This window comes from Schistocerca americana, chromosome 1, assembly GCF_021461395.2.
Source record: "Schistocerca americana isolate TAMUIC-IGC-003095 chromosome 1, iqSchAmer2.1, whole genome shotgun sequence".
NCBI classification, from domain to species: Eukaryota; Metazoa; Arthropoda; class Insecta; order Orthoptera; family Acrididae; genus Schistocerca; species Schistocerca americana.
Window position 1 is genome coordinate 344,866,186 of NC_060119.1, and position 72,089 is coordinate 344,938,274.

The window sequence follows — 72,089 nt, forward strand, 5'->3', positions numbered from 1 at the left end:
TGATTGTTTTCCTGTTTTCGCATCCCGCGACTGTCTGTGTCAATATCTAATTCTTGTAAGAGTCCCTGAAAAGCTTCAATGTCGTCTTTGCAACGTCCTGCCAAAATAATATGTCGTAAATGTTCAGGCAATTTGATTAAGCAAATGCGGATGAGTTCTGAGGGGCTGTATGGGTTTCACAGGTACTGATTCTTGTACAACATGTCTTCAAAATATTTCACAAGACTGGAAAATTCAGATTGTTCGAAATATTTCATCATTATGATGCCATGTTTTACTCGGTATTGTGTGGCTTGAGACCAATATGCTGAGAGGAAGGCATGGTAAAACTCTCCTTCACTGTGGCAATCGTGAATGACCGATCGCATCCTTACAGTTGGTTCGTTCTCTAAGTAGCCACACATAAATTCTAATCTGTGCTCTAATGACCAGTTGGGAGGAAAACAATGAGAGAATTGATGGAGCCACGCTTGTGGACGAATGTCGTTGCCAGAATTCTTAAATGTTTAGAATTTACGTGTAGTAATGAACAGCTTATAGTCAAAGTCATCACGTCGGCGAGTCGCATATCGGTCATTGTTACGTCGTTTCGGTGGTTCCATTTCAAAATTCGGTGCACCTTGCCAATTTCTTTCATAATTTCCCAAATGCGCTGTCTTATTATTTTGTGGCTGTTCCGTATTTCTATGTCCCTCTTCCTGTATTGGGGCGCGAGTGTCCTCTGAAATACGTAATTCTTGTATTACCTGTGTCAGCTGATCTTGTACTTCCCGGATTTCTCTTTGGTGTTGCGTATTAATTGGATTCTGATTTTGTTTGAATTTCCTGATTTGTTTGCACTCTTCTGTGTCATTCAGATTATCATCTACCTTCGTAGATAAATTATTTAGCTGATCCGAAAGTTCAACTACTTTCTCTGATAGTGTACTTATTTCCTCAGTGTGTTTTTCTGAACCAAGTTTCAGAGTGTCCATTTGTGTTGAAATCGTATCTACTGTGTCCTTTAAGTTTTCTTGAGTTTTTGCAAGTTGCGTAACTGAATCGGTAGATGCAACTGAGTCAGTTTTAGCTTGCAGGGTGTCTTGATTTTCATGAACAATAGTTTGCAGTTCTTTTATGGCTGCTTCGTGATTCTGTAATGCATTTTCATGACGCGAAAAAATAGGTTGGAAATGCTCACAAATTTGTGTTTTTACGTCATTACAGACTTTTTGACATTTCCATTCAATGTTATGTAACTCAGTAGTTAAATCTTCACGTGTTTGTTCAAGCGTGGTGTGAAGATTTTGTTCCATTGTGTCTAACTGTTGCTGTGTTTGTCTCTGGTATTGTTCCATTGTGTCTAACTGTTGCTGTGTTTGTCTCTGATTTTGTTCCATTGTGTCTAACTTTTTAAGATTTTGTTCCACTGTGTCTAACTTTTGAGGCTTTTGTCCCATTTCTTGCATTAATTGTAATAACAATGCACTGGTGTCTGAAACATGTTCCTCAGTGCTTTTCGGCAGTGAATTTGCACCGGCAACATTCACATTTCGAGAAGCAGAAAATGTGTCTTGACTTATTTGAGAAAACGGTGAGGACGCAAAACCTGAATCTACAGTATTTGCAAAATATTTTCCTGTCATTTCGGATTCCTGAGGCGAGCTGTTGCCGAGTGATCAATCGATAATGCTTCCCTGTTCACTAATTGTTTCACTGCCTACGCCATTGTTTGCCACCCACTCCATTTCCTTATGCACAATTACCAAGTTACTATGTTGAACATTAGTTAATTCATTACACAGTGGCGCTAACACACTGCTTTCGTCTTCGCTGTCATTTCTCAGTTTACTTTGGAGCATAGTGTTACGTTTTTCACACGCCATTATTGTCACAATATTTCACACGACAACACAGAAAAACACAATTTGAAGAGCAAAAATAGGGGAGCACATTAACATAGCACTGAAAATCGTATCTAGTTAATTGCAAGCGCAGCTGCGAAATGCTTGCTGCAAATCTACATGCATGCCACAACTGTTTTACTGTAGAACAATGAAAGACAGCAACTACAAAGGAGATTCTCTCTACAATTACGCGCTAGCAATAAACAATAGCTACACTAATTACACAAACTACAAGAAAAAGATTCCAGTGAGGTATCCTGGCAGGGTCGCCATATGAAACGTCCCCTTTGAAAAATTTATACAAGACTGTGCTTAAACTGACACACAATATTTTTTAGCGCAACGCAATCTGACTTTCAATAACCCAAAAAAGAATGGCCCTGACTAACATTAACCTATACCTTTCACAAATCACTTACCTCACAAAAATCTTCGTTACTCGAACTACTGCATTACAGCGAGCGCCACTACTGCCAGCTAAATAAAAGATTCAAACTAAGGAAGGCACTAACTACTGATAGGCATAGTTAGCAAATGAAAGATTTTAATAGAGAACAAACAATGTATTTACCTTAATAGTCATAATATATATGTCAGTTCATAATTTTCCAGTCTTACAAATTTCAAAACTCCGCCATCTCTCTCCCCACATCCACCACTGCTGGCAGCTCACCTCCAACTGCGCAACGCTACGCGCTGTTCACATCCAGCTGCCGCTGCCCAACACTACAATGGCAGACAACAATGCAAACTAGCCACAGACTGCACACAGCACAGCCAGTGATTTTTCATATAGAGTGCTACGTGGCGTTACCAATAAGAAAATATAAACAGCCTACTTACAGTGTTCTATACTGCAGAAGAACATTTTAAGCTGAAGAAGAATAACAAACATAAGGAATGGTTTAAAATTTTTTATCTATTGCTTTATGTGGGCTACATAGAGGAGGTCAGTTTTATTGATTAGAATCAGAATACTGTTCTTTCACTTTTTTTATTCCTGGAATATTCTTTTACGTTGGATCTAAAATCAGAACTGTTCTAATTTGGCAAAACCCCTCCGGCACCGAAATTTCTTTTATTTGTTGAAAAATATATGGCTTTCTTACAGACCTCATATGCAACCAGTCCATAATAAATTATATTGTGAATATATTTCTGAATGAATGTTTGTTATGTATTTACCCGTCACCCTTTTCATTGTTATAACTTATGTTCTACAAGGAACGCACGCCATTGGATGCGGCAATCTGTAATTTATTTTACTTTAATTACTACTTCAATTTTCTTCTACTATTCAAAGAAATATATGGGTGCAAACATGGAATACATGGGAATAATGCAGCTGCTCAGTGACAGGTAAGGGGGTGGCATTGTGGCCAGACCTCGGATCTTCGACCCCTGCCCTCTTTGCCTCCGCCTACCTGGTGCTGAAAGTCTCTTCAAACATAAAAAAAAATGGTCCAGTGATCAGAACGTCTGTCTAGTAAACAGGAGGTATGGGTTCGAAGCCCAGTCGGTCACAAATTTTCATCTGCCGTCGTTGCTGTATTTCAACGCACTGTGACAGTGTGGACGTCGGTTCTTTGATATTTAAGATGCAATTGTTTTTTGAGGCAATAGAGGTGATTTTCGAACATTTGTCTTGCCATCAATGTGACGGGACTTCAACGGCATCCAACCGTTAGTCATATCTTTGTGCCGGCGCTAACCCATGTCATATACATGCGAATTAGATTGTAGTTCATATTTAGTCAAATAACGAATGGTCAGTATACAAGTATGCCGCCCGGGGTGGCCGAGCGGTTCTAGGCGCTACAGTCTGGAACACCGCGACCGCTTCTAGGCGCGCAGTCCGGAACCGCGCGACTGCTACGGTCGCAGGTTCGAATCCTGCCTCGGGGACTGACAACCACAGTAGTTAAGTCCCATAGTGCTCAGAGCCATTTGAACCATTTGAACTCGCGACCGCTACGGTCGCAGGTTCGAATCCTGTCTCGGGCATGGATGTGTCTGATGTCCTTGGGTTAGTTAGGTTTAAGTAATTCTAAGTTCTAGCGGACTGATGACCTCAGAAGTTACGTCCCATAGTGCTCAGAGCCATTTGAACCATTTTTGAAGTATACAAGTGTTTACGAACAGTACAAGTAGGATTGTGGCGAACTGATCACTTAACCAAGTGCAACGTGGAGTACCTGTGTAATGAGTCATTCCAGCTGCATAGCTGAGGGTAAGATTTGTTAAGCATTTCATTGCAGAATTAATGTAATACCCGCACGATAATCTCTGTAGTCATACTGTATTAGGAGCCCGCGATTGGAGTACTATGTTCGTTAAATCGGATTACTCAAGCTGAGGCCAAATGAAGACAAACGACGACGCCACAACACTAACTTTACTTAAGTAGGTAGTCAGCGCTACATTATGTGCGCTACCATTAACGTTACTGTAAGCAGTTTGGTAGCATAACACCACCACAACTCTTGACAATCTGAACCATTATCATCACGCAGTTGTGACTCTCAGTGATTACAGGTTGCTGATGTTTGTCAAGAATAGTTCATATGCCTTACGACTAGGACGGAGAGGATGCTAAATAACAGTAATAGGTCACCCAGTGAAGAGAAGAGTCCACGTATTGTCTCAAGTTCTTGCAGTTTGATATTAATGCAGTTCCCGATAGTTTCACACTAACGGGTTCGTTTGGCTATCGAAATACTCATATGGGAATTATAAAAGTGTAATTGCTAGAACGCTCAACTACCTTAATAACACCTCATTCTGAATTGAATACGACTCGGAAAGCGACGTTAATTTGACGTTTTCATTCATCTCCTGACGTCTCACTGAATGAAGTCTGAAGTGCACGCAAAGTTGTGTTGCCTGTCGCAAGGATTGTGTGTTGTGGCAGCTGGGAGTCATTGCTGAATACAGACATGTGCAAATATCCTCACGGCTCTAGCGGAACTCGTCTTTGTTGCATTTTTTCCATACCGTAATTAGCTCAATAACATAAGGCTTGTTCTGCTGAAGAACTTGATGCCCACAAGCCCTTAAATAAGAATCCCCTAGCGGGAGTAATGCATGAAAGAAATCAGACTGTTGGACAAAAGAATGGGCAGCTCCCTGGTTTTTGCGTTTCCGATAGCGCCTACGATAAGAATCTGGTGTCATATTATGCTTCAGAACCCTAAACTGTGATTTTTTTTTTACTTCATACTAAAACAAAAGTTGTGATATGAGAAGAGGAAATGACTTATATGCTTCTCAGGAACTTTAGTTTTCCGTGTTTTTTTCTCACTTCATATTAAAACAAGGGCGTTAATATGAGAAGAGGAAATGAAATATACGCTTCCGAGACATAATATTTCCTTGAGTGATATTACTGCATACATGAAAGCCCTGCAGTTAATTTTTGTATGTTGGATAAATTTTGATGTCACCACATTCCTTTGTGAGAAGGTTCCTATTTTCTTGGGATTCAAATAGGGTGGGCATTTCATCACTGATGACTAATGACATGATACCCGTTGCAATTGCTCCATGGCACTTGTGAGTAGAGTCTCACGTTGGTTACTATAAGAACACGCAGGCAGTGATATCCGCTCACTGCAGTCAGAGCCAAGGTGAGTTCTTTCTTTTTATGGCGAAGCTTCTGCTACAGTGTCCACGCTCAGCCAACATAAACAAATCGCGGCGGCATTGGGCACTGCTAATCGCTGCACTTGTCGCGAGCCTCGACAACAAGAGCGCACTGTCTCTGATAACGATACTATGGAGTTAATACATCTTACTTAACGTAATATGCAGGACGTAGGTTGGGTAAAAATTCAGTATGTAACTTCCCATCGCATTAAAATACTTAACAGTCATATTTGATGCAATATTTATTGTTGGTTGTCTCTCTAATGTTAATAGTACTGATTCAGACTGTACGTTAACACGAAAACACACACACACACACACACACACACACACACACACACACACACACACACACACACACACACGTAAACAGTCATTGATTCCAGTGAGGGAAACAACTACTGTGTGTTGAACAACACATGCACCAGTCAGTTCCTCAGTTGGCGTCGAGTAGATGAGATTTTTCAATTACCTTGCAATGCAAGAATTGTTAGGAGGGGACTGAAATTAAATGGACTTGTTGTATGCTAAAGAGCTGCGACAAAGCAAGGCCTGACCGATTATCAGATAATTGTCCACATGGGTTTTGTGGACGAGTATACTTTTAGTAACCAACCCACCCACGATCATTACGTAAGATTTCTCGAGGGCGTAGGGGAATTGATTTCATTAAGTCGTCGACAGTGTAGCGTAATGGTTTACTTCCCACCATACTTTTTCTATATTCGTCCAAAGGTCGCTTGCATTTGTAGGTCCACATGGCAATGACCTTGTTACCACTGCCCACATATTCTCTATCTGGTTGATGTTCAGTGATCGTGGAACAAAGGGCAACAACTTTATCCCCTCTTGGCCTTGAAACCAATCTCGCACTGCTCTGCTATGATGGATGGGGCTCTGCTCCTGTAAATAAACTGTTATCTCATTAGTTCATATATTTATATTTAAATAACGTATTTGTAATAAGCACATTGGATTATCATTTTCCACAGTGTTTAAGAATTCAGGCCATGTCATATATGAGTGATCTGGAGTCAACAGTCGGATTAAGAATATGGTTTACCCAGTCTATCATATGATGAGAGTCATAGTCGGATATCCACATGAAGACTGACTGGCTGAATCCGATTAGGACGATCTTGTACCGAAATGAAATTAAGGAAATCGGATAATTTGAACGTCTGTATTGCAACAATGCTGCGCACATAAATTCCTATGATGGAGTAACAGCTAGCAACTGTCTAAGAAAAAGAGAGAAATATGTCTAGTAGCAGCAATGTAACGTAATTATAACCCATATTTATGTGATAGAAATACTGAATCGAACAATACACATCTATTTCAGTGGTGAGAAGATACACCATATCGGATTTGTTGGTGACATAGTGACAATAATAATAATAACAAAAATCCCGTGTGGCCGATAGGGGAAACCTTCCCCCCCCTTTGGGTGGTACCGAGGAAATCAAATACTTGGGGTGAATCAAATACTAACACAATCCTGAACGGCTACTCAATCCGTCGAACCCAAAATCCAGATATCTCTGAGTGAAAATCACGGCTACTCTGGTAACCGTCTGTTAGCTCAATGAGCTTGGCTGAAAATATTTGCCTCCCAAGGCTTCAACACCCTCTGGTCCTGTCCGGTCCCGGTATCACCCAGGCCAAACCAGTGAAACACAAGAAAACATGAACTATGCAAGCAAAGTTAACTTTACCCCAGGTGGTACACAACCTGGCCACCGATAGGAGGCAGTTGGGTTTTCGGACTCTGGGGAGTCCAGGTTAGCACGGCAGAGAATATCAAAGATCTCTGGTAAATTTCCCTACCAGCAGAAAACATTCATTTGAAAACTAAACTTCGATAAATTGATCCAAACAAGAAACCTCAATAATCTCACAAAAGAAATCGACAGACAAAAAATTCTCATCCTTGCTCTTCAAGAACCACGACGAATTGACAGTGAAACCTTGCATTAGGATTCAAAATGTTTCAAATGGCTCTGAGCACTATTGGACTTAACATCTATGGTCATCAGTCCCCTAGAACTTAGAAATATTTAAACCTAACTAACCTAAGGACAGCACACAACACCCAGCCATCACGAGGCAGAGAAAATCGCTGACCCCGCCGGGAATCGAAACCGGGAACCCGTGCGTGGGAAGCGAGAACGCTACCGCACGACCACGAGATGCGGGCTTGCTTTAGGGACACCATTGCATCTTCAAGAGGTAAATACAACAAAAGGTAGCGAAAGGCATACCAGTCTTCGGCACTGCATTTCTCGAACACAGATCTATCATCAACTCTGTCGAAGAAATCACACCCATCAACAATCGACTTATGACTCATTCAGAGCCCCTATAAAAGATATACACTCGAAAATACTATGAGCAAAGTTCACCAAGATGACGGAAAATACTAATGGGAGACTTCAACTCTATTTGGGACAGAAAAAACCTGTAGAAAAATCATGGGTACACACACCGAAACGCTTAGACCAACCGCACACGTCTCACTGACATTTGCCAACAATTCAACCACAAAAGAACGTCTTCCCACTTTAGGAAAAAAACAGTTCCCAGGTAGCATGCTTGGCTACCAGGTGCAAGCTGCTTTCGTTCGCCATTCGAGACTCGCTGAAAGCCAGAGTTTTAATTCTTTTCTAGCAGAGCTACAAAAAAATGGTTCAAATGGCTCTGAGCACTATTGGACTTAACTTCTGAGGTCACCAGTCCCATAGAACTTACAACTACTTAAACCTAACTAACCTAAGGACATCACACACGTCCTTGCCCGAGGCATGGTTGCGTGGTTGCAGACTGTAGCGCCTAGAACCGCTCGGCCACCCCGGCCGGCTCAGAGCTACAAGCAGGCAGATAAAAACTCAATAAGGGAATCGTAAGACAACGCTTGAGTGAAATTCGCCTTGCTACTTTCAGTAAGCCTTAGTGTCAGAGCGAAAACCTTACGGTACTGCCAAATTCATAATGCCAGTTATGTTTTCTGCAGACATATTTTTTGTTGTTGTGAATACATAATTTTATCTATGGAATGCCACATTTTCTTAATGCTTGTGAATGATACAAAAAATGAAGTAAATACAGACCTTTTCGAAGTCAAAAGTCGGTAATATCCTACTAATTCGTGTTAAAATAGGCTCAATCGTCTTACAGACACTTAATGCTTTATTAAGATAGACTGCCGTCGTGATGTTTCTGTAGTAAGCTGAATTCAATTTGTATTAGTACAGTGAATATTTTAATTGCATTTTCCATTAGTTTACTAAACGCAACAGTAATCATCAAAGAGAAATTAATCAGCAAAAGAATTTTCTTTCACGACATCTAAAACGATTTGACAATGCTGAAGTTGTTTACAAATTCTACGCCAGTAGAAACCTACTGGTTCCAACGATACCATTATACCAGAGTAGTTTTAAGAGTATTTTCGTCTAGAAATGAATTGCCTTGACGGTTGACCGATCAAGAGCGGGAAAGGTAAAATTTTACGAATATATGACGAGAGGGACAGGTGCTTGAGAGAAGACTTCTCTATCAATACAAGTGCCTGAGAGACGACTTTCCTATCAATCTCCTGGACAGTTTTGTTTCTCAAATCAACACAGTGCGTTATCATGCAGTAGCACAGGTGATGTAGTTGTGTTGCTCGATTTTCTTACACTGAGACCGAAAGGTGTCTCAGTTGTTGGCAACAAATTCCAGCTGTGTTGCACACAGCCCTTGGGGCAGAATTCGTAGCCCAAAACACACTTTTGGAGCTATCAGGTGTAAAATATTATGTTCACACTACTCTTTGCTCGAGTTTATGTCTTTTGAGGGGCTCAGCCTTTCATTTCTTCTTAGGAAGTTAACGAAAACGGCATCATAACACGTCACCAGTAACAGTGCTGCATACGAATGCTCAATGAGCGACCTGATGACGTTCAATAATAGTCACTCCGTTGATTTTTGTTGTTCCGAATTAGAGCATGCAGTACTCCTACACCAGACTTCTGAACTTTTCCTGTTGAATGCAAATGTCGCGTGACGGTAAAATGGTAATCTATCACATATATCAGTAGTCGAGACTTCCTTAAATTGGAAAATCATTCATGCCAGAACGATCTTTGTTGAAACAAGAATATCTTTTTCTGGCTTATTTTTTCCAAAAGCACTCGCTCCACACACAATTCAAATCTTTCTAGCTCCCTCCTCTGCATTCACCCCTCTGTTATACCAAAAGTAAACGATGTGTTGCAGATGTTACACCTATTTCCACTTGCGACTCAGTTTTGCAACGTTTAACTGTAGTTCATGATTTTCAAGCATCCAAAATCCAATGCTTAACTGCAAGATGATAATAGAACTTCAATATCGAAAATGACAGTTGATACATACACTGACAGCGTGGCGCCGCGTTCACATGGGCGGCGCCGGATTTCAGGCGGCGGGTGGCGTCTGGCCGGTGGCCGGTAGCCGCTGCAGCGCGAGGGAAACGCTCGAGCGTTAGCTGTTATGATCGCGACGCAACTACGAGCTGTCCTGCGGAATTGTTTCTGGAATACTTGTTATTGCTGGTGGGTAGAATGTAAAGCGTATTATGTTCGATGTTCAGTCAGCCTCATAACCTGAGATCGAAATGTGGTAAAAAAAAAAAAAAAAGTACAGTTGGACGCAAACAGGCGACTATAAGTTTACAACGCACGTCGCTTGCCACTTTTTTTTCCGCGCGTTAACCACTTTTTTTTTTTTTTTTTTTTTTTTTTTTTTTTTTAAAGAGTGTTCAGTTATGAGTAGGTGGAGACAATGCGGACAGGGGTCGGAACCCGAGGCCCGGCCGCGATGTCTCCCCCCTCCCGTCCCTGAATCACTCCCTCAAAGTAGCTTTTATATTTATTTTTATTTTATTATTAAGATTTTTTTTTTTAGCAGGAACAGGGTAAATTAACAAAGGATCTTTATTGGTACAAACTTAAATACAACAGAAATGCCATTCTTCCGGCGAAAATAACAAGGTGTAGGAAAAAAAGAATAATAATCCTGATGTAAGCAAGCGGTGTGAAGCAATATACAGTGGAGTGAGGGAAAAAACACTGTGTTCTGGTATAGTGCATAAACGAAAGGAGGCGCGTGTCCATGCGCCTACTCCACTGTGGTTACAATATATAAAGTATCGCGGGGAGTCTCAGATGTCAGCAGGGCGGGAGTGTTGTCGGCGTGGGGCACCATCCAACTGAGCGGGGGTGACGTAAAGATCGCATGTAGGTAATTGGCGAAGAAGGCGCGGTAGCGCGGTCGGTGTTCGACTTGACTGTGGGCGGTTTGTAAGTACTGCCAGAAATCAAGGCGTGATTTGTCGCCATCATTATACATGTAGGTGATTGTCCATCCCTTGACCCATACAATCGCATGATTTTTGGCGGCGGGGAAATAAGTATTCTCAGGATGGATAAAAGTCCATGGGTCAATCGAGTCCGGCGGAACACGGAGGTAACAGGCAACGAACTGTCGGGCCAGTTTCCAGACGTCACTGGTGGCAGCACAAGTCAGTTGATGGACATCGTCATCCACGAGGTGGCAAATGGAACAAAGTGGAGAGTCCGGTAGTCCGATGGCGTGAAGGCGATGATTTGTGGCGAATTTTTCATTTGCGACTTGGTACCATGTTGCCCGGACGTGGGAGGGAAGAAAAGGCTGGTGGATATGACGCCAAACCGTGGGCCACCGCTTGGACGGATGTCTCACTTCAATATTGTTGCTGGATACGGAACGAAGCAGTGGGGTGTAAAAATCTTTAGGTTGAGGAGAACGCGTGGTCGGTAAGTGTGTGTGAGCGTAACTGAAGTCGACGATGAAATCAGAAATGTGCGCCAGGTGGTGCTTGATGTGTCCTACTGGTACTGGTGGTGTTATGGTTGCGGGTACAAGAATTTCCAGCAAGCTGCGCGTAAGGGAGGTGCCCCCGTGCCACTGCTTGTGCATGGTGGACATGTACAAGGACGCCGCTCGGAGTCGCACGTTGACAAGGCCGAGGCCTCCCGCTCGCGTGGGAAGGGTGAGCGTGTCGTAGCGGACCTTAAAGAGCGTACCGGCCGTAAGGAAGTATCCGAAGGCAGCCTGGAGGCTGCGTCCAATTGTTGATGGCAGCGGAAGGACCTGTGCGATGTGGACCATTCTGGACGCCACATGTTGATTGAGGTATTGGACACGTTGTAAAGAATCGAGTCGTCGGAGAAGATTTTGTCTCACCGTCGTGCGGATAGTTTGCAGTGCACGCCGAAAATTGATGGCAGAGGAGCGGCGCACGGTGGAGGTGAAAATAATATCAAGGTATCGTAGTTTTTGTACACACGGGAAAGGTGCTAAGTCGGCGTGTGAGAGGCCGCGTCCAATGGACATCGCCGCGGATTTAGCCACATTCATGGTACTGCCCGCTGCAGTGCCGTACGTTGATATCAAATCAAGTACCGTGTGTGTTTCACTCCGTGAGCGGATCAAGAGGAGGAGGTCGTCCGCATACGCACGACATTTAAAACTGTGCTGTCGCAGGGTGAGACCAGAAAGGTGGCTAGTCAGACTCCCGATGAGTGGCTCCAGGCTCAAGGCATAGAGTAGGGTCGAAAGTGGGTAGCCTTGCCGTACGGAACGCCGGATCTCCACTGGTCCCGCCACACGGCCATTAACCTGAATCAGCGATTCGGCGGTGCCGTACAGGCGCCGGATAACGTCGATAAAGGCTGGTGGAAAACCCATACGGTTCATCACTGAGAAGAGAAAAAGATGCCACACTTTGTCGAATGCGCTGCCAAAATCAATGGCAACCACTGCGGCGCGGAGTTTGCACGCCGCTGCCAGTGCAATTAAATCGCGACATTCTCCTGTGGCCGTTTGTATATTAACTGAGCCGCCCGGAGTTGTCTGTTCCGAGGATAGAATGCTAGGCAGGACCTTGCGGCATCGCGTTGCCAGTAGGCGTGTAAAAATTTTATAGTCTGCGTTTAGCAAGGTCAGGGGACGGTAATGTGCTGTCGTCACGCCTGGTGTCGGTTTGTGGATGGGTATAATAAGTCCCGTGACGAAGGACGGCGGTACGGCGTTCCCCATCGTCAGCAGTTCGTGGAACATCATTGTCCACCGTGACGCCATTAGTGTGAGGAAAGCGCGATAAAATTCTATCGGCAATCCGTCGACACCAGGTGACTTATTCAGAGCGCCTTTTTTGATGGCATCGTGGACTTCGTCACGCGTAATTGACTCCATCATCTCGGCCGCTTCGTCGTTGGTGAGGGTGCGAGTTACGTGTAGTAACACAGACTGCTCAGTGTGGTTGTCGGTGGTCTCCTCCTGGTACATTGTGCGGTAGTGGTCGACAAAGGCACTGACGATTTCGGCCTGGCAAGTGACGTGCTGGCCGTGACAGGTGTTGATCTCGGTGATGAGTTGTTGTCGTCGATGTTTCCTGTCGGAGGCGATATGATGCATGGTGGGATGTTCTTGTTCCGCCGAATCTTGACATCGGGTTCGCACCATAGCCCCCTGCAGTCTACGGCGTGTCAACGTTACAATTTGCGCCTTAATCCTGCTGCGTTCCCTCTGGGTGTCGGGGGTGGGCGGTTGGGCGTCCAGGTCGCGGAGAACGGCGTAGAAATAGTCGGTAGTGTGCCGGCGCCACGCAGCTACTTCCTTTCCATACTGAATCAAAGTACGGCGAATGGCAGGTTTGGCACATTCCAGCCACCAGGTCAAGGTCGTGCAGTATGTAGGTAAGCGACGTTCACAGGTGGCCCATGTCTCGGTAACACGTTGAAAACATTCGGGATCATTAAGATGGGTGGTGTTTAGCTTCCACGGTGCACGACTACGCCAGACCACTTGCTTGGGGAAGAGAATGTTGCAGATGTAGGCGCAGTGGTCCGAAAAGGCCAGGGGCCAAAGTTCTGCACCTTGGACTGCAGGTGTGAGTTCCCGAGAGACGTAAATTCTATCAAGGCGGCTCGCGGAGTGACTCGTCTGGTAAGTATGCCCAGGTGCGTCGCCGTGCTGAACTTCTCAAGTGCCGCGGAGCAACAGATCTCGGACGACAAGACGCAGTTCTTGACAGGTGTTGTAGTGGGGCACTTGATCTTTAGGGTGCAAGACACAATTAAAATCACCCCCAAGCAAGTAATGGTCGCAGCGTCCAAGAAACAAAGGAGCGATTTCTTCTGAATAGAAGAGGGCCCTGTCGCGTCTGCGGGTGGAGCCTGACGGAGCGTAAATGTTGACGATACGCGTCCCCATGACGGTGACGGCCATGCCTCTGGCAGATGGAAGGTACGTGAGATCGGTCACTGGAATGCCTTCTCTGGCGTACATGGCTACGCCGCGTCCCAGGTGGTCACCAGGAGAAGTATAAGTGTTATATCCCGCGACGTCTGGAAGTGTGGCCAAGTGTACTTCCTGTAGTAGTGCAATATCGACGTCTGACGCCCATATCATCTCTCGCAGCAGTTGAAGTTTCACGGGTGAGCTAATGGTGTTAGTGTTGATCGTTGCTATTCCGTAGGTTTGGAGCCGTACCCCGCCGTGTAGGGGTACTCCACCGGCGGAGAACGATGAGGGGCGAGGCAACGGCGAGTCGTGCCGTACGCCACCTGACGGCGTTATCAGCGGCGTAACGATGCTTCCGTCTGGGGTAACTCTGTCCCCAGCGTGTGGTCCGGGTCCTCATCGACGTCCTCACTCCACACCACTGAAGGCGCTGTCGTGGTGACGGTCGTATGTTCCACGTCGGTCGTAGGGGCGGAGGACGTCTCGGCGGCAGTCGCAGCGGTGGAGTCCATTGGTTCAGGAGCACCTGTGCGAGCCAATAGAGTAGGCATTGACACAGCCACAGTCGGCGTCATGTTGTGTCATTCGTGTCGTCGTGTAGGTTCTCCGAGGCCTCGTCGGGTCGGACGGCCTCTGCAGCATCAGGGGGAGGTGATCCGTCGCGTTCCGAGACCGTATGGCGCCGCCTCTTGCGCCTCTTAGGTGAACGTTGTTTGCGGGTTCGTCCCTCCGTGTCGGAAGACGGAAGAGTCGCGTCGCTCCGAGAGGAAGGCCGTCTCGGGAACGTCAATTGACGGGGCGTCCATATGGTCGGGCGGGTGGGGGTCGGAAGTCGTTGCTGTTGGTAGTGGCGCCGGAGAAGCGTCAGGCTTCGAGCGCGACGTGTCGGCCCCGGCGGTATCCGTAGCAGCTGGAAGGGTCACCGGTACGTGGGCCGACGGGTGGCGGCCGGTGGGAGGAGAAGTGAGCGCCGATGCGTAGTTGACCGGTAAAACCGCCGTCGGAGCCGGAGGTGTCACGGTAGCTGCTGGCAATTGGGTGATTCGTCGCTGAAGACACTCAGATCTGAGGTGGCCTTCTTTGCCGCACCCGGAACAGGTCTTGGGTTGGCCGTCGTATATGACAACCGCGCGGCACCCGCTAATTTGCAGGTAAGATGGCACGTGGCGATTGAGATCGATGGTGATCTGCCGTACACCGTTAAGAACGGGGTACGTTTGGAATTGCGCCCAGCGTTCGGCAGTGTGGCCATGTACAGTGCCATATGGGCGGAAAGCCGCAATAACGTCTTCCGCCGGGAGCTCGAACGGGAGTTCGAAAACTCGTATGGTGCGCATTCCTAAGCCGGCATGGTCGACGGTGACCGCTCCGACATTGCCGTCGGCGTGGCAAAAGCGTAAGCCATGGTTGGTGTCACGAAGTATTCTTTCACACACCGCGTCATTGACGACTTTGACGTACACCGTACTGCTTAATATGGACAAATGGATGCCCAAGATATCGGAAGCTGGGATCTTAGCAACGTCGCGTAGGAAGCGTTCCACCTCCAAGGCCTTTGGTCGTGCGTAGTCGTTGCAGAAGGTGAATCGTAAAGTTGATTTTCTAAAACGGTTGGCCATGGTTCTAGTGCACGTAAGCGACACGTAAGTGACGGCCGCGGAAATGTAAACAACAGCGAGCAAGCGCGCTTCGCAGGCGGAAACAGCAACACGTCCGCACTGCACGGCGGCGAAAGCCGGACTGTCACTAGACCACGGGCTCACACAGTCCGACAATCTCTCGGAAGTAGACAACACTTCCTCCTAACACTTCCGCATCTTACAGTGTTGCCAGATTGTGCAGATGGCCACACTTAGAGTTGTCAGGGGCGGTCAGTTTTATTGGCCACCTTAAGTGAATGACTCGGACTTAGTCTCTGAGGCGGCCGGCCGGCGGTCAGTTTTATTGTCTGAGACTGTACACAATAGTGTCATAAGCGTTTACCAAGAAAATTCTGTGCGTCTATGTAACCGTTTCAGGACTTTATGCTCTGTTTGTAGGTAGCGTGAATGTGGATGTGTAATTTAAAATATTATACAACGGCTAGCAACGATCCTCCTTATCTTTTTAACGAGTCGAACGAATAAATCATTAAAATTAACAATTCTAACATAAGATAACAGATAAAAGTGATTTCTTTGTATGACATGTACTAATTACGCTTCTGTTCTAGGTTTAATTGAAATTGTGTCCATTTTGCCATAGATGGACGAAGACGCATTGATGGCGGGGACAACGAACATCGTAGGGTTAGGCGTTACGCCACAATGTACGGAACTGTGCCACGAGACTACATTGTGGGACTATGGAGATCGCAGTAAAGTCGTTCGAAAAACAGGTGGATGCCAGTGTACTTCATGCAGTCATCTCAAACACATCATCGCTTGATATTTTACTATTTCTAAAATTTAAAGAACCTCTCTCACACCAGCCTGATTTAGCTTCACTGATCAGGATAGTAAAAACATGCGTATATTAAGGGAATTTTCATTGACAAAGCAGACTTATCACATTCACACAGTTCATTACTGTTCTGTCCTGATTAAATTAAGCTTAACTTAAATTCCATAAGGCAGTGAAGCAATTTCGAGGTCTCGGTGCGACGAAAATTGTCAGTCGATCTCCTGGAAACATTTGTAATAATTATTAACTTTAGGTGATCACATGGGGAAGACCGGAGATCTGCTGGTAAGACCGTGTTAGCCTATTTATTTGAAGTAACTGGATATCTTGAGCATTCAAAACGGCAGGTTCGTCCAGTGTAAATCAGACGTTCCCCACTGATCCCGTGCAACACAACGTAGTAAGCAGACACTGTCAATAATAATAATCCGTTAAATAATACGCGAACACACTTACTTTAGTTTAGTTCATGTATTAAATTCCTTCTCATACAGAATCTCATCAACATGGCGACTCGCTCAACAATACGTACATATAGATCCTTCTTTTACGACTAATCGGCAAGAAGTTTTTATTCTTTTCATAAGAGAAAACATAGATAGCAGAGAAGCTATTCCATGGAGTAAATGGACGCTCCAAGGAATAATTGGGCTTGAAACTACTTTGCATTGATAATCGGTAAGATAAGAAGAGATATTTCGAGATATATACTGAGTTATATAATTTATAAAATTTCTGAAAATATCGCGGAGAAACCGCTGCAAGAGACATTACAGTATGTTTGTCGGATTTGCAGTCAGGTCCTGGAATGAAACAGTACCTGGACTTTCCAACTGGTGGACACCCTCAGGAGCGAAGCTGAACTGCTGAGAAGCGAGACTGGTCGCCCCTCGCAGGCCATACAATGCCCATGAGGCGTGGTCAAGAAGTTGTCAGTGTTGCCCCTTAGCAGAATGATGAGCCTGTGAAGCGAATATGGGACGACTGGCTTTCGGCTAAAATCATTCGATTACGTTGTGGTAACAGACTGGTATGTAGTGTAGCCCGAGTTTGATAGATCATAATTTGTTTGCGAGCTGTTGAAGCCAACGATTTTGAGTATCAAATCAAAATTGTGGTAATGGACTGACCTTTAGTGTAGCCTAAAGTTTACGTTCGTGTCATATTTAAACTGTTGACTCAGCTGAACGCCACTCGTACTGTACCCATTTTGGCTGCTCATAGTACACAAGCAGGGCCTCCGTTGGTGAAAGCTAGAAAAGCGATACATCGCGTTCGAGACAACTGTCTCTAAGGCAGCTCCGACTGCGCATCTAGCATTCTAAGGCAAGACGTGGAACCCCGTTTTACTATGTAGTAAGGCCACCATTGGCGGCTTCAGGTCTACGCGCTGTGGACGTCCTGTGATCTACATTAGGGTGATGTCTCAGACGTCTCAGCAATCGAGCTTCTCATCTAAAGATGTTGATGATTTGAAGAGGCGAAAAATTGAGTAAAACTGGTTTTGGGATCCAGCTGCAAGCCCTCCAAACAATCATGAAGGAACGTATGTTCAAATACCAACGTTAGAATGTTTGTCTTGCTGTAAAATATATCTTACGGTTACCTTGTATCATTCGGAAACGCTGCATTGAACTGTCACGAATATTTAACATATTTTAAATGAAGTGCCTTCTGCGCCGATTTCACTAAACGATTTTTTCTCCACAAATCATATTAATTCAGGAAATAATGTACATCCTGATTTTGGGAATTGGTAAGAGATATTCTTTGAATTCTCTTGAAGTTTTTGCGTTATGATGGTCATTCTAAATCCTGACCGACGTAATGAAATTGAAGTAACGTTCATGAAAAACTATATTCAATGTCAAATGTTAATTAAAATGAAGAATGTCGCAACAGCTACAGCGATGAAGGGTGAAATAAAGCACAGCTGGTACAGAATACACAAACTATATTTATTATCCTTTTTGTGACGGAAGTGTATGACTCGAGCTTTGGAAATGGATGGCTCATAGCCTTCTGATGAGGAATATTTGGGCGGAGTGAAGAAAAGGTGTTGTTTTACGTTCCTGACTGTCGGAATTTATTTCAATTTGCAAGCCAAATTTTAAACCATTTTGTAGAGCCATAAGTGCGAGCACTTATGAAACAGTCTGTGGCTATAATATAACATGGTTGTATCGTAAGAGTGAGGAGGTTTTCCACAGAAAAAGAGCAACACATGGAAAATACTGACAACAATAAGGAACACGATGATGGCGACATCAGGGAATAATTTTCACGGCACTAGAGGGAGCTTTAGAGGGTAAGAACTGTAGGGTGAGGTAGTGGCTGGAATATATCCGACAAATACTTGTCGATTCAGGCTGCAAGTGCTGCTCTGAGATTAAGGGAGAAATTCATGGCGGATGTCATCAACCATACAGAAGACTATTGATTCCAAAAATAAAAATGGAGATACGTTCGAAGGAACTCCTTAGCGCTTTACGAAAGCAAAGTATAATGTACCAGCATCAGGCTTCACCTTCTCTCAACATTACCAGCAACATAATACTGAATGCTACATGCACCCGTCAATATTACATCTTTGGATCTACATTCTTAAATTAGTATAACTGATTCATGTATTTTAAATTAGAGTGTTTACTTTGACAGAAGAAATTGGCTGATTTTGGTACCGGTAGATCAGTGCATAGCAAATATCGACTAGCTATGAATATGCGGTGTCTGAGCAATGCCAAGGGACGGAAATGTTTTGACACTCTACGACATATGCAGTCTTTTGATCTACAAACAATAGAAATACTGTGCCCGAAAGGCTTCTGCTTGCAGTCAACGTGGAAGATTGTAAATTATGATTACGTAAGAGATGAAGTAGAATGTGAAATAGAATAGAACAGAAGTCTTGATCTCGATAAAACATATGATAAAATTCAGTGGAAATGACTCTTCTAAAGTAAGAACGATATATGCTGAGATTCGAAGGAATGGAGAGTGCTATTAAACTTATACTTGTACCAAACAAAAACTATAGAAACTTATGGAAGCATAAGCACAGAAAAAATCAGAAGAGGGGGCACGGCAAGGATGTTCCTGATCGCCATACTTGTGTATTGTGTATTGTGTGTATTGAAACCGGGGACCTAGAAACGACGGAGAGGCTTCGTCCCGCCGTAGCCCCACAACAGGCCACAGCAGTCCACCCACCCCACCGCCGCCCTACGCCGATCCCAGGGTTATTGTGCGGTATGCATCAAACAACACGAACGCCACGTGCTGTTAACACGAAGCGTGAAATCCGCGCTAGCGGAACATTACGAGAATTGCAGCCAAGATGCAGATTTTCTACAACATACGTATCCTGACCAAGGAACGCAACCGCAACATTTATAGGTAGAAAGTCCGAGAACCGGTAGACCTTCTGAGAGCGAATACAATTTCAATAAAGGTGATACAGACTTCCAGGTTCGTGGCTTCCGCCTTCAGGGATGTAGATATGCAGTTGAGCCATCTAAGAACGAAAGTAATTTTAAACCTAGAAAATCAAGGGAGTGAAATGTTACATTACTGCTAAACTACCGTACAGTTTACTACTTCAGTTTTATTCACACGGATTCATAATTTATGCTTTATGCGTTAGTTAATTACAATTATTAGTTCTCAAATGTTCTACATGTCAAATTAAGTACAAAATACCTGTTTTATACCTTTCTGCAGCCTTAAAATTTATGATTTAGTAGTCAAGTGTTAATAGAGATGATTTCAGTAGGATTCCAGCTTCGTTGTTTCCCACCAGCAAGGAAGTAAATAAGCGGTAATGGTGCGTGAGAAAAGGAAAATAAATTTAATAGTATTAAATCACACAGAAAAATCACCTCAGAGTCACCGGTGAAAGTAAATTATTCCTTTTCGAGCACATTCTAAGGTATAATTGCAACTCTGAAACGTTTTCGATGTAGAGAGACTTGGAAATAAAGGCAGAAGAAAACCAAGAAACAAGATTATACATTAACTGATGCAGAGCATGGTGCACCGAAATTACGAAAAAAGTACCGACAAAAGATGTGAACAGCGACAGTAACGAGGCATAGTCTTTAACAAAAGATAGCTGGATAATGCAAGGATTACGTCAGCTGTTGTATTATAGTAACTCCTGAAATGTTCCTGAACAATATATTAACGAATATCTGACACGTCTTCAAATGTCTGTGCAAATGTTAGTGCGAAATACAGTGAAAGATTCGCTTAAGATGTGCTGTTGCAGTACTATTACACACACGCACGCGCGCGCGCACACACACACACACACACACACACACACACACACACACACACACACACACTATTTAGTACACTAAGTCGATGCTTGGTATCATAGAAATGACTGTATGAAAGAAAGTATTAGTGAACTAGCGAAGATTGTGACGTCTATGTAAGAATTGGTCGATGGCCCATTGACAAAATTCTACATACAGGACGCTACAGAGTATGTATTCGCTGTTAACTTTCAGTATGATGTCCAGTAGTAACACTTACATGCGATTTGGCTTCATAAGAGTAAAATACACAAAAATAGCAGAGATTCGAAGCGGAGCAACACTACACAATACTACGACAACTCTCCTACTGAAGAAGTCTTGTACTTTTCGTAATTCCAAACATAAAATTACACCTTTTGTTGCTTGTTCCGTGTACAGCACATTCTCGTTTAATATCACTTCTTGCAACCGCTTTCCCTAAGAGACGGAGTATATTGATGATACAGTTTCAAATGTCGCTGAATTTTGTCTTACCGGTTCGTTATACAAAAAGTTATACATGCAGAAGAAACGCTTAGTCTGAATGACTGATATGCAATGAGAATACTTCCATAACTTAATAACATAAAGATAAAATTTAAAATATGCATGTGTCTTCATTCACATTGTAGTTTTGAGCACAAAGTATTGTTTTTACATCCAAATTTTCTTTTATTTTTCAGAAATTCATACATACAAATTATGTTTAAGTTAGGAAATACGTTACATCGGATTTTGTTGTCATGTACATTCATCATGTTTCCTCCACTGTAACCTTGTTCTATAATCATGCACCTAAGTAGTAAAGTCGGAAAAAAGTGAGAAATTAACTGTGCTCCGTATACCATATAAACATAATTGCTAGTATTCCCATGTTGCCATCCAATAACCAAACTTTCTCTAAAATAAATATGTCACAAATATAGCAAAATTACTTGTACTGGATACATTTTCTCTAATTGGTAGACATAAGTTTCAAGAGAGAATCGGAATGTGTAAATCAAAAGTCGCGATAATCTCTTAACTTTAGGAATATGCGTTCAAAGAAGGCACAAAGAAGCTTCAAGTGAAATTCTGATATCAGTAAAATTCAAGGACTGTGAGCTAACCGAAATAAAGAGTTACAGATGTATTTACATTCTTTGTTGGATCCCATAGAAGTCCGGAATACGGATTTCGTCTGGTGTGGCTTCCTTGTGATTTCTGAATTTAATTCGAAGTGCCTTCCAGTTGAGAGGCTTAGGTAAGCAGAGAGTTAACGGTGAGGTTGGGCGCGTCGACCACGACTCTCTTGAAGTCTGCATATTCGCAGCAGTACGAGTAGCCCATCTTCTGGTTATTGGCCCTCCAGGTTAACCAGCTGATCTTGGTGCATACGTCTTTGCAGATGAAGTAGTCAGAGCCAGGGTTCTTAATGTACGGGTTGTTTACACCTAGGAACACTACAGCTGCCTTAGTATCCTCTCTATACAGAATCTTCCAAAAGAGCTTCGGCACTGGAATGTAGTTTGTGCCGTTAGTATAAAGGTACAACTCCGTCTCGGTATTTCTCACGTTGGGCAGCGTTGTGATTCCGTGCGTACCCGTGTAGATTTGCAGCTCGACGAGGTTTGTTGCAACATAGGAATGTACATTGTCCTCCATGAGTTTCCAGTTGCCACCATTGAATGTTTGCCACTGCGGTGCAGCATTCATGTAGAAGAATGTGACGTATTCCTGCGCGCCAAGGCTGAAATCAGACTTAGCAGTGAGGTGTCCTTTGGAAAGGAAGTAGTCGGTCGTTAGAGAAATGTACCTGGACCCCAAGTTAGGGTCCCCCAGCAGTTTGCCGACCGTGTCGATCTGCGTGGTCCTTCTGTATTGATTATCCATGTCAATGTTGGGGAAGAAGGTGCCATTCAACCAGTCGGGCCGGGGGAAACCGGTCTGGCTGCCCCCTATTTCGCGGACCATCGTGAAGTGGTCGTACACCGTGCTGTAGGAGCGACCGTCGAAGCAGGCGTCGATGAGCGTGTAGAAGTCGGGGCCGACCTGGAAGCCCAGCTGGATCTCCTGATACTGACTTCTGCTGCCGCACGTTTTGGCCGGATTCCTCTCCGATGGTTTCGGCTGGGACACGCATCGGAGATCACTGAAGTTGTAGGGCCTACTGCCGATGGTGAAGGTGGTGCCGGAGATGCAGGTGGCTGTCGCCAGCGGCTGTCTCGTCACCACGAGGGCGTTGTCGGGACACGCGACGATGATCTGCTGGTTCTGCCTGAGCAATATTTTCCCCGAGGAGTCCGGCGTGACGAAGCCGTGCACGTCTTTGCTTCCGCCGGGCTTCAGCAGCAGCGGCTGAGGGTAGGGCATCTTGGATTTGTTTACGTCCACCGAACAGCCTGTAATTTGAATAGAAATGTCATTATAACTGAACTGATAACTCAGTTTCACAACAGGCTGCAAAAATATAATTGCGTAGGTTTCCGCGGCCAGAGTCAGTCGACATAAAAGTTTTCTGGGTATGGTACCGCGTCATAATGTAAAAAACCACTGCTACTGGAGGAAAACCAACGTCTCGGCCACGATTGCAGCGGCCTTCTTCTGGGTCTTGCTAACCACCTCAGATGAACTTTGGAACCAGGTGAATGCAGCTTCGATATCTGTATAACAGGACGCCATTCGCTCCTCAAACGCGTCCATGCCGTCACGCACGCAACAAGCTATCGGGCCCCATGGTGGATCCTGTGCCTAGCAGGCAGCAGGACACATGCTAAATCGCAGAGACTGAAATGTTAATCATTTCTGCAGAACCTACTACTGTACATGTCCTCTGAATATGAACGTCCTATCTGTAATTGTTCGCCAACGGCCTTGCCACAGTGGCTACACCGGTTCCCGTCAGATCACCGAACTTAAGCGCTGTCGGGCTGGCCTAGCACTTGGATGGGTGACCATCCGGTCTTCCGAGCGCTGTTGGCAAGCGGGGTGAACTCAGCCTTGTGAGGCAAACTGAGGAGCTACTTCACTGAGGAGTAGCGGCTCCGGTCTCGGAAACTGACATACGGCCGGCAGAGCGGTGTGCTGACCACATGCCCCTCCATATCCTCATCCAGTGACGCCTGCGGGCTGAGAATGACACAGCGGCCTGTCGGTACCTTTCGGACTTCATGGCCTGTTCGGGAGTAGTAGTAAAGTATCTCTAACTGTTCAAGGTGCTCTGTTTTGTCTGGACGTGAGTATATAATGTACGAGGGGATATCAATAAGTAATGCAACACATTTCTTTTTCTGAAAGCAGCTTGGTTTTATTCAGAATTCCAGTACACCATATCATTCTCCTTTCTTTTTGGCTACAAAATTCTATTTTTCAACGCATATTATCGTTCAGTGCGACGGCTTTACGTCACCTTACTGGCAGGTCCTGTATACCCTCATACTGCCACTCTACTGGTCGACATGTTGCTGTATCAGGGCACTTTGACCTATTGAATTACATCCTCTTACCGGTAGCCATTCCCGGGGAGCGCATCTTTCATTGAGCCAGAGAGATGGAAGTCGAAGGTGAGAGAACCGGGCTGGGTCTTCCCAGAAGAAGGCCACTGCAATCGTGGCCGAAACGGTGCTTTTTCTCCAGCAGCAGTAGTTGTTTACATTATGACGCGGTACCATACCCAGAAAACTTTTAGGGTGCAAAAAGATTAGAATATAGAATGCTGTCAAAGAATTTGCGCACAGTGTCTGACATTTTCTTACCGACACTAATTCATTTACTTGAAATTTTTATCATAGTCAGAGCAAGAGTTTGCTGTTGCTTCATCCAAAATCACAAAACAGGTTAACCTACCCAAGAGAGAGTGAAATACACTAGGATTTCAAAAAGAATGTAATACACTGCTGCCCATCGAAGTTGCAACAACGGAAGGATGTTGTTGTTGTTGTGGTCTTCAGTCCTGAGACTGGTTTGATGCAGCTCTCCATGCTACTCTATCCTGTGCAAGCTTCTTCATCTCCCAATACCTACTGCAACCTACATCCTTCTGACTCCCTCTACGATTTTTACCCTCCACGCTTCCCTCCAATACTAAATTGGTGATCCCTTGATGCCTCAGAACATGTCCTACCAACCGATCCCTTCTACTAGTCAAGTTGTGCCACTTCTCTTCTCCCAATCCTATTCAATACCTCCTCATTAGTTATATGATCTACCCATCTAATCTTCAGCATTCTTCTGTAGCACCACATTTCGAATGCTTCTATTCTCTTCTTGTCCAAAATAGTTATCGTCCGTGTTTCACTTCCATTCATGGCTACGCTCCATACAAATACTTTCAGAAACGACTTCCTGACACTTAAATCTATACTCGATGTTAACAATTTCTCTTCTTCAGAAACCCTTTTCTTGCCATTGCCAGTCTACATTTTATATCCTCTCTACTTCGACCATCATCAGTTATTTTGCTCCCCAAATAGCAAAACTCCTTTACTACTTTAAGTGTCTCATTTCCTAATCTAATTCCCCCAGAATCACCTGATTTAATTCGAACATTCCATTATCCTGGTTTTGCTTTTGTTGATGTTCATCTTATATCCTCCTTTCAAGACACTATCCATTCCGTTCAACTGTTCTTCCAAGTCCTTTGCTGTCTCTGACAGAATTACAATGTCGTCGGCGAACCTCAAAGTTTTTATTTCTTCTTTATGGATTTTAATACCTACTCCGAATTTTTCTTTTGTTTCCTTCACTGCTTGCTCAATATACAGATTGAATACCGTCGGGGATAGGCTACAACCCTGTCTCACTGCCTTCCCAACCACAGCTTCCCTTTCATGTCCCTCGACTCTTATAACTGCCATCTGGTTTCTGTACAAATTGTAAATAGCCTTTCGCTCCCTGTATTTTACCATTGCCACCTTCGGAATTTGAAAGAGAGTATTCCAGTCAACATTGTCAAAAGCTTTCTCTAAGTCTACAAATGCTAGGAACGTAGGTTTGCCTTTCCTTAATCAAGCTTCTAAGATAAGTCGTAGGGTTAGTATTGCCTCACGTGTTCCAATATTTCTGAAATTTTATTGTATTAGGGGGAACAAACGACTAAAGTGGTCTGTTAGTTTGTAATCGCAGTTAGCAGCGACGTTAAATCACTTGTGGTACCTCCGCTACTGGCCACATTCACAGCGCCAGCAGCCCAGCGTGAAGGGAATGTCGGTCCACATCGAGTGAGCGCCAGAGGCGCATTCTGCAAACTCGCGTGGGATAGTCCAGCGGATGCCCTAGCCTCGCTTAAGAAAGGGAAGAATGTGGCGAACATTGTGAAACGTTGAGATAACCGACGGACCCATTCAAACACTGAGATGGAGCGCAGATACAAAGCACCAAGATTTCGCACAGAGAGGCGTGTAAAACTAAAGAACTGCGGAAGAAGTCAGCCGGCTTAAAGAAAAACACAAAAAAAGTTTCCTGTGCGGTAGAGTGGTTGCTTATAAATCACAAATTCCAGAAAATTCTTAGACGAACCCGAAACATGAGACTATCTAGGCCTCAGGCAGAGACAGGCGTTACAAAGAAGTTTTGCGTGGTTGCTTTCACAGCAACTAATGAACGAAGTGAAACATTGGAACAATGTGCGACCAAAGCTGATAGCAGCGCGACAATAAAAACGTGAGAAAGACACCAGTTTATCAATCACATATCAGCTCACACAAAATAGAAAATTGCCACACTGCACAGGAGGCGTAATCATGGATCGGCGATCAGTCATCAGGCGGCCTTGCAAATTTAGTCCGCCAATGACAGCGCCAAGAGGTGGAAATATTCGACGCGTCTGTGAGCTTAGAGATTAATGAAAAGCGAAGATCACAGTTGGGGAGACAGCGTGGAAGCAAGAGGACGTGGGGCTCCTCCATCCATCCCCTACATCTGCCTCCCGACACCGCGATATCTGTTTCGGCTGCGGCAACACACAGCGACAACGCGGATTCCGTACCTGGCCGTAGGAGGCTCTCTGATGAGTGCTGCGAACTCGACGTCACCGCTACGAGGCGACACGCCGTAACGGCTCAGCGTCTGCTGCCAATGTCACCACACGACGAACGACCGAGAACGATGGTGAGATGATTCATTCCCCTCCATCCCCTCCCCCCTCCCATTCCCCACTCCCCTTCTTCCCCCTAAATAAGTAAGTCGTATCCACGCCGAGTTAAATCGGCCTTCAGATTTGTAATTTTATGGAGAAAAAGTACAGCGATAAAAGGTAATGTCATATTGAAAATAAAATTGTGTAAATCAATAGTGATGTCATAGAAACAGTTCATTATTTTTTTATTTCGGATAATGCGTGATAACATGTGCAAGTAGGCTATTGGATAACGTCGGAAGACATATGTCGGATAATGCCATTGTACAGGGTGTTACAAAAAGGTACGGGCAAACTTTCAGGAAACGTTCCTCACACACAAAGAAAGAAAATATGTTATGTGGACATGTGTTCGGAAACGCTTACTTTCCATGTTAGAGCTCATTTTATTACTTCTCTTCAAATCACATTAATCATGGAATGGAAACACACAGCAACAGAACGTACCAGCGTGACTTCAAACACTTTGTTACAGGAAATGTTCAAAATGTCTCCTGCTGGAGAGCTTCTGTAAAGTTTGGAAGGTAGGAGACGAGGTACTGGCAGAAGTAAAGCTGTGAGTACCGGGCGTGAGTCGTGCTTCGGTAGCTCAGTTGGTCGAGCACTTGCCCGCGAAAGGCAAAGGTCCCGAGTTCGAGTCTCGGTCGGGAACACAGTTTTAATCTGCCAGAAAGTTTCATGATAACGTACTTCATTGAGCGTAGGTGGAAGAACATGGGGCCCAATCAAAACATCACCAACAATGCCTGCCCAAACGTTCACAGAAAAATCTGTGTTGACGACGTGATTGCACAATTGCGTGTGGATTCTCGTCAGCCCATACATGTTGAGTGTGAAAATTTACAATTTGATCACGTTGGAATGAAGCCTCATCCGTAAAGAGAACATTTGTACTGAAATGAGGATTGACACATTGTTGGATGAACCATTCGCAGAAATGTACCCGTGGAGGCCAATCAGCTGCTAATAGTGCCTGCACATGCTGTACATGGTACGGAAACAACTGGTTCTCCCGTAGCACTCTCCATACAGTGACGTGGTCAACGTTACCTTGTACTGCAGCAACTTCTCTGACGCTGACATTAGGGTTATCGTCAACTGCACGAAGACTTGCCTCGTCCATTGCAGGTGTCCTCGTCGTTCTAGGTCTTCTCCAGTCGCGAGTCATAGGCTGGAATGTTCCGTGCTTCCTAAGACGCCGATCAATTGCTTCGAACGTCTTCCTGTCGGGACACCTTCGTTTTGGAAATCTGTCTCGATACAAACGTACCGCGCCACGGCTATTGCCTCGTGCTAATCCATACATTTGTAAACATTGCACTGACTGCAAAACCACGTTCGTGATGAACACTAACCTGTTGATGCTACGTATTGATGTGCTTGATGCTAGTACTGTAGAACAACATTACCTTCCTTCAATTGGGCCAACTGGCGGTGAATCGAGGAAGTACAGTACATACTGACGGAACTAAAATGAGCTCTAACATTGAAATTAAGCGTTTCCGGACACATGTCCACATAACATCTTTTCTTTATTTGTGTGTGAGGAATGTTTCCTGAAAGTTTGGCCGTACCTTTTTGTAACACCCTGTATACAAAGAAGACTTGGCTAGAACGTTGTAGTGAAATGCAAGAAGACCTGCATAAATCGTTACTTGCCACAGGGAGCGGCAGTTGACCCTCAACGTACACAAATGCAAAGTATTGCGCGTTATTATATGGTTACAAGACTGCTAAACACGCGTTGGAAGCAGTAACATCCAACATGTCTAGAAATGTGCTTACGAAGCGGTTTAAAATGTAACGACCACATGAAACTAGTCGCAGGTGTGTCAGGTTCCAAACTGACTCATTGGGCTACATCTGAGGAACCGTGGTCACGCCAGGAAGGAGAGGATGGAGTCTCATACTCCTTCACAGAGCGTAGGGGGACGATGCGGGAGACCCGCACCGCCGTGCTAGACAAGGTCCTAGTGGAGGTGGTTTGCTATTGCCTTCCTCCGACCGAAATTGGGATGAATGATGATGACGAAGACGACACAACAACACCCAGTCATCTCGAGGCAGGTGAAAATCCCTGACCACGCCAGGAATCGAACCCGGGACCTCGTGCTCGGAAGCGAGAACGCTACCGCGGGACCACAAGCGGCGGACAGCAAGGAGATAACATAACGAAATCCTTTCTAGACTGACACCTCAATATTGCTCGGCAGTTTGGGACTCGCACACGTGCAGTACTGATGGTGAAGATAGAGAATACCCACAGAAGAGGAGGGCCTTTCGTGACAGGTTCGCTTAAAAATCGTCAAAGAGTCGCGGAGGTGTTCAACTCCAGCGGCTGTAGCAACAACAAAGGCTTTGCCAAGCACAGTATGGATTCCTGTTAGAATTCCATGAGTGTAGTTTCTTGGAAGAATCAACCTACGTGCTACTACTTGCTATCTATATCACGCGAAAATGGCTTGAATATATAGTTAGAGGCATCCAAACTCACACGGAAGCTTGGTAACAATCGTTCTTCCCGCGTACTATTTGCGGCTACAACGGGAAAGCTGGAAGAGTTAATGGTACACGAAGTATCTCCGCCGTACACCATAAGGTAGCTTGTGGAGTACAGCCACAAATGTAGATGTAAATGAGGAATAGATGGACAAGAGAAAAAATGGAAGAGTAAGCAAATCTGGTGTTTCAAAAGTAAGTTTACATTGAGCTTCGGTTCTGAGTTTGGACTTAAGGCGAATAGACAGGGACTATAATGGAAAATGAAGAAGTTCACTGTGAGGGACGAGGTGTGGTACGTGTGGTACGTGTCAGTGTCGTCGTAACTGCCGTCCGCTTCACGTCTGCTGTGCAGAGAGCTTCGTTAATTATTAAGTATTAACTGTATTATTCTTACTTGTCACTTCATCTTCCGTGTGTTTTTGCTTTTAGGAAGCTTTAATTATCGAGTGCTAGTAACAGTGTTCCATAGATTTCGTGTTTGTTTTGAATACAGTCAGAGAGTCCCTTTAGACAACCATAGTGCCAGTAGTGCTACTGTTTGTTTTCAATACAGTCCAGAGACAGGTAGTGCTATTTTCATTGTTTTGTACAAGAAGTGGCTAGCAACCACAGTTTAGTCAGCCGCCTTTAGTGAATTAGCAGTCCAGCTAAAAATTGATGAACTCTCTACAGTAAATTGATTTCTTAGGATGGATAGGATGTGTGACTGCTGTGTACGGACGCAGGAGGAGCTGGCCACTGTTCGCGAACAGCTGAACGTGTTGATGGCCGCAGTCAGCCGTCTTCAGGCTGCTGCTTCGGAGTGTAGCGGCAGTGGGGAGTCTGGTGCGTCGCATGGTACACCCCAGCTGTTACATGCTTCACCCACTGTCCCTGCTGTCGAGACATCTTCGCGGGTACCGGGCGCGGTTGGGTCACCCTCCCCCCAAGGGGAGTGGTGGGTTCAGCGGCGTTCACGGCGCACGAGGCGGAGGGTCAATGTGGAGGCTGGCCGTGTGGCATCGCCCGCTCTGCCTGTGGGTGGACATGTGGCCGCTCCTTCAGCAAGGTCCGAGCAGGCACACGGGGGGAGGGGTTTATTAGTTATTGGGAGCTCCAACGTTAGGCGGGTGGTGGAGCCCCTTAGAGAAATAGCGGAAAGGTCGGGGAAGAAGGCCAGTGTTCACTCTGTCTGCTTGCCGGGGGTCTCATCCGAGATGTGGAGGAGGCCCTGCCGGCGGCGATAGAGAGCACTGGGTGCACCCGACTGCAAATTGTTGCTCATGTCGGCACCAGTGACTCCTGCCGTCTGGGTTCAGAGGTCATCCTCAGTTCGTACTGGCGGCTGGCGGAATTGGTGAAGGCGGAAAGCCTCGCTCGCGGGGTGAAATCAGAGCTAACTATTTGTAGTATCGTTCCCAGAACCGATCGCGGTCCTCTGGTTTGGAGCCGCGTGGAAGGCTTAAACCAGAGGCTCAGACAATTCTGCGTAGATCTGGGGTGCAAATTTCTCGACCTCCGCTATCGGGTGGAGAAATGTAGGGTCCCCCTGAATAGGTCAGGCGTGCACTACACGCCGGAAGCGGCTACAAGGGTAGCGGAGTACGTGTGGAGTGCACATGTGGGTTTTTTAGGTTAGAGAATTCCCTCCCTAGGCCCGACAAGACGCCTCCTGAGACGCAGCAAGGTAGGAGTAGGCAAAATGCAACAGGGAATAACAATATTAATGTGCTAATAGTATACTGCAGGAGCGTCTATAGAAAGGTCCCAGAACTGCTCTCATTAATAAACGGTCACAACGCCCATATAGTACTAGGGACGGAAAGTTGGCTGAAACCAGACGTAAACAGTAACGAAATCCTAAACTCAGATTGGAATGTATAGAGACAGGCTGGACAGTGAAGGGGGAGGCGTGTTTATAGCGATAAGAAGTGCAATAGTATCGAAGGAAATTGACGGAGATCCGAAATGTGAAATAATTTGGGTGAAGGTCACGGTTAAAGCAGGCCCAGACATGGTAATTGGATGTCTCTATAGGCCCCCTGGCTCAGCAGCTTTTGTGGCAGAGCACCTGAAGGATAATTTGGATAATATTTCGAGTAGGTTTCCCCACCATGTTATAGCTCTGGGTGGAGATTTTAATTTGCCAGATATAGACTGGGAGACTCAAACGTTCATAACGGGTGGCAGGGACAAAGAATCCAGTGAAATTTTTCTAAGTGCTTTATCTGAAAACTACCTTGAGCAGTTAAACAGAGAACCGACTCGTGGCGATAACATATTAGACCTTCTGGTGACAAACAGACCCGAACTATTTGAAACAGTTAACGCAGAACAGAGAATCAGCGATCATAAAGCGGTTACTGCATCGATGATTTCAGCCGTAAATAGAAATATTTAAAAAGGTAGGAAGATTTCTCTGTTTAGCAAAAGTGACAAAAGGCAGATTACAGAGAACCTGACGGCTCAACACAAAAGTTTTGTCTCAAGTACAGATAGTGTTGAGGATCAGTGGACAAAGTTCAAAACCATCGTACAATATGCGTTAGATGAGTATGTGCCAAGCAAGATCGTAAGAGATGGAAAAGAGCCACCGTGGTACAACAACCGAGTTAGGAAACTGCTGCGGAAGCAAAGGGAACTTCACAGCAAACATAAACATAGCCAAAGCCTTGCAGACAAACAAAAATTACGCGAAGCGAAATGTAGTGTGAGGAGGGCTATGCGAGAGGCGTTCAATGAATTCGAAAGTAAAATTCTATGTACTGACTTGGCAGAAAATCCTAAGAAATTTTGGTCTTATGTCAAAGTGGTAGGTGGCTCAAAACAAAATGTCCAGACACTCTGTGACCAAAATGGTACTGAAACAGAGGATGACAGACTAAAGGCCGAAATACTAAATGTCTTTTTCCAAAGATGTTTCACAGAGGAAGACTGCACTGTAGTTCCTTCTCTAGATTGTCGCACAGATGACAAAATGGTAGATATGGAAATAGACGACAGAGGGATAGAGAAGCAATTAAAATCGCTCAAAAGAGGAAAGGCCGCTGGACCTGATGGGATACCAGTTCGATTTTACACAGAGTACGCGAAGGAACTTGCCCCTCTTCTTGCAGCGGTGTACCGTAGGTCTCTAGAAGAGCGTAGCGTTCCAAAGGATTGGAAAAGGGCACAGTTCATCCCCGTTTTCAAGAAGGGACGTCGAACAGATGTGCAGAACTATAGACCTATATCTCTCACGTCGATCAGTTGTAGAATTTTGGAACACGTATTATGTTCGAGTATAATGACTTTTCTGGAGACTAGAAATCTACTCTGTAGGAATCAGCATGGGTTTCGAAAAAGACGGTCGTGTGAAACCCAGCTCGCGCTATTCGTCCACGAGACTCAGAGAGCCATAGACACGGGTTCACAGGTAGATGCCGTGTTTCTCGACTTCCGCAAGGCGTTCGATACAGTTCCCCACAGTCGTTTATTGAACAAAGTAAGAGCATATGGACTATCAGACCAATTGTGTGATTGGATTGAAGAGTTCCTAGATAACAGAACGCAGCATGTCATTCTCAATGGAGAGAAGTCTTCCGAAGTAAGAGTGATTTCAGGTGTGCCGCAGGGGAGTGTCATAGGACCGTTGCTATTCACAATATACATAAATGACCTTGTGGATGACATCGGAAGTTCACTGAGGCGTTTTGCAGATGATGCTGTGGTGTATCGAGAGGTTGTAACAATGGAAAATTGTACTAAAATGCAGGAGGATCTGCAGCGAATCGACGAATGGTGCAGGGAGTGGCAATTGAGTCTCAATGTAGACAAGTGTAATGTGCTGCGAATACATAGAAAGATAGTTCCCTTATCATTTAACTACAAAATAGCATGTCAGCAATTGGAAGCAGTTAATTCCATAAATTATCTGGGAGTACGCATTAGGAGTGATTTAAAATGGAATGATCATATAAAGTTGATCGTCGGTAAAGCGGGTGCCAGACTGAGATTCATTGGAAGAATCCTAAGGAAATGCAATCCGAAAACAAAGGAAGTAGGTTACAGTACGCTTGTTCGCCCACTGCTTGAATACTGCTCAACAGTGTAGGATCCGTACCAGATGGGATTGATAGAAGAGATAGAGAAGATCCAACGGAGAGCAGCGCGCTTCGTTACAGGATCATTTAATAATCGCGAAAGCGTTACGGAGATGATAGATAAACTCCAGTGGAAGACTCTGCAGGAGAGACGCTCAGTAGCTCGGTACGGGCTTTTGTTAAAGTTTCGAGAACATACATTCACCGAAGAGTCAAGCAGTATATTACTCCCTACTATGTATATCTCGCGAAGAGACCATGAGGATAAAATCAGAGATATTAGAGCCCACACAGAAGCATACCGACAATCCTTCATTCCACGAACAATACGAGACTGGAATAGAAGGGAGAACCGATAGAGGTACTCAGGGTACCCTCCGCCACACACCGTCAGGTGGCTTGCGGAGTATGGATGTAGATGTATATGTAGATGTACCTGCGTGGGGCTGCGGGGAGGCGTGTCCAGCCATGGCGAGAAGAGCCAGCAGCAGCAGGGCGGCCATCGTGGAGTTCTTCGGACTGAAGAGGCCACCCGTCGCCACCCGTTTATATTGCGGCGCGTGTCCGCTATCGGGTAAATTTCCGCAAGTGGCTTGAAGAAACCACTTCTGAAAGCCGATTGGACATGGAATCACACACGGAATCTGACTACCTTCAATTTCGTAGAAGCTGCTTTCGCAAGCTAGAGAAAAGGTTTCCTAGTTCCTTGAGCCTTTCTGGAACTACTCGCCGAACTTGCCAGTTGCTGCTAGTTTTTGAGACACTCTCAGAAGCTTTGCGTGGACAGTCCGAAATGTCGGTGTTGAAGTACTTGTTGACCACTGAAAAAACGCAGCAGTTAATTTAAAGAGTCGAGTGTGTTCCTGTGTTGTGTGACACACACAATACGTGGTTTTCAAAAATAGTATTAAGAACAGTGCGCACTGTAAAATATTCCGTGGAGTTTGAAATTAGAGAAGAGGAGACACGTAAAAAAATTCACAATTTGCGCACTCAGTATCTCCAGGCAATTAATTAAGCGTTGACACAAAAAACTATACGAATTGGAGTTGATTTGTGTAGAAGTAAATGGGATTTATTTGATATTTACGTTTCACGCCTACTCACCAAAGGAAAGAGACGACGATTGGATGAGTGAAGCAGATGTAATATTCATCAACAATGTATATTATCAAAAATGTATATAAGTTTACGCTGACATAAGAAATCATCTGAAATTTAAAGTCATCTGTATCGCCTTTCTTGTTCTCTTTCTAGTGATACAGAGTAATCTGTAAATTCTTTTCGCATTTCCTTGGCTGACGGGTCAGTTATGTATGTTTATGGGTTCCAGCGGTATATTTCTGTCTGCTCTTTTTGTATTTCCGCCAGCCTCCGGGAGTTTTTAAATCTTGAGAATCAAACGTACCAAGCGCGAATGAATGGAATTGGTGCTGTCGTTACTAGAAAGTTTTGGAATGCACAAACCGCTCTGAAAATTTTTTGTAGTAGAAGAATTACTGTTCATAGTCAAAACATGTGCATGTAAGTCCCATAATTTTCAAATACAACGATTTTGCGTTGTTTGACCAATTAAAAAAGGATATATACATTAAAGTGCCAAAGAAACTGGAATAGACAAACGTATTCAAATACAGACGTGTGTAAAGAGTAGGAATACGGCGCTGCGGTCGACAACGCCTATATAAGACAAGTGTCTGGCGCAGTTGTTAGATCTGTTACTGCTGCTACAATGGCAGATTATCAAGATTTAAGCGAGTCTGAATTTGACGTTATAGTCGCCGCACGAGCGATCGGAAACAGCATCTCCGAAGTAGCGATCAAGTGGGGATTTTCCCGTGCGATCATTTCACGAGTGTACCGTGAATATCAGGAATCCGGCAAAACAACAAATCTACGACATTACTGCGGCTGGAAAAAAATCCTGCAAGAACGGGACCAATGACGACTCAAGAGCATCGTTCAACATGACAGGACTGCAGCCCTACCGCAGATTGCTGCAGATTTCAATGCTGAGCCATGAGAAGTGTCAGCGTACGAACCATTCAACGAAACATCATCGATATGGGCTCTTTTTATTGCCTGGGCCCGTCAACACCGACGCTGGACTGTTGACGACCGGAAACGTGTTGTCTGGCCGGACGAGTCTCGTTTCAAAATGTATCGAGCTGTTGCACATGTACAGGTATGGAGACAACCTCATGAGTCCATGCACCTTGCATGTCAGCAGGTGAGTGAGCAAGCTGGTGGAGGCTCTGTAGTAGTGTGCGGCGTGTGCAGCTGGAGTGAATGGAACCCCTGATACATCCACTGTGCATTCCGGCCGACTTCGGCAAATCCAGCAGCACAGTACAACATCCCATACGTCCAGAATAGCTACGGAGTGGCTTCAGGAACACTCATCTGAGTTTAAACACTTCCGCTGGCCACCAAACTTCCCAGACATGAACATTATTGAGCATATGTGGGATTCCTTGCAACGTGCTGTTAAGAAGAGATCTCCACCCTCTCGTACTCTTACGAATTTATGGACAGCGATGCAGCGTTCATGTGTCAATTCCCTCCAGTACTACTTCAGACATTAATCGATTCCATGCCACGTTGTGTCGTGACACTTCTGCGTGCTGTCCTCGCGTGAGCCCTACACGATATTAAGCAGGTGCACCAGTCTCTTTGGCTCTTTATTGTGTAAAATGAAGCCCTATCCTTAGGAAGCCCTCAGCACAAAATCAGCTGTTGAATATTTTGGAATTTATTTGCACACGTTTTAACTATTAACGCAAATTGACAAAGCGGTTTGTGCTCACCAAAACTTTATACTAACAGACGAGAGCAGAAATTCCATTTGCTTCCCTCTTCACACACTTGATTCTCAAGATTTACAAATACAAGGAGACTCGCACAAACTCTCATATATATATATCCACAAAGAGGAAGGGGGCAAGAGGGGGCCCTCTTCCCCCTTTCAGTGCCACCCCTGGAATCGGAAATAAGAAAATTTTATTCACTTACTGAGTGGACAATCATCAATTGTCAAGGATATTGAAAAAAATTTTGTGTCACTTATAAGAATTAGTTCTTGTGGCATGACACATGTTGCAACAGTCCCATCAAAAATGAAAATTATAGACCGTGGTGCCCCTGCAACAATTTCTACTGACACCTACGAATGGATGCTTTTATGATTGCTGTAGACGTTGAGCCGGCCCGTGTGGTCGTGCGATTCTAGGCGCTTCGGTCTGGAACCGCGAGACCGCTACGGTCGCAGGTTCGAATACTGCCTCGGGCATGGATGTGTGTGATGTCCTTAGGTTAGTTAGGTTTAAGTAGTTCTGAGTTCTAGGGGACTGATGTCCTCAGATGTTAAGTCCCATAGTGCTCAGAGCCATTTGAACCATTTTGTAGACGTTGACTTTTTACTTGGTAGTCTTTATGATTATAAACAGCACCAACACAGCTTGGAAAATAGCATATACTTTCAAAACCATTAGCGGTCTGTAACCATTCTGTTCTGGAAAACACACTCAATCATACAAAAGTAATAAAATAAACTGTGAAAGAAAAGGAAATAAAAGAGGGAAATACCGACGCTGTTATAACAGTCCAACTGAAGCAATGCACAAGCCTACTGATCAGCGTCAGGTTCTTGAGTATTATAGTATACTGCGGTCGACGGGAAAGAACTAACAGTCAATTAGAAGATACTTTTTTATAATTAAAGAAAAAAAGAACACCAGTATGGGCATGGAAATGCGGAGTTTTCGACATGTCTTTCAGTTTGTTTTAGATTTGTTTGAGGTGATGAAGAGAGTCACGAGTGCATTTCATTTCGTAGGAAAAAATATAAAATCTCGTCAACGTCTTAATTCTTAGACACTGGGCATTACTATCTCAGTCAGAAAGAAGACACCGTGGCCATCCAGACATTCACCTGCAATGATTTAGGAAACGAAGAATCACGTAATGCAAGTGTTTTGAAACTAGATTCGTCCGAAATGGGCGTGCGATTTATTTTGAGTACTTCCGCCCAGAATATAAAATGGCTAGATGTTATTTTATGTATATACACTATGTGATAAAAAGTATCCGGACACACGAAAAAACATACGTTTTTTATATGAGGTGCGTTCTGCTGCCACCTACTGCCAGGTACTCCATATCATTAGACATCGTGAGAGAGAGAGCTCGGGGAACTCACGGACTTCGAACGTGGTCAGGTGATTGGGTGTCACTTGTGTCATACATCTGTACGAGGGATTTCCACACTGCTAAACATCCCTAGGTCCACTATTTCATTCACACAGGAATGCGAAACTACATCAGGAACCACTGCATGTACTATGACAGTTAGGTGGGATGGGACAAAACTTGAATTTCGTGGTCGAGTGGCTGTTCATAAACCACACATCACACCGGTAAACGCCAAGCGACGCCTCGCTTGGAGTAAGGAGCGTAAACAATAGACGATTGAACAGTGGAAAAACTTTGGGCGGAGTGACGAATCACGGTACACACTGTGGCGATCCGATGGCAGGGTGTGGGTATGGCGAATGCCCGGTGAACGTCATTTGACAGCGTGTGTAGTGCCAACAGTAAAATTCGGAGGCGGTGGTGTTATGGTGTGGTCGTGTTTTAAATGGTGGGGTCTTTCACCCCTTGTTGTTTTGCGTCGCACTATCACAGCACAGGCTTACACTGATGTTTTAAGCACCTTCTTGCTTCCCACTGCTGAAGAGCAATTGGCCGGCCGCTGTGGCCGAGCGCTTCTAGTCTGGAACCGCGCGACCGCTACGTTCGCAGGTTCGAATGCTGCCTCGGGCAAGGATGTGAGTGTTGTCCTTAGGTTAGTTAGATTTAACGAGTTCTAAGTTCTAGGGGACTGATGCCCTCAGATGTTAAGTCCCAAAGTGCTCAGAGCCATTTGAACCATTTCTGAAGAGCAATACAGGGATGGCGACTGCAGCTATCAACACGATCCAGCACCTGTTCATAATGCACGGTCTGTGGCAGAGTGGTTACACGACAATAACATCTCTGTAATGGAGTGGCTTGCACAGAGTCCTGACCTGAATACTCTAGTACACCTTTGGGATGTTTTGGAACGCCAACTTTGTGCCAAGCCTGACAGGCTTCTGACGGATCTCATGCGGCCTGGGATAACTTCACCTCTTGCCTCAACCTCTTCTCCCGGAGGAGAACTTGCTCACTGCGTCTTCACCGTATATTTCGTGTGAGCTGGGCGTGCAACAGCGACGGCTAGTGCGCCATACTGTACGCGCGTCGGTTGACACTGCACCTCAGTATGCGAAGAAATATAGTTTCAGTTTGATTATTCCATTATGTTGTATACTGTAACTACTTTTTCCATGAAACGATACAGCTTTTCTGGCCTATTTTTATTTTCTGACTGTGCTAGATGTACATGTGTTGGCCGAATGTTTCAGAAAAGCTTTTATACTCAGCTTTGTTTCTGCGTTACGTATAAACCTTCATTTCAGATTGCCTGAGTTTGTGCTATTGGTGTATTTTGTGCTTCGCAATGTTTGACAGCATGATGCTTGTGCCTTATTTCTCAGGTATTGAAGTTGTTTATTCGCACAGATTAGTATATGCTTATTTGCAAATGTAAAGTGGTTTTTGTTCGTCACATCTAGTGTAATTTTCCTATCGTTTAATAACATAATTTCATTTCCAGTTTCTTCTTTTTTAAGAAAATGTTAAGACAAAATGTATCTCTTTGAAAATTTTAGTAACGCATGTTCACTGGCAGTTTTAGTACCATATGCGATGTTTTCCACTAAGACTCGTTTCTTAGCTTTTTATCATACATTGGTTTCCAGAATTAAAGCAACAAACCGCTGTTTCTCCGTTATGTGTCCAATTCACGATATAATCATATAAACTGTCAAACAGATGTCCGTACGATCGTGTTCTGCCCGGAAGATGGCATTCCGGTCAACGGACAACCATGCCAGCAATGACGTCAGGACACCTATGAAATGGGGTGCGACGTGTAGATGACCAGGATGGTGCGTCCCGGGCAACGTACTTCAAGAAAATGACGGCGAAAAGTCTACACATACGACGACCGTATTGGATCTGCGATCTCTCACGGTCACAACCGACAGCAGCGAGAACAAAATAAAAAAGGCATTTTTAAAAGCCAACTGACGCTTTAGCCCCAAATTAAATATCTTGCAAATCAATGTAGAAGGGATCTCCAGAGACAAATGCGAATACCTAAGCAGACTGGCAACTGATAATACCATCGACTTAATGGTTCTTCAAGAAACTCACCACCCACCAGAAGCTTCTGAAGCAAGAATTTGTGCTACAGAATATAAGCTGATAGCACACATACCATCTACTAACTATGGGTCAGCTGTGTGTATCAGGAACGCTCTCAGTCACTATAGAATAATTGAACAAGAACAGCAACATGACGTTGAAACAATAGCCGTCGAAATTAACGGTTTAACTATCATGACTACTTACAAACCACCGTAAACAACTTGGGTAAATTCTGTTTTTCCCAACCTCCTTCACCCTTGCGTATATGTAGGAGACTTTAACAGCTGTCACACTAATTGAGGATATAGCAACACTGATGAAAACGGTGAAAAGCTGGCCTAGTGGATAGAAAAAGAAGATATATATGTGAACTACGTTGCCATGGACCTGAAAACATTCCGATCCGCACGATGGAACACAAAAACCAACACTGACTTGCATATGTTTAGCAAGGATACTAATAACGTCCCTCTACCCATACAAAGAAAGTATTAAAGAACTTCCCAAACAGTCAACACAGGCCTACGTTAGTCACCGTGGGTACTGAATTCTCCCTAGCAAACACCATCAGGTAGGCACGATGGAACTAAAAGAGCAAACTGGCCGCAGTATACCAAAGAAGGCGAACACAATATTCGATGGCTCAAACCTAAAGTAGAAAACTATAAACGATTTATCGGGATGATAATCAGTGCTGCTAAGAGAAACATACCTCGAGGCTATCATAAGGAATATATAACTTGCTGGGATGAAGTAACTGAAAAGCTATGCCAAGATCCGAGCGGTCAAAGGCGCTGCAGTCATGGACTGTGCGGCTGGTCCCGGCGGAGGTTCGAGTCCTCCCTCGGGCATGGGTGTGTGTGCTTGTCCTTAGGATAATTTAGGTTAAGTAGTGTGTAAGCGTAGGGACTGATGACCTTAGCAGTTAAGTCCCATAATATTTCACACACATTTGAACATTTTAGAGCAAGATCACAGCGAGAGCGTTGATAACGAAAAGTGAAAACAAACACTGGAATCATTAAACCAAAAACGGAAACAAGGATGAAAACCATTAACATCAGAGCTGAACTTTACCACTCTAGCAGAAAGGCATCATCAGTACTAACGAAATTGGGCTCCGCTTCTTCTAAAACCATTAGTGAACCAACCTTACGGGCCTCACAGATAGCGCAGCACATTAAACAACGAGCTGAAAATGTTCCTCTGGACAGAACAACTGCAGATGAAGTAAAGAAAGAGTTAGACGAAATTGTCAAAAATCTTCAACCTCACCCCGATTACTTGAACACCTTCGCAGAGTTAGAAATAAAAGAAGCGGTTAGGAACCTCAAAAATAGAAAAGCCGATGGCACGGTTTTACCAGAATTCGTCAAACCCCTAAGGAAGAACAGCTCAACTTGGCTAAAAGGTTCCTAAAACAACATCCTCAACACCGGGAAGATCCCACAACAATTTAAAATAGCTCACACTACAGCAATACTCAAACCAGGTAAACCACCCAAAGATCCAGCAAGCTACCACCCAGTAGCATTACTGAGCGTAAGCTACAAAATGCTAGAGTGATTCTATAAGGCTAAAGATGAAGTGATACCACCATTCCAGGCATGCTTCCGCAATAATCGTAGCTGCTGCGAGCAGGTACTGGCTTTGTCATCATACAAAGAAGCTGGCTTTCAAAGAGGACTGAAAACATCAGTGCCATTCGTAGACTTAACAGCGGCCTACGATACTGTTTGGCTGGATGGACTCATGCTCAAACCGAAGAAAGCGATCCCATGCCTTCAGCTCACGACTCTCCTGAGGAACATGCTCACCAATCGCAACTTTAAAGTGACAAGCGTTATAGATGTCAGTAACTCTTTTAAGATCAAGAATGGTCTACCTCAAGATTCAGTCCTAGCACCACTACTATTCAACCTCTACATCAGCGAAATGCCTTACACAGTGAGCAAAAAATTCGGACAGGCTGACGACCTGGCCTTAGCAGCGCAAAGCAAATCTCTCGAACAAGGGGCAAAGACGTTAACCGATGATCTTGAAGTTCTTAACAAATACTACAGAAGATGGTGTCTGCACCCAAACCCTTCAAAGACAGTAGTAAGCGCATTCCACCTAAACAATGAAGCCGCCAATGAAAGGTTGTCCGTGTTATTTGACCAACAGAGGGTGAAACATAACTTCCATCCCAAATATTTGGGCGTAACACTGGACAGGACCCTAATCTACAAAGAACACCTTAAAAATGTTGGTCAGAAGGTCAAAACACGGAATATTATTATTAGGAAGTTTTCCCGTGATTCCTGGGGCGCAGATGCATCAACTCTAAGAACAGCAGCAACGTAAATAGTCTACACAACTGCAGAATACAGTGCTCCTGTCTGTCAAAGAAATCATCATACCAACATGATAGACGTGTAGGTCCACGATAGCATGCGTATTATCACTGGGAGCTTAAAATCTATCCCAATATCACATAAATAGAAGACGCAGAATGCTTACCCATTCAAGACGTCATTAGAAATTTCCAAATCACCGACTGAAGTCACGAAACCCGACATGGAATAACAGCTAATTAAGAGGAGAGGATAGCTTCAACCATACACACGCTTGGAAAAAGGAATAGGAGAACTCAATCAGTAACTATCACCTTATAACTGACCACTCAAAAGCGCTACACGGATTCGACTTTGCTACGAAAGACTGGGCTAAGCTCAACCCTACCCGAAGTGGCCACAGTAGATGCAAGGCCACGCTCTATAAATGGGGATTCGTAGATGACCCAAGCTGTGACTATGGAGCGTCTTAGCAAACTCTGGATCACATTACAAAAGTGTGCCCTACTAGGAAATTCAGTGGATCAGAAGAGGACTTCATCGAAGCCACGCAATGAGCTATGAATTGGATCCAAGATCTGGACATCGATGTATAACCAATAGCATCTAGTCTCGCATGATACGTGACATATTTCTGTATATCACATTCACATGTATAAGAAATATTTTATCCACTAATTCATTATTTTATATATATATATATATATATATATATATATATATATATATATCTTTGCATTGTAATGACAATTGTATATATATGCTGCTGGTATGACATACGATAAAAAAACTATGATATGAGGTACTGTTTGCTATGGAGCCCCACATCCACAACCGCTGTGTACGCGGTCACGTACGGTGCAGTATGGCACAGAGAAGATGCCCACCAGACTCTCTGCAGTGAACGGCTATAGAAAGAAAGGAAGCGGGACAGTAGCAAACTGTTTTGACCCGACGGCTTAATGTGCGTCGTTCTGTTGTTTATAGAAAACGAAACTGTATCCCGAAGACCAGGGCAGTGCCGACTACGACTTCAGAAGAGAGGACCGCTATTTGGCTGTATGAGCACGACATTACCGCCTTAGTACTGCACGGCAACTTTGCATGTGAGCTCGCAGCATGTCCTGGACGTGTTGTATCGAGGCAAACGGTGTTCAGAAGGCTTCGTCTGAGTGGTCTTTATTGTTGGAGACATGCTGTTTGTCTACCTCTGACGCGTCTTCGTAGAAGGGAACATCTAGAACGCCACCCGGACTGTCGAACAGTAGGTCAATTGCGAGTCCCGATTTAGTCTGGAGAGTGATTCTCGATGGATTCGCATCTGGAGGGAAGTGGAAAACGATTTCATGGCTCAAACGTTGTGGAAAGAGGCCGAGATCGAAGAGGATCCCTAAAGGTGTGGGCAGGGATTATGTTTACCACTCGAACTCCTCTTCATGAAATTATGTGGGTGAATCGGCAAGATTTGAATCACCTAGAGCATATCTGGGATGCACAAAATATTGCAAGCAGAATGAGCGTTACTGCCTCAATATGAGCCTGATGACATCGTTCACACCGTGCCCCGTCGTTGTGAGGCCTGTATTGCTGCCAGAGGTGGTCAAACCCCATACTGAGTACATTAACAAGATGTCGGAATGTGTGCGCAGATCCGTTAAGCTGAAAAAAAAAACGAAGAACCTTTTTGTCTACCGGTACACATGTTCCAGTTGTTTACGTTCTGTACTTTTACATTTTCTCCTTTACTATTATATCTCCTGTTTGTACTGTTTTGTCGCAAAATAAACGCATGCTTGCAAAATTTCCTTTTGTTGCTTTAATTTTGGACACCAGTGTACTTTCACAAAGACTGTAAGTCTCTAAGGTTAGATGGCTTGTTAGGATTCAAGTACTTTGCCGTATGTTTCAAAATATCATGAACTCAATGTTTCACCATGTGGAGGCGTCAGAACGTACCCTTTTTGCGAAATTCCTTACATACGATCTCATAGGTGTGAACTGATAAAAATATTGGTCTTAGCCCCAATGATAATCATAGGTTTACCTCTAACTTCGCCAACCATATTTGACGATAATGGAATGACGAAACGATTTCATTTGATAAGCAAACAATTAAAAATTCGACGAATCTGAATTACATAAAGATGTTTTAATTTGTTACAAAATGTTATAAATGAGGTTTCATTATAGCATCAATTACTCGGTTCTATAGCGGTTTCTATCGTGACAAATATCCAACCCTCTTTTTATAGCTTATGGCATTTTTGCCCCTTATTCTGTTCGAGTCAGTGTAGTTCTACGTACGTCAGCCTAGTCTTCCAGTGGTGTTCACGTTTACTTTCAGTTTTCGACTTACATGCTAAACATGAATTGCCAAAAACTGTAAGCCTGTGTTACGCAATCTCTAACTCGAGTTGCTCATTCCCGATTTTTCATTTCTCGTCATTACTGTTATTATGAACTGCTTTCAGCACATTAAATTACTAATTTCTTCACTATACCTCAGAAAATAGGTAATAATGTGCTTTGCTTTGCTAATGGCTTAGGTTCACGAATTTTATGAAGGCATTTTATAGATAACTTCCCCTTAGGACAGCTCTGATCCTACCTTCACCTTCATGATGGTCCTACTTGGCTCCTTTCTATACTTCACAGGTGTGCCGACTTAAGTTTCTACGAGGGCAGTTCAATAAGTAATGCAACACATTTTTTTTCTGAAACAGGGGTTGTTTTATTCAGCATTGAAATACACCTGGTTATTCCCCAATCTTTTAGCTAGACAACACTATTTTTCAACGTAATCTCCATTCAATGCTACGGCCTTACGCCACCTTGAAATGAGGGCCTGCATGCCTGCACGGTACCATTCCACTGGTCGATGTCGGAGCCAACGTCGTACTGCATCAATAACTTCTTCATCATCCGCGTAGTGCCTCCCACGGATTGCGTCCTTCATTGGGCCAAACATATGGAAATCCGACGGTGCGAGATCGGGGCTGTAGGGTGCATGAGGAAGAAGTGTGAGCATACTGTACGACAGGACAGGAACAATCATAGGGTTTAGCCTACGAGGGCTTCACAGAGCTACAACGCGCATCGTTATCTGATGTTTAGTGTTTCGGGCTTTCAGGAACAGAATCTGATCTTACTGTGGCAAGTATAAGAGTGATACTACAGGGTGGTCTGTTGATAGTCACCGGGCCAAATATCTCACGAAATAAGCGTCAAACGAAAAAACTACAAAGAACGAAACTTGTCTAGCTTGAAGGGGGAAACCAGATGGCGCTAGGGTTGGCCCGCTAGATGGCGCTGCCATAGGTCAAACGGATATCACCTGTGTTTTTTAAATAGGAACCCCCATTTTTATTACATATTCGTGTAGTACGTCAGGAAATAAGAACGTTTTAGTTGGACCACTTTTTTCGCTTTGTGATAGACGGCGCTGTAATAGTCACAAACGTATAAGTACGTGGTATCACGTAGCCTCCCGCCAGTGCGGACGCTATTTGCTTCGTGATACATTACCCGTGTTAAAAAAGACCGTTTACCAATTGCGGAAAAGGTCGATATCGTTTTGATGTATGGCTATTGTGATCCAAATGCACAACGGGTGTGTGCTGTCCTGGACGACATCATCCAAGTGTCCGGACCGTTCGCCGGATAGTTACGTTATTTAAGGAAACAGGAAGTGTTCAGCAGCATGAAAACGTCAACCACGACCTGCATCAAATGATGATGCCCAAGTAGTTGTTTTAGCTGCTGTCGCGGCTAATCCGCACGTCAGTAGCAGACAAATTGCGCGAGAATCTGGAATCTCAAAAACATCGGTGTTGAGAATGCTACATCAACACTGATTGCATCGGTACCATATTTCTGTGCACAGATCTGCCACTGGGCACAAGAGAAATTAAGCGACGATGACAGATTTTTTGGACGCGTTCTATTTGGCGACGAAGCGTCATTCACCAACAGCGGTAACGTAAACCGGCGTAATATGCACTATTGGGCAACGGAAATTCCTCGATAGCTGTGACAATTGGAACATCAGCGACCTTGACGGGTTAATGTATGGTGCGGCATTATGGGAGGAAGCATAATTGGCTCCCATTTTATCGATGGAAATCTAAATGGTACAATGTATGCTGATTACCTACGTAATGTTCTACCGATGTTACTCCAAGATGTTTCACTGCATGACAGAATGGCAATGTACTTCCAACATGATGGATGTCTGGCACATAGCTCGCGTGCGGTTGAAGCGGTATTGAATAACATATTTCTTGACAGGTGGATTGGTCGTCGAAGCACCATACCATGGCCCGCACGTTCCCCGGATCTGACGTCCCCGGATTTCCTTCTGTGGGGAAAGTTGAAGGATATTTACTATCGTGATCCACCGACAACGCCTGACAACATGCGTCACCGCATTGTCAATGCATGTGTCAACATTACGGAAGGCGAACTACTCGCTGTTGAGAGGAATGTCGTTACAGGTATTGCCAAATGCATTGAGGTTGACGGACATCATTTTGAGCATTTATTGCATTAATGTGGTATTTACAGTTAATCACGGTGTAACAGCATGCGTTCTCAGAAATGATAAGTTCACAAAGGTACATGTATCACATCGGAACAACCGAAATAAAATGTTCAAACGTACCTACGTTCTGTATTTTAATTTAAAAAACCTACCTGATACCAACTGTTCGTCTAACATTGTGATCCATATGTTTGTGACTATTACAGCACTATCTATCACAAAGCGAAAATAGTGGTCCAACTAAAACATTCATATTTCTTCACGTACTACACGAATATGTAATAAAAAATGGGGGTTCCTATTTTAAAAAAAAACAGGTGATATCCGTTTGTCCTATGGCAGCGCCATCTAGCGGGCTAACCATAGCGCCATCTGGTTTCCCCCTTCAAGCTAGACGAGTTTCGTTCTTTGTAGTTTTTTCGTTTGACGCTTATTTCGAGAGATATTTGGCCCTGTCACGATCAGTGGACCTCCCTGTATAATGTGCTGAGACCTCAAGAAGGGAAGTATGTCCCAGACTAGCAAACATATACAAGTGCATATGACTTACCTCGCGCCACAGGAAGTAGCGTCTGAAATGCGTAAACCAAGTCGAACGCGGAACTGCAGATCACTGATGGCTTACCCGGTGAAACGTAAATGTTAGACCATGGCGTTATGTTGAAACCAAGAACTCGATCAGCTACTGGGCGTACATTGGTTGCCGGTGCTTTATGAAGGAAATATTTTAGTAGTGTTTTCAGTACAGAGTTCTTGACTGTTTATGAATGATGTTCAGAGTTTCACTGTAATAAAAGTATATCAAAGGAAGTAGTATTTCGCCGGCCGAGGTGACCGAGTGGTTGTAGGCGATACAGTCTGGAGCCGTGCGACCTCTACGGTCGCAGGTTCGAATCCTGCCTCGGGCATGGATGTGAGGTGTTGTCCTTAGGTTAGTTAGGTTTAAGTAGTTCTAAGTTCTAGGGGACTGTTGACCTCAGCAGTTAAGTCCCATAGTGCTCAGAGCCATTTTGAAGTAGTACTTCGTTCTACAATTGGTCCTAAAACATTAAAAATTTGTTAGCAAATTCTTAGGTCGTCACTGAATTCTATTTACTGAAGCTAATGAGTGCCTTCGTTACCACGCTAATAGGTGTTGTATTTAGTAATATTGATATGCTTATATTGCTATGAATTTTGTTACAATCGTAGATCGTATGTGCGGAGGTTAGTCGTAAGTTTTTACGTGTTTATCATAACAGTAATGTTTTCTCACAGATCTGTGAAGAAAGGTCTTGAGTCTTTCCTTCCTGTAAATATATTTCACCTTAACGTTTGATGTTGATACCCTTAACTTTGGAAGAAAACTAAAGCCTACTGGTGTGTGACGACTTCTGAATATTCCCCTGGATTTAACACCCAAAGGAAAAGCGAGAAATCCAGTATTGCAGAAATATTCGTACGAATGTTACTTATATCGCACAGTGAGACGTGCTTTTGTATCTGTACTGTTATCGGAATAACTGGAAAGAAAAGTTTTATGTACAGGTTTCCCTTGAACTTCATACCGTTTCAAACTACATTTAGCTGAAGTTTGGTATAGTAAGTTTGGTTTAGTTTGGATTAAAACCTATTAGAAAGCCATGATGGTGTCGTTCTAGGAAAGCTGCAACTAAAAATGAATTAATAGTCAGAATACTAAGTGGAAGCTACAGCACGAGAATGTGTTTACATGCAGAGGTCGTTCAGTAAGTAATGCGCCACATTTGTTGTAGGACTGAGCCGTGGTAAAATTTGCTGTTTTGAAGAGCGCGCCGTAGCGCGTAGTGTAAAGCAGTCGCCCTTCGTTTCTGGCGGTGGCGCCGCTGTGGCAATCGCAGCTTTGGTGTCTCCCTCTGGTGTGAAAGAGGAAAGGTAGCCTGTTCACGTGCATTTAAGGGGCGCTATGAACTCGATAGGCAGCGACTCTGGGCAGTTGGTGAGCCGGGTCAATGTGGGGCAGTAAGTGTATGTCTGTCGTCCGGAGTGCTAGTATGAGTCAGGCCGCCAGTCTGCTCGAGTTTGTTCAGGCAATCGTCGTTGACGGTTGGATCGATCGGTTGGTCGGTCGCGCACTGAGACACAATATGACTTGTCCGTCTTGAGCGTCGGCGTATGTGAGGTCTCCACGTGAGTCCAGTGGGCCGCGCCGTATAGCGAGGGGTAGTGACTTCGCGGTCGACACGAGAGCAACAGGAGTCAACCCACGACATCAGTCTGGCCAGTGCGAGCTACAACGCCATGAGACGGGAGATCGGCGTGCCTTCCTGCGTCCTTTGAAGCGGCTGGCAGCGGACGGTTCGGGAGAGCGTTGGGGGTGCTGCGCTATGTCTTCGCCAGAACTCGCAGTTTATTAGAAGTTGTGATTGGAGATATGTTGTTTCATTTACTTGTTAAATTCTACTTGTTTTCTTGGTGAGGTCACCAGCCGCTTTGTTTTGGGGTCATCCCACCATTTTTCTCCGTTTGCCCACCGGCAGGAAGGTGGTTATTTATGAATTGGGTGGTCCGTTTTCCCCTTGTGGAGTAGGGGCGGGTTAGAGCAACCTGCGGTTCGGGTTGTTCAGTAATCTCCCTGTCAATCTGCCATACGTTAATAGCTGCCTCTGTCATGTTTGTCGGATTCGGTGTTAACGAATTTATTGCTTGAAGTTAACCTTTTAACGTAACTTGATATTTTGAGGGTGCTTTCCGATTATAATTTTAAATCTGTTTATAAAACAAAGGGTCTTTTAGGAATAAGGTGCTGGGCCAGGCGTGTGTCATCATCGCAACGAGGTCGCGCAAACCTGTCCGATCTCCCGCGTGCTGGCCGGCCTCACACAGCTGTGACTCCTGCAACGTTGGAACGTGTGGACACTCCCATTTGAGGTGATCGACGGATCACAAACACCTCGCTGCTCAACTGGGTGTCTCCGGTAGCGCTGACACACTCGCTCACCACTTGGGGTACTCAAATGCGTCTGCCAGCTAAGTTCCTCGCCACCTAACAGAAGACTATAAAGAGTATCTGTTGCAAGCAAGACGCTGCACTCCGACGTCGACCAGCAGAGTGGTACCACGTGGACATACAGGCCCTTCCAGTAAAGTGGAGTAAGACCATCGTATTCAGCGGACAGTGCGTTGAAAAACCAAAGAGCAGGGAACAACATGGTGTGTTGGAATCCTGACTAAAAACCAAACTTCTTTCAGAAAGAAATGTGTTGTATTTATTACTGAACGCCCCTCAAATTTGAAGATATTAGTTAAAAATTTTTATTAATTTCTACTGAATTACACTACTGCCCGTTAAAATTGGTACACCAAGAAGAAATGCAGATGATAAACGGGTATTCGTTGGACAAATATACGAGGGCGGTTCAGAAAGTAACCTCCGATTGGTCACAGTGCGGGTTGTGGGGGGAGTAGCGACGCCATCTGTGCGTTCACGCACTCAACAGGTCAGTCGGCATCAAGCCGTGGTCGAGTGAACGTCGTACCTGCGCTAGTTTAGTTTTTGTGGCAGTTTGAAATGTGTGCTGCAATAGAAAACCCCGCCAAATGTGAAGTGCGTGCTGTCATAAGGTTTTTTACAGCCAAAGGACATTCTGCAGCAGCTATTCATCGTGAGCTTTGTGCCGTGTACGGACCGAGAGTTATGAGTGAAGGAGTTGTCCGTGAATGGGTACGTTTATTTAAAAGTGGACGAGAAAACGTTCATGATGAAGAGAAGAGTGGTAGACCATCATTGGTGACTGACGAACTCGTTCAGACAGTTGATGCAAAAGTTCGTGAAAATCGACGTTTTTCAATGTCGGAGTTGTCTACTGGTTTTCCACAGATTTCTAAGACTCTCTCGTACGAGATAGTGACAGCAAGATTGGGTTACCGTAAGTTCTGTGCACGATGGGTGCCCAAAATTCTTACCGACCACCACAAAACTCAAAGAATGGCCTCTGCATTAGACTTTCTGTCACGTTATGAGGACGAAGGAGAACCATTGTTAAACAGAATCGTGACCGGAGACGAAACCTGGATTAAGTACGTGAACCCTGAGACAAAAGAACAATCAAAGATGTGGGCACATTCAAATTCGCCTACCAAACCAAGAAAAGCCTCGCAAGATTTTTCTGCCAGAAAACTGATGGCAACGGTGTTTTGGGATGCCAAAGGGATGTTGTTGGTTGAATTCATGGAACGTGGTACGACCATTAATCAAGACGTGCACTGTGAAACAATAAAAAAGTTACGACGGGCTATACAGAACAAACGCCGTGGTATGCTGACTTCCGGTATCGTTTTTTTGCACGATAACGCCCGTCCTCACTCTGCTCGCAGAACAACGGCCCTTCTTGAGTCCTTCAAGTGGGACGTTATCAACCATCCACCTTACAGCCCAGACCTGGCGCCAAGTGATTATCACCTCTTCATGCATTTGAAGAAATGGCTCGGGTCACAGCGGTTTGATGACGACGAAGAGCTCAAAGATGCGGTCACAGGCTGGCTCCAGGCACAAGCGGGTGATTTTTATGCAGAAGGAATTTCAAAGCTTGTGAAGAGATACGATAAATGCCTCAATCGCTATGGAGACTATGTAGAAAAATAGTGCAAAGATGTAGTTGTAAGATGTATATATTAAAATATTTTTATTTAACTTGGTGTATTTTTTTAAATCAACCGGAGGTTACTTTCTGAACGGCCCTCGTATTATACTAGAACTGACATGTGATTACATTTTCACGTAATTTGGGTGCATCGATCCTGAGAAATCAGTACCCAGGACAACCACCTCCGGCCGTAATAACGGCCTTGACACGCCTGGGCATTGAGTCAAACAGAGCTTGGATGGCGTTTATAGGTATAGCTGCCGTGCAGCTTCAACACGATACCACAGTTCATCAAGAGTACTGACTGGCGTATTGTGACGAGCCAGTTGCTCAGCCACCATTGATCAGACGTTTTCAATTGGTGACAGATCTGGAGATCTGCAGGCCAGGGCAGCAGTCATTTTCTGTATCCAGAAAGGCCCGTACAGGACCTGCAACATGCGGTCGTGCATTATCCTGCTGAAATGTAGGGTTTCGTAGGGATCGAATAAAGGGTAGAGCCACGGGTCGTAACACATCTCAAATGTAACGTCCACTGTTCAAAGTGCCGTCAATGTGAAGAAGAGGTGACCGAGACGTGTAACCAATGACACCCCATACCACCACGCCGAGTGATACGCCAGTATGGCGATGACGCATACACGCTTCCAATGTGCGTTCACCGCGATGTCACGAAACATGGATGCGACCATCATGATGCTCTAAACAGAACCTGGATTCATCCGAAAAAATGACGTTTTGCAGTTCGTGCACCAAGGTTCGTCGTTGAGTACACCATCGCGTGCGCTCCTGTCTGTGATGCAGCGTCAAGGGTAATCGCAGCCATGGTCTCCGAGCTGATAGTCCATATTGCTGCAAACGTCGTCGAACTGTTTGTGCAGATGGTTATTGTCTTGCAAACGTCCCCATCTGTTGACTCAGGGATCGAGACGTGGCTGCACGATCCGTTACAGCCATGCGGATAAGATGCCTGTTATCTCGACTGCTCGTGATACGAGGCCGTTGGGATCCAGCACGGCGTTCCGTATTAGCCTCCTGAACCCACCGATTCCATATTGTGCTAACAGTCATTGGATCTCGACCAGTGCGAGCTACAATCCTACCTTTATCAAAGGCGGAAACGTGGTGGTACGCATTTCTCCTCCTTACACGAGGCATCACAACAACATTTCACCAGACAACGCCGGTCAACTACTGTTTGTGTATGAGAAATCGGTTGGAAACTTTCCTCATGTCAGCAGGTTGTAGGTGTCGCCACCGGCGCCAACCTTGTGTGAATGCTCTAAAAAGCTAATCATTTGCATATCACAGCATCTTCTTCCTGTCGGTTAAATTTCGTGTCTGTAGCACGTCATCTTCGTGGTGTAGCAATTTTAATGGCCCGTAGTGTAGTACTGAAAGTTTGAATTTATGTAGGTCTTCAGACCCAAAGCTATTGAAAAACGAAGATTCCGAGGCAACATAAACTTAATATTCTCATTATTTAACGCCATTCTACAGTTTTCTTAATTACAAAGTTTAAGATATTCTGCTCGTCATTTTAATGTTGTTTGACTGTTATACTGTTCAAGACAGAGACAGTTTTTACTGTAGATGACAGTATAAAAATACTTTACGCTTACTTTAGACAATTCGTCTGAGAATTAAACGTTTGGTCACAAACTAATACGTGTTCTCGGCTCTGTTAAAACAGAATATGAACAGTGTAGCAGAAAAGGAAATTCAACCAAGAAAAAGGAAATCAGATGCATGTGAAAGTTACACATGAAAGCAACTGTCAATAGGCTTCAAATACTGTATAGAATGCTTTTACTTGATATATGTTAAAACAATATCCAGCACTAAATTATCTGAAGAAGAGAAATTTGTTAACATCGAGTATAGATTTAAGTGTCAGGAAGTCGTTTCTTAAAGTATTTGTATGAAGTGTAGCCATGTATGGAAGTGAAACATGGACGATAAATAGGTTGGACAAGTAGAGCATAAAAGCTTTCGAAATGTGGTGCTACAAAAGAATGCTGAAGATTAGATGGGTAGATCACACAACTAATGAGGAGGTATTGAATAGAATTGGGGAGAAGAGGAGTTTGTGGCACAACTTGACAAGAAGAAGGGACCGGTTGGTAGTACATGTTCTGAGGCATCAAGGGATCACAAATTTAGCATGGGGGGGGGGGGGGGGGAGCGTGGAGGGTAAAAATCGTAGAGGGAGACCAAGAGATGAATACACTAAGCAGATTCAGAAGGATGTAGGATACAGTAGGTACTGGGAGATGAAGAAGCATGCACAGGATAGGGTAGCATGGAGAATTGCATCAAACCAGGCTCAGGACTGAAGACCACATCAACATGTTAAAACAATATCCAGCACTAAACTATCTAGCAAATGTAATATTTATACAGTAAATAGCGCACGCTTTAAACCAATTCCTTGTTCCAGCTGTACATCATAGCGTCTGCTCCACTTGGCACAGCACGTGATGTCAGGGACACGGTCTTACTCCGTGTCATGTGACTTTGAAGTCGATTTGAAAGTTTACCACGATACGCTATCTAAGTGTACCAATGGTCTAAGATTATTGTTTGAGGGGAAGCTGTAACTCATTAGCCTGCGTGTAAAATATTTTGTTGACACCGACCTACTTAGGGAGGAACGATCATCACGATAAAATAAGGGAAATCAGAGCTCGTACGGAAAGATATAAGTGTTCATTCTTTCCGCGCGCTATACGAGATTGGAATAATTGTGAGAATTGTGAAGGTGGTTCGATGAACCCTCTGCCAGGCACTTAAACGTGATATTCAGAGTATCCATGTAGATGTAGATGTAGATGTAGATGTAGATGAAGCCGTTGTCATCTGACATAGGTGTGCATTCGCACGCACGACGTGTTGTTTGTATGAGGGGTACTGCATCTTCAGGTGAATTTCAGACCATATGGTTCCCCCACTTGCAAAAAGGTTGGGCTGATCGGTAGGAAGATATCGTTTGTGCTTGGGAATTCCTTTTGTGCTGGTAAAATATTCGGTATTTCCTCAAGGAAGACAAGAAGCCCCGACAACGTAGAGAGCGCTGGTCCTGCTAGGTTCGCAGAACAGGTACTGTCAAATATGGAAGCTAAATGAGGTGCTGGCGGAAGTAAAAGTGTGAGGAGGGTTCGTGAGTCGTGCTTCGGTAGCTTCAGTCGGTAGAGTACGTGCACCCGGGAAGGCAGCGGTCCCGCGATCGAGTCCTGGTTTGCACAGTTTCAGTTTGCCAGGAAGTTGTAGAAAGTATCAGCGCACACTCCGCTGCATAGTGAAAATTTCATTCTGGAAACTTGAGATATACTTGGTCTCTGAGTTCAAAAATCTAGTACAGAAAATTGGTGCTGTTTATGATAACAACCTTAACTCTTCTAGCCACCACACGTGGAACAAACTGATGAGAAGAAGGAACACGATGACAGACGACTTGTTAAGACATCAAGGAATAGCTTCTGTGGCACTAGATGGAGCTGTAGAGGATAAAAACTGTAGGAATAAGAACTGTAGGATAAGACATAGATCGGAATATATCCAACAAACAACTGAGGTCGTAGTGCGCAAGTGCTACTCTGAGACGAATAGGTCGACCAAAGAGAGGAATTCGTGAAGGGGCTCATCAACTGCTCAAAATACTGGTGATTTAAAAATTAAAAATGATGATCCATTCACTGGACGCAATCGTAAGTTGTTAGAAATCAGGGTGTAATGTGCCGTCGTCATGCTTCTTCTCTCAACACCACCGAAAACAAAACATTACACACTACATGCACCCATCAACATTACTTCCTCGGCGCTATATCTTTAAAGTTGTCGGGAGAGGAGTAAGTCAAGGATGTTCCTGATCAAAATACTTGTTCAACCTTATTATCAAAGTTCAAAACAAACCTTCGAATGACATACACCGCGAATGAGTGTATATAAAACCAACAGGTTTTTGGTTTTTGATTAATGTGAACAATACTAATATCACAGTCTTTATGAAACAAAAACAAAGAGCACATGCTACAATTGGAAGAACAAAACAAAGTCGATCAACAAAATCTGTTATAAGTTAGGTCAATACAGAAGATAGCAGCTGTTCCGTAGAAATAGGAGGGACTGCTTCGGCTGTAGGAGCATTTGCCGTCAGTTTTTAATAGTTTCCAACAACGAGAATAGGAAGAATATTATGGAATATTGCTGACTTTCTTGGTTGTTGCCATTGAAGGTCAAATCTTCTTAGTTAGGCCGCCTCATGTTCCTCTTCAGTTTTTTCTTATACAGTCGATATTTCCACCCCTCTGTTGGGATCATCTTCAGAATGTTCTGGTGTCCCGGGTCACACTGAACACTGTCAAAGACGAGTGTCGTACTCACTTATAAAATGGATTTCCCGCGCTTGTTTCGAAGAGGTGGGGTTGTAGGGTGAATTTCTTCCAACTGCTATCAGTCAGCCGTCGCCATTGTATAGTCAGCCAACATACACTTTGTTACATCCACAGTTAACTTCATAGATTACCCTAGTGCCAAGGTGATCAGGATGGAAAAGTCTCACTTTGCTCCGACTGAAAATCGTGCGCTTCACAACACTTTTTCGATATATTTTGATTATGCAGTCCGTAACTCAAAAACAAACGGTGATCTCGCCCATCTTACTGTCACAATTAATACCATTTCGTTTGAAAACCTTATCTTTTCCTATCAGTTGTTCTTCAATGTATTCTTTAAGAAATTCAACTCCGATACCTGCCTATTATTGTTGTTGATAACAAAGGGACAGGAAGATAATTTGTTGAGCATTCCTTGCGTCTGCGGCTGTATGGTGATGCGAAGAGGCATCTAAATACCTATTTGCGTTTGTTAGCTTTCTAGACGCTTTGCGTCCTAGATGACTCTCAAACCTTCTATAGACTAACACTTCTAGGAACGGGAGACAAGCGTCACTCTAAGTCTGCTGATTTTAGGATGAATATCATTTAAGATATTGTGGAAAATATGAAGGTCTTCTTTACTTGCAGCCATATAACAAACGTGTCATCCGCATAGCGGAACAAACAAGAAGGCGTTGATGGCACATTGCTAAATGCATGTTACTCAAAATATTTCATAAAAAGTCAGCTGCTCTTAGCAACAGAGGCAAACCCATAGGAACACCATCAAATTGTTCATAAAATTCTCCTTTATATTTAAAAAAAGTTCAATCATAGGCATTTAATGCGTAGATATGAGAAGCTGTAAGAAGTGTAGAAGAAAGTATTAAACAGCTAGAAAGCAACACGCAGTTATAAAAAGGTGTCAAATCTGCGGTAACGGAAATTCAGAAGAATTGCTCCCAAGATATATGTTTCAACAACGTACGAGTGATGACCAAGGAAAGCAACGTTTATAGAAGGAAGTCGGAGAACGGCTGAGACTACTAGGAACAAAAGTAATTTGAATAGAAAGACGGCTGTAGGCTTCCTGCTTCGTGGCTTCCCGCCATCAAGGACGTAAATAACGCGGCTGCAGTGCGCAAGCAACACAGGCAATTACGAGGATGCCACGTCTGCGGTACTTTGATAAAGATACCCCTTCTCTTGCACCGCATATCTCGCTACGCATTCAACGACGATGGTCCTCTAGTAGTAGCCCGAAAAATGTCACTCAGCGACCCAACTTATTATTTTTGTAAGTGAACGTGAAACTGGTCTCTGACAGTGTTCATCTGACCGAGGACACGAGAAGATACTGAAGAAGCTACAAGGAGTAGGGTCGAGACTGAAGAGGGCTTACAACCTAGAAGATATAACCTTCAGGAAGATTTTTGTCGTAATATAAATAGGGCATTATACGGCTGCCAAAGCTGTAAACTCTTAAAGGACGATGTAAAAATCCAGAAGCATTGGAAATGGGGTTATTAAGGCTGATGATCAATCCAGTTGGACGGAAAGGAAGATAAACTCAGTGGTATTAAAAAAACTTCTCAAAACCAACGGTTTAAGAAAATTATCCCTCTTCGGGCATCTTATGAAGTATAATACAAACATTAAAACATTTTCGATGGTAAGATTTTCGGAAAGAATCGTAGAAGACTGGCACAGAGCAAGGTACACAGAACAAAGAGCATGGGGCACCAACATTGCGAAGAAAGGTACATGACAAAAGAGATGAACAGCTACAGTGGCAAGATCCTTTAGTAAACAAATGAATAACTCTAGGGAGTTTCAACAGTTCCATTACAGGAACTCCTGAAATGTCCCTGAAGAAGAACAAATTAACGAATATTTTATGCGTTTTCAATAGTTAGTTCAACAGTTAGCGAGAAACGTCACAAATTCTTTTAGCGGTGTTATTACTGTACTACTATCTTCGTTTGAAAACACACTCGGACGGTTGGAAATACGCTACGTCGTTGTCTGAGATGATCGATTTGAGCGGTTGGGAGAAACTTTAGTGAATATTAAAGTAGTTTGACGCCTAAGTAGGAAGAACTGAGGGTCCTAGGCAACGCTGGTCGATGGCCCGTTGACCAAATCTACATATAGGGTGCTACTAAGTATTTAGTCGCTGTTAAGTTTCAGAATGAGGTTTGTAACTGTACGCACCTACATGCATTTTCCCTTCAGAAGAGTAAAATACTTTTAAGAAATCGCAGAAATATCAAGGACTGCAGCGTTTCACATTACTGCGACAACTCTCCTACTGAATAGATCTTGTACGTTTAAAAATTCGTGGCACTAAATGTCAGATATTGTTTCCTATTTCACTCGTAGCACTCCATCGCGTAATCTCTCGCCACGTAGCTGCTCTCCCTAAGGAAGAGTAAATCGAAGACTGCCTCAAATATCACTGTATTTCCTCTTACCCAATCGCTATACAGTTTGTTCTACACGCAGAAGAGACACTTAGTCTCTGGGACTGACACGCCATGAGGATACTTTGAAGAACCTGAAGATGCACAGAATAATTGAAGCATAGAGAACCATAAGAGTCAAAAGAACAGAAAAAAATTTTGAGACAAATAGGGGTTTTAAAAGCCAGGTATATAGACAAACTATATGTCTCACGGGCCTGAACTTTTTTTAAAAAATCAAAGCTCAGCAAACGTCCCATGAAAAAATATTGTACACACTTTATGTTACGAAATATTAATTACAATTTAAGATTATACTTATTATCAATGCTAAGCCACAAAATTTCCGTGTATAGGCTAGTGACAATAGTGTCTTTTGGCTGTTGTAAATTTTGTAATTAATGTGATACCAGAACCAGAACATAAAGGACAGATACTATAGGCTCTAAACACACAGTTATGACTGATTCCAACACTTCATTGTCCCCGTTATCATCATTTTCTTTAAACACATTTTGCGCCTTGAGGTTCAGATAAAACTACTGATGTACCTCGGATTACGCAGTATTACTACTACGTACGTAGTGTAGACACTAAATTATGTTGCCAACCCAAGATAACAATTAAACAGTGCAGAGCAACAACATTATCCTCTGAGCTTTGGACTCATGTGGAAATTAATCTGAAAATCTTGGGAGACACCTTTTTGTGAATGTTCGCATATATAATGTGGGACTGCAGAAATAGATAACGTTACTTCACCATAAGATCAAAAGATATCAGGAGCATACATACATGCCAGAATCTCAAAATTGATGACAGTGTGTTTTAGGCTCTCGTAGTTCTCAGAGCCTCAATGTATTTAAAATATGCGTGTGCTTCCATTCACCATGTTTTCTTTACTCTTTGTCCTGCAATGTTCCAATATAATTTAGAATATTAGAAAAGAACAGAAGTTTTCTGAGAAATCGTGGTTTAAGCGCTTTAGACTTTCATACTGAGCATTCAAAAGTCCGATTGCAGCCCAGAGACAACTAAGACTGAACAAAAGTGTGAAATTACCTATGTTTGATATCGCATTTGGGCAGGTTTTAAGTATCCCAATGATGTCATCTAATCACCAGATTCATGTAAAGTAAATGTCACAAGTGGAATAAACGCATTGGACAGATTTACTGTTATTGGTAGAAATAACTTTCAGATAGAGGTAGACTGCGTCAATCAAAAGCCAATCTAATCACTTAAAGTTTAGATGTACAAAGAAGGAACAAAAACAAAACACTTCAAATATGGATTTCATTTTACAGGACGATGGACTATCCAGAATTCAGAGTTACAGATATATGAACAGTCTAGATTTCTTATTGGATTCACTATAAGTGCTGAGTAATGTGTTCGTCTGGTGTGGCTTCCACCTGATATCTGCAGACAAAAGTATTTCCCATCTGAGAGGTCAGGTAAGCAGAGAGTTAACGCTGAGGCTGGGTGCGTCGGCCACCGAGTTCTTGAAGTCTGCGTACTCGCAACAGTACGAGTAGCCCTTCACCTGATCTGTGGCCTTCCAGGATATCCAGCTGATCTTGCTACATATGTCTGTGCATACATAGTAGTCAGATTCGGGGTTCGCGATGTACGGATTGTTTACGCCCACGAACACAACGGCTGCCTTAGTGTTAGCGTTGTACACGATTTTCCAAAAGAACTTCGGAACTGGAATGTACTTGCTGCCATCAGCGTAAAGGTACAGCTCCGTCTCGACGTTGGGCAGCGTCGTGATGCCTTGTGTACCCGTGTAGATTTCGAGTTCGACCCGGTCGCCCTGTCGGCGACAATTGCGGGGGGGGGGTGGGGGGGGGGGGCAGCTAAGAGTTGGACCCCATCGCGATGAAGACGAGAGTTGGCAATCGGCATTGAAGGGAAGTGGATCACTCTGTGTTTGAGAGAGGGGAGAGAGGAAGCGGAGTTGCTTGTTTGCCGAGAGTTCAGCATGGTGGTGCCTTACGTCACTGAAGAAGTGCTGCTGTTTTTAAGGTTGCCACATGCGGAGCCGATGTCATACGTTTATATGATGGTGATTGCTTCTGTTTCTAGTGACACATGTTCTCGCCTCTATGATAGAGCCGCATTAGACTTGTCTCCAACATAATCGCAAAATTCTGAATAGACCATTAGTCGTATCTTGCGACGGGAAAAGGAAGTGATTTGTCCGTTAGCCTGTTCGCGAACAGTGACGTCAAGTGATTTGTCACACAATTAAATCTGTTTGTTGTTTGCTGCCATTTACATGCTATATTTTTCGAATTTGTTTGTTAGTGGTTTTTTTTTGTAGTCTTGCATTAGTCTGTTGCAGACTATTTTGTGTGCCGAGCAGCAGATGATATATTTGTTAGTCTCTTTCTCCTACCCAGAAGCTTAAAATATTTGACTATGCTCTCTCCTCTTGTGGACAATTATCGTATATAACATCTAATATAAAAGTTTAAGTGCTGTATGGATCCAATTACTTAAAGTTCATAAACCTTGGCGTTTGCGTGGTTCTGCAGTAACCAGGATAATAATGATTCATTTAAGTGTTTTAAAGTTGTGTCTTAAATTTATGTTTCGGTATTTTTAAAGGACTGCTAATTTGTATCATTTAAGTGTTTTAAAGTTGCGTCTTAAATTTACGTTTTTGTATTTTTAAATGACTGCTAATTTGTACTATACTGGCTCAACCTGTGGATATATTTAATATTTTATTTCGTTCGCTTTAGCGCGGAAGCAGGCCTTGTTACTAATTATAATACGGTTCTTGTATGTTCATGTGTAAGCACATATTTCTTCTGAGGTTTCATTTTGAATACCAGTTGGTCAGAGTGGCCTAAAGTATGAATCTTATTTGCTACATCTGATCTCTGTGTGCTATCTTTAACCTTACTATTTCAAAGTACTGAATTGCCAGGTAGCCGTCTCACGATTGCATTAGTCCTAGTCCGGACTGGTGGTTGCGCATCGCGTGGCCAACTTTATGCACTTCCTTTCCCGTTTGGTCTTTCGTCGCAGGCCGAATGGAATTTGCTTACTACGAGGACGACTTGTCCGCCCGCTAGAGATTCCGTGCTCATGTATTCTGTAGTACAGCTTGGGATGAAAACAGCCATACCGCCCGGCAGTTCCCGGATAGAAGTTAGTTGCGAACCGGACCCTTTTCGGATATTTTGCCATTAGCCACTATTGTCCAAGCATCCCAAGAGTTCGCTAGTCCTAATGTGTCAAGAGACCAATAAATAACTAGGTCATTAGTTATCTTTTTGGGGCCACTAATTACCTTTGTGTTAAAATTCCCTTTGTGGAAGCTGTATTGGTGACCTTATTATGCTGCTAATTAATGGCAATGTAATATTCATGTACTGCTGAGTCTTTGTATACCAGAAATTGTTCCACCTTGCTGCTTATGCTATTGTAAGTTTAGATCTTGCTTTATTCCGTAATTGGGTTGTAGCCTTAAGATTTCTTTTTATGATAAAATGTTGTTTCAGGTTCTTATCGAAGATTAAATTAATACAATAATTATAGTTAACTAATTGGGTTTGTTTTCTTTGATATTTAAGTGTCTCCCGTGTTAATTCATTGTTTATTAACTTACGGCACGCAAAATCTCTGTTCATATTGATTAGTATTGTAAAATTGTTTGGTGACCATTCCGACAAAGATATTTAATCCTTGACTAAATTTTTAAACTTAGTGGTCAATAAAGCTGTGTAATAAAAAGGTGAATGAAGGTTTATAAGCCCCTGGTCCACTCCTTCCCGAAATTTCTAAAAGCCACCGTTCGTAGGGTCCATTCGACATGATCACGTGGTCAGGAGAGGCGCTGAAAGCCATGTCGTACTGTTCGCAAAGGCACTCGCGTCGGTCGTCTGCTGCCATAGGAAATTAACTTCAGATTTTGCCTCACTGTCGTAACAATACGTTTGCGTACGTCCCATATTGATTTCTGCGGTTATTTCATGCAGTGTTGCTTGTCTGTTAGCACTGAAAACTCCACAAACGCCGCTGTTCTCGGTCGTTAACCTTTTGCCGCCGGGCACTGCCTTGTCCGTGGTGAGAGGTAATACCTTACGTTTGGTAATCTTTACACTCTCTTAACAGTCCCGGAGTATTGAATTTCTAACGATTTCCGAAATCAGTGTCCCATGCGTCTACCTCCAACTCTCCTTCGGAATTCTAAGTCTGTTAAATCCCGTCGTGCTGCACAATCACGTCAGATACATTTTCAAATGAATCACCTGAGAACAAATGACAGATCCTCCAAAGCACTTCCCTTTTATACCTAGTGTAAGCAATACTACTGTCATTTGTTTGTGTGCATATTGTAATCCGATGACTTCTGTTACCTCAGTGTACGGCGTACAGGAGATATCGAACGGATACGAAAGATGACAGCACGAAGCCTCACATGTTTCTTTGACCCATTAGAAAGAGTCACTGAGATCTTTATGAAAATGCACTGACAGACGCTTCATTGTTGACTCACTCCCGCGAAAGCTTACAAAGTTTGACTCGAGGAACCTAGGAATATACCGTGATCCCATACGCATCCTTTTCATAGGGGTCGTGAAGCACTCAGAGCTGTTTAGACAGTCGTTCTTCACTCGGTCCATACGTGTACGGAAAGGGAAGACACCCTAGTAACCGGTACAATGGTAAGTAGCGACTACGACGCACTTCACATGGATTGCAGGGTATACAGTAGATATACTCGTAGCTGTGCAAAGGGGAAATAGTTATGGAACGCTTAGAACATGTAGCACAATTTTTTTGTGATTTATGCAGTTCGAAGGCGGAGCACTAGTTAATATCAGACTACTGGCAGGATTAGTCCTTCTTGTCAACTGTCTACATTCATTCCATCGCTATAGGAGTGTTACATAATGTACACACTATAATGATCTGACATGGGAGACTTAATTAGGTGGGGCCTCTCCTGCTATTGAAGTGGTAAGAGGTGAAACAGAAGTGCCTGATGATATCACGTTACCGCATAGTGATTACGTATTTTTTTTTTATTTTTCTCCTCGGTGTGTCAAAAACATACATAAGAATTCTTGTCGTTATTCAGCATGATAAAATCTGATGTGGATAAAATCTTTGTCATTTGCCGTTTGCCGGCCGTCTGTGTGTTGTCCTTATAATCTGAGATACACTGAGTGCTGATATAACGCGATAATCTGCAGATACTATTGTTGAGATAATCCGCGACAAATACTTTTAACACTGACTGATGAGAACGCTGCCATTTCCCACCACAGTACCAGGATAAGTACTTAGAAGCTGCACGTGCGACTGACAACCTCAGATTTTTTCCCCATAGTGAGAAATTTAGGCTTACATAACCACCTTACGGGAGAAAATACGTTGCTTTCTCTGAACTATGTGACAAGATAGATATAATAATTATTATTTCCCATCATACTTAATAATAACTAGAAAAATTTGTCTATATCCTATGGAATAAATATATTAACCTGATGTAATGGTTACTTTCAGAATAGTTACAGAAATTTAATATGAGTCCGACAATCTGCTGAAAAGGAAAAACAGAGATTTTATCTCGTGCTGTTACATATTGAAAAGAATCTGAACCGTTGACACGTGATCAATAGTAGTTGAAGATACATCTCTGTTTAATGAACCAAAATGGCTTGCAGGTACGACGTTCTTAAATAGTAATCTGTTAACGACGGGGCAACTCTGTTGTTAAATGACGATCTAAATCCAGTAATTTTTTTGTGAGCTACTTGTTGCTAGAACACTGGGATACTTCATCTGCTATATCGCACATTTACTACATCCAAGATATTAAGGATGTTACAACAAACATATTTAAGTCATTAACAGCAAAATATTTTTTTCTTCTTATGTTATCTACTGACGGGAGTTATCAATAAGCTTCACTACTTGCTTTAATCTCAAAACTTTCTGAAGTTGTAAGTTAAATACAGTCTTTCCTAATTCAGTAAAGAACTGTGCAAAATATAAAATATCAGTGTTATGTGAATTAAGTAAGATGGTATTTCAATTATCTATATGACAATCCTTTAGTATAAAGTTTTAAACATCATTATAATACTGAAATATCACAGGTGAGCGCTCTCGAGTTTTTGGTCAGAAGTTTCAGTGGAAGAGCTTTGCAAAGCCCAATGCGACGCAACATGCTCTGCAAAAGCACTGTGTTCATGGCAGCGTTAGATACGGGTTAGTGACAAATCAAAGAGGTTTTCCCACTCAAGTAGGTACCTGGCTAATACAGCTGTTTTCCGAGTGGCAAAAAACTCTGGCTAAAGTTAACTACAGCAAACGAACTGTCTGAACAGCAATATATACCGTTAGTAAGAAACCAACAGTAACTTCATTTGCAGTGGTTATGTAGAAAAAACGAGAAACATTTTATAGATTTGCCATCCACATTGATATAACATTGTTCCAAGCTTACTGTTGAGTTCCTTATTTCAAAATAGAATAACGTATGTGAAACTAGTACTGTCGAACTACAGCAGATACAGAATCACTTTCGAAGTTCTGTCTACTGACAGAAAAATACTCTGAATAAATGTATGTATGTAGCCATCGACGGTGACAGACCATATTAGTGGTTCAAATGGCTCTGAGCATTATGCGACTTAACTTCTGAGGTCATCAGTCGCCTAGAACTTAGAACTAATTAAACCTAACTAACCTAAGCATTGGCGGCGGGAGACTTCCGGCATAAGAAGTCAGCCTCATTCTGCCAACGGCCTTGTCAAAGAGGGCGGAGGAGCGGATACAGGTTCAGGGCACTCTCTTGTCCTAGTGGTGGGAAATTGTCCCTAAAGGCGGAAGAATCAGCAATGATCAACGACATGAGGATGCAGAAGGCAATGGAAACCACTGCATTAAAGACACGTAACGTGTATCCACAGGACATGTGGCCTGTAATTGAAGAAGTGTCATGATGATCTCTCGACTGTCAAAAGATTCCGGAATAGTCCCCCATTCGGATCTCCGGGAGGGGACTGCCAAGGGGGAGGTTACCATGAGAAAAAGATTGAATAATCAACGAAAGGATAACGTTCTGCGAGTCCGGGCGTGGAATGTCAGAAGCTTGAACGTGGTAGGGAAACTAGAAAATCTGAAAAGGAAAATGCAAAGGCTCAATCTAGATATAGTAGGGGTCAGTGAAGTGAAGTGGAAAGAAGACAAGGATTTCTGGTCAGATGAGTATCAGGTAATATCAACAGCAGCAGAAAATGGTATAACAGGTGTAGGATTCGTTATGAATAGGAAGGTAGGGCAGAGGGTGTGTTACTGTGAACAGTTCAGTGACCGGGTTGTTCTAATCAGAATCGACAGCAGACCAACACCGACAACGATAGTTCAGGTATATATGCCGACGTCGCAAGCTGAAGATGAACAGATAGAGAAACTGTATGAGGATATTGAAAGGGTAATGCAGTATGTAAAGGGGGACGAAAATCTAATAGTCATGGGCGACTGGAATGCACTTGTAGGGGAAGGAGTAGAAGAAAAGGTTACAGGAGAATATGGGCTTGGGACAAGGAATGAAAGAGGAGAAAGACTACTTGAGTTATGTAACAAGTTTCAGCTAGTAATAGCGAATACCCTGTTCAAGAGCCACAAGAGGAGGAGGTATACTTGGAAAAGGCAGGGAGATACGCGAAGATTTTAATTAGATTACATCATGGTCAGACAGAGATTCCGAAGTCAGATACTGGATTTTATGGCGTACCCAGGAGCAGATATAGACTCAAATCACAATATAGTAGTGATGAAGAGTAGGCTGAAGTTCAAGACATTAGTCAGGAAGAGTCAATAGGCAAAGAAGTGGGATACGGAAGTACTAAGGAGTGACGAGATACGTTTGAAGTTCTCTAACGCTATAGATACAGCAATAAGGAATAGCGCAGTAGGCAGTACAGTTGAAGAGGAATGGACATCTCTAAAAAGGGCCATCACATAAGTTTGGATGGAAAACATAGGTACAAAGAAGGTAGCTGCGAAGAAACCATGGGTAACAGAAGAAATACTTCAGTTAATTGGTGAAAGGAGGAACTACAAACATGTTCCGGGAAAATCAGGGATACAGAAATACAAGTCGCTAAGGAATGAAATAAATAGGAAGTGCAGGGAGCTAAGACGAAATGGCTGCAGGAAAAATGTGAAGACATCGAAAAAGATATGATTGTCGGAAGGACAGACTCAGCATACAGGAAAGTCAAAACAACCTGTGGTGACATTAAAAGCAACGGTGGTAACATTAAGAGTGCAACGGGAATTCCACTGTTAAATGCAGAGGAGAGAGCAGCTAGGTGGAAAGAATACATTTAAAGCCTCTATGAGGATGAAGATTTGTCTGATGTGATAGAAGAAGAAACAGGAGTCGATTTAGAAGAGATAGGGGATCCAGTATTAGAATCGGAATTTAAAAGAGCTTTGGAGGACTTACGGTCAAATAAGGCAGAAGGGATAGATAACATTCCATCTGAATTTCTAAAATCATTGGGGGAAGTGGCAACAAAACGACTATTCACTTTGATGTGTATAATATATGAGTCTGGCGACATACCATCTGACTTTCGGAAAATCATCATCCACACAATTCCGAAGACGGCAAGAGCTGACAAGTGCGAGAATCATCGCACAATCAGCTTAACAGCTCATGCATCGAAGCTGCTTACAAGAATAATATACAGAAGAATGGAAAAGAAAATTGAGAATGCGCTAGGTGACGATCAGTTTGGCTTTAGGAAAAGTAAAGGGACGAGAGAGGCAATTCTGACGTTACTGCTAATAATGGAAGCAAGGCTAAAGAAAAATCAAGACACTTTCATAGGATTCGTCGACCTGGAAAAAGCGTTCGACAATATAAAATGGTGCAAGCTGTTCGAGATTCTGAAAAAAGTAGGGGTAAGCTATATGGAAAAGGAAGTGATTGGTCCGTTAGCCTGTTCGCGAACAGTGACGTCAAGTGATTTGTCACACAATTAAATCTGTTTGTTGTTTGCTGCCATTTACATGCTATATTTTTCGAATTTGTTTGTTAGTGGTTTTTTTTTTGTAGTCTTGCATTAGTCTGTTGCAGACTATTTTGTGTGCCGAGCAGCAGATGATATATTTGTTAGTCTCTTTCTCCTACCCAGAAGCTTAAAATATTTGACTATGCTCTCTCCTCTTGTGGACAATTATCGTATATAACATCTAATATAAAAGTTTAAGTGCTGTATGGATCCAATTACTTAAAGTTCATAAACCTTGGCGTTTGCGTGGTTCTGCAGTAACCAGGATAATAATGATTCATTTAAGTGTTTTAAAGTTGTGTCTTAAATTTATGTTTCGGTATTTTTAAAGGACTGCTAATTTGTATCATTTAAGTGTTTTAAAGTTGCGTCTTAAATTTACGTTTTTGTATTTTTAAATGACTGCTAATTTGTACTATACTGGCTCAACCTGTGGATATATTTAATATTTTATTTCGTTCGCTTTAGCGCGGAAGCAGGCCTTGTTATTAATTATAATACGGTTCTTGTATGTTCATGTGTAAGCACATATTTCTTCTGAGGTTTCATTTTGAATACCAGTTGGTCAGAGTGGCCTAAAGTATGAATCTTATTTGCTACATCTGATCTCTGTGTGCTATCTTTAACCTTACTATTTCAAAGTACTGAATTGCCAGGTAGCCGTCTCACGATTGCATTAGTCCTAGTCCGGACTGGTGGTTGCGCATCGCGTGGCCAACTTTATGCACTTCCTTTCCCGTTTGGTCTTTCGTCGCAGGCCGAATGGAATTTGCTTACTACGAGGACGACTTGTCCGCCCGCTAGAGATTCCGTGCTCATGTATTCTGTAGTACAGCTTGGGATGAAAACAGCCATACCGCCCGGCAGTTCCCGGATAGAAGTTAGTTGCGAACCGGACCCTTTTCGGATATTTTGCCATTAGCCACTATTGTCCAAGCATCCCAAGAGTTCGCTAGTCCTAATGTGTCAAGAGACCAATAAATAACTAGGTCATTAGTTATCTTTTTGGGGCCACTAATTACCTTTGTGTTAAAATTCCCTTTGTGGAAGCTGTATTGGTGACCTTATTATGCTGCTAATTAATGGCAATGTAATATTCATGTACTGCTGAGTCTTTGTATACCAGAAATTGTTCCACCTTGCTGCTTATGCTATTGTAAGTTTAGATCTTGCTTTATTCCGTAATTGGGTTGTAGCCTTAAGATTTCTTTTTATGATAAAATGTTGTTTCAGGTTCTTATCGAAGATTAAATTAATACAATAATTATAGTTAACTAATTGGGTTTGTTTTCTTTGATATTTAAGTGTCTCCCGTGTTAATTCATTGTTTATTAACTTACGGCACGCAAAATCTCTGTTCATATTGATTAGTATTGTAAAATTGTTTGGTGACCATTCCGACAAAGATATTTAATCCTTGACTAAATTTTTAAACTTAGTGGTCAATAAAGCCGTGTAATAAAAAGGTGAATGAAGGTTTATAAGCCCCTGGTCCACTCCTTCCCGAAATTTCTAAAAGCCACCGTTCGTAGGGTCCATTCGACATGATCACGTGGTCAGGAGAGGCGCTGAAAGCCATGTCGTACTGTTCGCAAAGGCACTCGCGTCGGTCGTCTGCTGCCATAGGAAATTAACTTCAGATTTTGCCTCACTGTCGTAACAATACGTTTGCGTACGTCCCATATTGATTTCTGCGGTTATTTCATGCAGTGTTGCTTGTCTGTTAGCACTGAAAACTCCACAAACGCCGCTGTTCTCGGTCGTTAACCTTTTGCCGCCGGGCACTGCCTTGTCCGTGGTGAGAGGTAATACCTTACGTTTGGTAATCTTTACACTCTCTTAACAGTCCCGGAGTATTGAATTTCTAACGATTTCCGAAATCAGTGTCCCATGCGTCTACCTCCAACTCTCCTTCGGAATTCTAAGTCTGTTAAATCCCGTCGTGCTGCACAATCACGTCAGATACATTTTCAAATGAATCACCTGAGAACAAATGACAGATCCTCCAAAGCACTTCCCTTTTATACCTAGTGTAAGCAATACTACTGTCATTTGTTTGTGTGCATATTGTAATCCGATGACTTCTGTTACCTCAGTGTACGGCGTACAGGAGATATCGAACGGATACGAAAGATGACAGCACGAAGCCTCACATGTTTCTTTGACCCATTAGAAAGAGTCACTGAGATCTTTATGAAAATGCACTGACAGACGCTTCATTGTTGACTCACTCCCGCGAAAGCTTACAAAGTTTGACTCGAGGAACCTAGGAATATACCGTGATCCCATACGCATCCTTTTCATAGGGGTCGTGAAGCACTCAGAGCTGTTTAGACAGTCGTTCTTCACTCGGTCCATACGTGTACGGAAAGGGAAGACACCCTAGTAACCGGTACAATGGTAAGTAGCGACTACGACGCACTTCACATGGATTGCAGGGTATACAGTAGATATACTCGTAGCTGTGCAAAGGGGAAATAGTTATGGAACGCTTAGAACATGTAGCACAATTTTTTTGTGATTTATGCAGTTCGAAGGCGGAGCACTAGTTAATATCAGACTACTGGCAGGATTAGTCCTTCTTGTCAACTGTCTACATTCATTCCATCGCTATAGGAGTGTTACATAATGTACACACTATAATGATCTGACATGGGAGACTTAATTAGGTGGGGCCTCTCCTGCTATTGAAGTGGTAAGAGGTGAAACAGAAGTGCCTGATGATATCACGTTACCGCATAGTGATTACGTATTTTTTTTTTATTTTTCTCCTCGGTGTGTCAAAAACATACATAAGAATTCTTGTCGTTATTCAGCATGATAAAATCTGATGTGGATAAAATCTTTGTCATTTGCCGTTTGCCGGCCGTCTGTGTGTTGTCCTTATAATCTGAGATACACTGAGTGCTGATATAACGCGATAATCTGCAGATACTATTGTTGAGATAATTCGCGACAAATACTTTTAACACTGACTGATGAGAACGCTGCCATTTCCCACCACAGTACCAGGATAAGTACTTAGAAGCTGCACGTGTGACTGACAACCTCAGATTTTTTCCCCATAGTGAGAAATTTAGGCTTACATAACCACCTTACGGGAGAAAATACGTTGCTTTCTCTGAACTATGTGACAAGATAGATATAATAATTATTATTTCCCATCATACTTAATAATAACTAGAAAAATTTGTCTATATCCTATGGAATAAATATATTAACCTGATGTAATGGTTACTTTCAGAATAGTTACAGAAATTTAATATGAGTCCGACAATCTGCTGAAAAGGAAAAACAGAGATTTTATCTCGTGCTGTTACATATTGAAAAGACTCTGAACCGTTGACACGTGATCAATAGTAGTTGAAGATACATCTCTGTTTAATGAGCCAAAATGGCTTGCAGGTACGACGTTCTTAAATAGTAATCTGTTAACGACGGGGCAACTCTGTTGTTAAATGACGATCTAAATCCAGTAATTTTTTTGTGAGCTACTTGTTGCTAGAGCACTGGGATACTTCATCTGCTATATCGCACATTTACTACATCCAAGATATTAAGGATGTTACAACAAACATATTTAAGTCATTAACAGCAAAATATTTTTTTCTTCTTATGTTATCTACTGACGGGAGTTATCAATAAGCTTCACTACTTGCTTTAATCTCAAAACTTTCTGAAGTTGTAAGTTAAATACAGTCTTTCCTAATTCAGTAAAGAACTGTGCAAAATATAAAATATCAGTGTTATGTGAATTAAGTAAGATGGTATTTCAATTATCTATATGACAATCCTTTAGTATAAAGTTTTAAACATCATTATAATACTGAAATATCACAGGTGAGCGCTCTCGAGTTTTTGGTCAGAAGTTTCAGTGGAAGAGCTTTGCAAAGCCCAATGCGACGCAACATGCTCTGCAAAAGCACTGTGTTCATGGCAGCGTTAGATACGGGTTAGTGACAAATCAAAGAGGTTTTCCCACTCAAGTAGGTACCTGGCTAATACAGCTGTTTTCCGAGTGGCAAAAAACTCTGGCTAAAGTTAACTACAGCAAACGAACTGTCTGAACAGCAATATATACCGTTAGTAAGAAACCAACAGTAACTTCATTTGCAGTGGTTATGTAGAAAAAACGAGAAACATTTTATAGATTTGCCATCCACATTGATATAACATTGTTCCAAGCTTACTGTTGAGTTCCTTATTTCAAAATAGAATAACGTATGTGAAACTAGTACTGTCGAACTACAGCAGATACAGAATCACTTTCGAAGTTCTGTCTACTGACAGAAAAATACTCTGAATAAATGTATGTATGTAGCCATCGACGGTGACAGACCATATTAGTGGTTCAAATGGCTCTGAGCATTATGCGACTTAACTTCTGAGGTCATCAGTCGCCTAGAACTTAGAACTAATTAAACCTAACTAACCTAAGCATTGGCGGCGGGAGACTTCCGGCATAAGAAGTCAGCCTCATTCTGCCAACGGCCTTGTCAAAGAGGGCGGAGGAGCGGATACAGGTTCAGGGCACTCTCTTGTCCTGGTGGTGGGAAATTGTCCCTAAAGGCGGAAGAATCAGCAATGATCAACGACATGAGGATGCAGAAGGCAATGGAAACCACTGCATTAAAGACACGTAACGTGTATCCACAGGACATGTGGCCTGTAATTGAAGAAGTGTCATGATGATCTCTCGACTGTCAAAAGATTCCGGAATAGTCCCCCATTCGCATCTTTGGAGGGGGCTGCCAAGGCGGAGGTAACCATGAGAAAAACACTGAATAATCAACGAAAGGATAACGCTCTACGAGTCGGGGCTTGGAATGCCAGAAGCTTTAATCTGGTAGGGAAACTAGAAAATCTGAAAAGGGAAATTCAAAGGCTCAATCTAGATATAGTAGGGGCCAGTGTAGTGAAGAGGAAACAAGACAAGGATTTCCGGTCAGATGATTATAGGGTAATATCAACTGCAGCAGAAAACGGTATAACGGGAGTAGGATTCGTTATGAATAGGAAGGTAGGGCAGAGGGTGTGTTACTGTGAACAGTTCAGTGACCGGGTTGTTCTAATCAGAATCGTCAGCAGACCAACACCGACAACGATAGTTCAGGTATATATGCCGACGTCGCAAGCTGAAGATGAACAGATAGAGAAAC

The 72,089-nt window shown here is 43.4% G+C and overlaps 1 protein-coding gene and 1 pseudogene across 1 annotated transcript; one reads left to right on the forward strand and one right to left on the reverse strand.

The window, feature by feature from the left end:
• Nucleotides 1–21,241: 21,241 nt before the first annotated feature.
• On the reverse strand, nucleotides 21,242–33,769 carry LOC124622450. The gene is made up of 2 exons (XM_047148154.1): nucleotides 33,702–33,769; nucleotides 21,242–22,968 (listed from the first exon to the last, which is right to left on the reverse strand). The coding sequence occupies exons 1-2, from the start codon at nucleotides 33,766–33,768 to the stop codon at nucleotides 21,827–21,829; spliced, it is 1,209 nt and encodes a 402-aa protein (XP_047004110.1). The 5' UTR covers nucleotide 33,769; the 3' UTR covers nucleotides 21,242–21,826.
• On the forward strand, nucleotides 23,431–23,548 carry LOC124561158 (annotated as a pseudogene).
• Nucleotides 33,770–72,089: the final 38,320 nt, after the last annotated feature.

What these genes read in the sequence shown, in the direction of transcription:
- LOC124622450 (XM_047148154.1), bottom strand. Translation starts at nt 33,768, where the DNA reads ATGGCCGCCCTGCTGCTGCTGGCTCTTCTCGCCATGGCTGGACACGCC. An exon ending in CTCCCCGCAGCCCCACGCAG is followed by an intron (nt 22,969 to 33,701) that starts GTACATCTACAT and finishes TTCAAATTACAG; the next exon opens with GCTGTTCGGTGGACGTAAAC.